Source organism: Rhinolophus ferrumequinum, chromosome 11, assembly GCF_004115265.2.
Source record: "Rhinolophus ferrumequinum isolate MPI-CBG mRhiFer1 chromosome 11, mRhiFer1_v1.p, whole genome shotgun sequence".
Lineage (NCBI taxonomy): Eukaryota > Metazoa > Chordata > Mammalia > Chiroptera > Rhinolophidae > Rhinolophus > Rhinolophus ferrumequinum.
The window spans coordinates 9,764,798-9,825,745 of NC_046294.1; the positions used below are offsets into that span (position 1 = coordinate 9,764,798).

Genomic DNA, 60,948 nt, shown 5'->3' on the forward strand with positions numbered 1-60,948 from the left:
AAAATTGCTTTGAAGGGTGGACTAGGTACTGGAATCCGTACCTACTTTCCAAGGGGAGTACTTTGAAGGTGACTATAGTGATATTCAGCAATGAGCTATGTAGCACTTTTTCTAGGGTGAGTTTGTGAACTTAATTGTCTCACCTCGTACTCTGATTTTTTTCAACTGTATATTACATTTAAATAGGAAAAATGTAATTACACTTCTTGTTTCAAATGTACTAACTTTAAGGATACAATCTAAAGGAGAAAGGTCTTTGTATTTTAATCTCCACTGTATTATCGGAGACTTAATTATCGGATAAGAAACTAAAGTGCCACTGAAGTCGTGATTAAAGGAAGGACTGAAAAGCCACTTAGATCAAGCAGTCATTAAAAATGACAGGCCAGGAGATGGTAGAGCAGCCCAGAATAGTGCTGGGATGTGACACGATGGGACACAAGGCAGAAACTGGTGAGGCCACATCGGGAAACAGTCACATAGAGCAGGGCTGGAAGGAGCCGGGCTCAGGGCACATTGGTCAGTGGGGGACAAAGTGTGGGGCTGCAGGAGGCTTCTCTCTGCTTTGGGCTCCTGCCGTGGATGTTTCATTCGTGCTGTTGTAAAACTTGGGGGGTTCAAGGAAGGGAAAATCTGTCAATTCATTTTAAAAAGGAAAACAAAGAACATCACACTAAATAAGTGATTTTTCTATCACAAAACATCATTTCTTTACAAAATAAGAAAGAATGAAAAAGCAAAGGGTCCTCTTCCCACAGTGATGAAACTGCGGTGGTTGGTTTTACAAAGAAAACAGAATTCAGCTGAACGTGCTGTGATGGTGTGTGAAAGATAGATGTCAAAGTCTTTGAAAACTCAGATATAATAATAACCACAGAGCATCGACAGCTAGGGTTTACTGAGCACTTACTGTATGCCAGACACAGAGCTGGGAGCGCCTACAGAGCTTACCACACTGTCACGAAAATTTGATGGAGAGAGCAATGATAATTGTGTCACTATTAGCAGCTGGCATTTGCACTGTGCAAGAACTGGTCGGAGCGCATTTGTGTTCACTAAGCGTTCACTTAGCATTGCAACAACCCAGGGAGACAGGGAAACTGAGACACAGAGAAAGGAAGCAGAGAGCTACCTCATAGTGTGAGGTGGGTGCCATGATTTGCTCCACCTCACAGGAGAAGAAATTAGAGGCTGAGTGAGGTGAAGTGACTAACTCAAGGTCAGAGGTACATGCACAGTAAATATTGGTGGAAGGACTAAATAAATATGTTGCTGGGTACACATGGCTCTTAAGAGTGTGTCTTTAGAAATCCCGGGGGTGCCAAAAAAATGTATGCACATGACTTGTATTCATCTTTTGTTATCAGTATATATTATTGCAATTTTAATACAGTTCTTTTTCCTTTCTCAAAATGTGTACACACTTTTTTGGCACCCTCTGTATTGTCTTGTGATGCAGGCCTGGGCATTGAGCCGTATCTTAGTTTAAACCACTTGTGAACACTGCGCAGTGAGAATGTACCAGCACTCTCGGCCAAGGCCAGGTCTTAATGACAGCTTTGGCTGAAACTGAGTCAAAAAGAGAAGGTTGTTGCATGCAGCCAGGCAGGTAGCTCTCTCTGTGATCTCTCCTGAAACCAGGCTGGCCCCGAGGTTCCAATGGAAGGCCCACTTGGCTTGCAGGTGGGAGTGGGGATTGGAAGCAATGCTAGAGATAGGTGGAAACGGAGTGGAGGAAAGAGTGCCCACCAGGGCCTGAATGAGTCAGGAAGACTTCATGGAAGAGGAGGAGCTCACTGAGGCCTTACCTGGTGGATGGACCAAGGGGACGGCATGCCAGGTGTGTGTAGGGGGACAGCAAGCGCAGAAGCTTAATGACCAGAGAAGGAAGGTAATGTTCGTGCGTCTGGAGCAGGTGTGCACCTGAGGTGATTTCTTGCTTGTGTCTGTGCAGGAGCGTGGGAACTTTAGACAGTGGGAGGTTTTTGTTTCTTTTGCTTTGTTTTTGAATTCAGACTTTCTCTCAGTCAGTCACCTTACCTGGTAGGCCACTCGTGTGGAGTTCTGGCTCCACAGGAGATGGCCTTTCAAGGGCAATTTTAATTTACTGACTTTGTCACCTTTCCCTAGTGGGCAAGAAGGAGAACAGGTCTGTTTTGATGGTTAAGAACAAAACATGGAGTGGCTGAAGATGCCTTGGAAAGGGCCGTGACACACTTTGAAGTTACAGGGATTGGGGGGACTCGGATCAGCTCCTCTCCTCAAGGTGTTGCCTCCTCCTCAGGGGACCCAGTCATCAAATGTGGGGAAGGGGCTGGGAGTCAGGAGACCAGTCCTTTGTGCTGTGTCTGACTTCTAACATTTACTTATTACTCATTCCCTTTCCCATTCTACCAAGAAGGTGAGGCAGCAGTGCATAAAAGGGAACAGGACAAAAAATAAGAAGAAAAATCTAGGTGATAGGAAAAGAAGGAGAGAAAATATGGTGAATTTGGTGGGAGGATTATCTATCTGATGCATCATACCAACAGATGTGTCCATCTGTTAAATGGTGGGGCATTGGTTTTCTTCTGAGCTTCCTGGTGGCCAAAGCAAAGAAGTAAACCCAGCAGCCTGAGGACCCTTTCTACTATCTTGAAAGACATTCTCATTATCTCAATGAGCTATCAACAACAAGTTTCATGGAACTGTTTCTTATGAAAAATCCCTCAATGCCTGAAGGTCTGGCCCAAAGCACAACTCAGTGAAAGCAATTCTTCAGGGGCCAAAGCAAATTAGTGCCTGTGAAAGAGGCATTCATGATTGTCATAGCAGAGATTTATGTATAAGAGGATTGGGCCTTTCTCAGCCTGGTTTCTAGAGTCAGAGACATTGTTTAAAGCTGGGATTTTTGACGAGGGTTTTCCCTAAGTGCCTTCAGGAACTGCCGAGTCCTCAGAAATGAAGAGATGCATGAAATGTGCTTAGTAGAACAGTGCCTGGCACATAATAGGTGCTCAATGAAATTCATTTTTGCTGCTGTTGGGTTAGAGCTAAGGTGCCCAGTTGAAGCCCACTCGTGTGCTTGCCACACAACATCAAAATCTCTTTGCTAAGAGACCCGTTTTAGGAGCTTTTGCAGGGGATATAGTGTTGCTAGCAGGTGGATTGAGAACAACACAGAACTCAAAGCATCCTAATGTGTGCATGTCTGAGGTTCAAGGAAAGACGCCGGAAAGAGAGAGAGCAGGACTCTGGGAGCAGTCTGCCGAAAAGAGAGGCAGGTGACTACGCAGCCGTTCTTCCAGTGATGCTGGCCTGGCTGACGACAGAGTTGCATTCCAACGTGTGTATGGCCCAAGGTGGCATTGGAAGTTGCCTTCTAGTCAGTCACCTCCAGATTGGAAAATAGGTACCGAGTAAGTCTGGCAGATATTTGAGGGCTTTCCCAGTATCATTTTGGAGAGGAACCGTATTCTTAGCTGTACCATTTATTCTAAATAACACTGAATACGTCATATTCTTGAAAAATTGGCGACCACCTCAAGAATCAAGGAGTGCTGCAGCTGGAGTCATCTCAGGGTTCACCTATGTCCCCCATGTCTTCATCTTACAAGGGGAAAACTCGGCTTTGAGGGGATATGACAGTAGATATGACAATTAGCTTGCAGGCTGACTTCCAGTCCAGCTCACGTACTGGTACGTTAATTACTAAGTGAAATATTGCAAACAACCTAATGGGCTTCAGCCGGGGGTTGGTTAAATAAATAATGGTACACCCATACAACAAGATGTAAGGGAGGAAATATTTTCATGTAGATCGTTAAAAAGAATGAGGTGGATGGACTTTTACTGATGTGGAAGGATGTACATGACATATTGATGAGTGAAAGAAGCGGTTTGCAAAACAGCATTTTTCACTGTGTGTGTATCTGTTATTGTACAAGATGTTAGCTGTGACTCGCTCCAGGCAGTAGGATTTTCAGATTATTTTTACTTTCTTTTGTATGTTTGGTGTAGCATTTAGCCTTTCTTCTTTCAATGAGTATGGATTTGTTATAATAAGCTATATTAATTTTGACAACTGTTAATTGCTCATTTAAAATAGGTTTTAAAAATCATCAAAGAAGTACATGTTTATAGTGGAAAACTATTATTTAAAACTAGAAATTTAAAAAAAGTCCCATTCAGGACGGCTGGATGGCTCAGTTGGTTAGAACGGGAGCTCTGAACAACAGGGTTGCCGGTTTGATTCCCATATGGGCCAGTGAGCTGGGCCTTCTACAACTAGACTGAAGACAACGAGCTGCCGCTGAGCTGCCAGACGGGCAGCCAGATGGGTCAGTTGGTTGGAGGGGCAGCCGGATGGCTCAAACCGTGAGCTCTCAACAACAAGGTTGCCAGTTCAATTCCCACATGGGATGGTGGGCTGTGCCCCCTGCAACTAAAGATTGAAAATGGCAACTGGACTTGGAGCTGAGCTGCGCCCTCCACAACTAGATTGAAGGACAACGACTTGGAGCTGATGGGCCCTGGAAAAACACACTGTTCCCCAATATCCCCCAATAAAATAAATAAATAAAATAAAAACAAATAAAATTTTAAAAAGAAAGAAAGAAATTCTACTTCCTTTAAAAAAAAAAATCTCATTCAACCCCACCATTCAGAGTCTGACGGGCAACCGTTAGGTTGTTTACTGTACACCTTGCTGGGGTTTATAAAAAGAACCACTTCTGAAAACTGCATAGAATCCTATCTGGTCTACATATCAGAATTTACTAAGTGGTTTTCCTGGATGTTGGACATCTAGTTCTAGTTTTTCCTTATGATACATACAGTGACATAAAAATATTTACTAAAAACTTGGTTTCCTAAGAATATTTAACGACATATTGCTAGGTTGAAAAAATGTAGGATGTAAAACTCAATGAATTTTCAAGCTACACGTGTATTTAAAAACACAGTGTTTCCATGTGTGTGTTTATTTAAAGACCTGAACAGATGTGAAAAAGTTCAGAAAGAGGTTTACAACCAATATTTTGTTTTCAAATTTTTGCAATGAGGAAGTAATGCTTTTATAAATAAGGAGATATTTTAGGAAGTTTGTGTAATGTTGAAAAGTACAATGAAATCATTAAATAAATACACACCACCACCCAGCAAAGCACACAGGGAATACTAGCATTATGATCATTAGGATTTTGAACTATATTTTTGCTCTTGTCCGTATTTTCTAAATTTTCTACAACAAATACCTGTAGCTTTTATAGCCAGGAAGTAAACCACTCCATTATTATAAAATGCCTAAAATGTCTAGCTGACCCCTCTTGTTTCCACATCAAGGTGTCCCAAAACCCAGGAAACAGGACAAACTTACTTTAAACCATTGTTAGTTACATTTCCACTCTGTTTTCTTCTACCTCTAGACACTTTTTCATTTGAAGTACCTCTAAGTTTGAAGCAATGGGTCCAACTGTTAATCTGAAAAGGATGTAATAAGTAATTGCTATTTTACATGTATCTCCAGACATTTTGGACACTCTGCAATGTACTTGTTGCACTGGAGGGTGAAGAAAAACATATTGAACATCATATTTGAAATTTGCATGTGCTGTATAAAAATAAGTTTAGCTGATGGGGATATAAACATGGTGCAACCACTTTGGAAAATGGTTTGATGATTACTTATACAGTTAAATATGCACCTACCATACATGAAAATTCTACTTCTAGTTGTTTACCCAAGAGAAGTGAAAGTGTATGTCCAGACACAGCTTGTAGACGAATGTTCACAGCAATGCTGTTCATAAAAGCCCCAAACTGGTAGCCACCCAAATCTCCGTCCACAGGTAAAAGAACAAATGGTGGTATATCCATATTTCAAAACAATAAAAAAAGACAAACAACCAATAACATGACACCAGGGTGAATCTCTGAATGTGGTATTAAGGAAAGAAGGCAGAAACAAGGCTGCTTACTATACAATTCTATTTTTACAGGATTCTGGAAATGGCAAAAATAAGCTACAGTGCCCGGAAGCTGATCAGTGCTTGCCTGGGGCTGGGATGGAGGGGGTGTGAGTGCACAGGGCATGAGGGAATTCTCTGGGGCTCTCTATCGTGATTATGGTGATGGTTACATGGATCTGTACATTTGTCAAAACTCATTCAATGGTCCACTTAAAATGGGTACATTTTGTTGTATGTAAATTATACCTCTACCAAGTTGACTTTTTTTTTAAGTGAGTTTTTCCTATACAGAGCCAGCTAGACAACTAAGGATTTAGACAGAGGCAGCAGAGTAATAAAACAGACCCAGGGCCCTTCTGAGGGTGGGGCCCTGCACCAGTCCTACACCCAAAAACGTGGCCCTAATTCTGTTTCCTGACTTTTCAGATACCTTCAGATACTCTGTGTGTGTGTGTGTGTGTGTGTGTGTGTGTGTGTGTGTGTGTGTGTATGTGATGCTACATAAATGGGATCTCACCACAAATGCTGTTTTTAAATTCATTTTTTAACTCAATAATATACTGAGGTCGTCTCCTCAAGCCTAGCTCAACAGCATTCCACTGTGTTTGTGTGGGGGGGTGTTATTCGGTGTGCCATGACTGATACACCCCTTTCCTTTTGATAGCGTTTAGGATGCTTCCCATTTTTCACAAGTCCCAGCACCCAGCCCGCACACGATATTGTAGGGCTCTGTGCAACAGAAATTTCTAGGCTGTTTCGCAACAGCCTGCCTCGCCCCACCATCTCTGTGCGTAAAGGTTGTTTGCCTTTCGCATTTCCCTTCCCACTTTCTTTTTTCTTGAGCTCTAAATAGAGTAGGTAGGTCTCTATAATCTGTCTTCCGTTCAGAGGCTTCTGCCACCCTCCTCCTCTAGGGTCCATGGGACCTGACCCCTGGCCTCTGAATTATGCCTTTTGGCTACAAAGGCCTTGAAGGAAGTCTACAAGGCTGGACCGGGGTTCCTGAGGGCCAAGCAGTCCATGCTCCTGCCCCGGGGAGGATGGTCATGGACCGTTCCCAGCATTTCCCTCAGCCCTGCCACGCCCTACAGAGGTTTCTGAGTCTTAGGATTTCCAGAATCTACCATGAGACTGTCCCACAGGGGAGGGACACCTCCACAATTGGGAAAAAAAAGGAAGTCTCAACTGATATTTTTACCATATACAGCTGGATGTCAGCTTCCCACGGCAGTAAGTCTCTCGGGTCTCCTGCGGCTGGCTTTACAGTCAGCCGAGGTGAACTGATGTGAGCAGCGTGAGGGAATTGGGGTCACCCTCTGTCCTTGAGGCGAATGTTCATTCAGCACGTGTCGCGTGTCTCACTATGCAGCCCCTTTATAATGGCCAGGGTGTTTTGCAATGGAAGCGAATGATGGCTGCTGACTAGCTTCACGGCCTCACCTGATCCCCTCGGCTTCCACTTTTGCTGTACGATGAGCTCTTTGCATTAGGCGATCTTGAGCGTCTTTAAGGTTTTGTCCAGACCCCCAATGTCAGGGTTGTGACTCTCCCCCTCCACAACAGGAGGCATTTTCCTCAGCTGAGAAGGACTTCAGTGTGTCCTGCCAGTCTGTCTGCCCTGAGCTCCCAGAGAACCAGCAAATACCTCCTCTGCAAAGACGAGACCGGCTAAGGGGGTGGGGGTCCCCTGGGAGCAGTGGCGGCCGACCAGTGAAACCTGTCGTTGTATCTTGGCTGCATGTGTCAGCGTGTGCCTCGAGCAGTCTGGAGGAGGGCTTTCAGACCCCATCTGGACTTGGGTCTCGGGAGAGAGCGCTGTCGTTGCCCCGTAGTTCTGCCAGGGGAGGGGATTTGGACACTGTCAACCATCAGCAAAGCTGGCACTAAAAGTCGTGCAGAGAGATTTTATTCAGTGATAACTGCTGCACGAGGTGGGAGAGTACAGTGACAACTGAGCTTTGTCTCGTACAGGGGGTGGGGCAGGTGATTTAAAAAAAGAATGAGGGAGTAGTGAGGGGCACTGGGGGGGCTCGAGCAGTCAGTAGCGTGACGGTCACGCGCGTCTGCTCACCAGCATTGACCAGTCAGCCTCTACGTTCCCACAGAGACAGGGAGACAGAGACCTGCCATTCCCAATGGTTTCATTCAAAGGAACGGTTGCTAGGTCCTTGAGAGAGACACTCCAGGGTGGTGGGAGATTCATGTACATCTCAGAAGGACAGAGAAAGGATTGACAATGGTCAGCTGTTTAAATAAATGCTTTGTGGAGAGGGAGGTCACAGGGCTTTCTCAGGTGCTGGCTGAAACAAAAGATAAATTCTTTGGGCCGCCTTGAGCTCTTCCAGATAGGAACTTAAGGGGTCTGGTCATCCAGGATGTGGCTTTAGGCTACTAGAAGCCACACTGGGGCTCCGTCAGGTCTCCTCGAGCAGGGGTTTGGACCGAATAGTTCATGCCAAGAGTCCTTGCAGTTCTCAACACAGAGGGTTTGCCTTTCTTCATCCTTGTGCTAGGCTGCTGGCCTGCTGTTGGGAAGGACCCCGGGGAGCCTTAGAGGAATTGATTTCCAGACGCTCAATGTCCTTCTGTGTGCCTGCCAGTCCCCCTCGTTCCGGTCCCCTTGCACAATCGCTCTTCTCCCACTTTACTAAAACGATGCAGACCTAACCCACCCCCAGTCTTACTGGGTGGAAAAACTACTGGGGCACCAACAAAGGAACAATTTGAAGTCTCAAGCTGGTGAGGAGGAAGTAAATGACTCTAAGAGAGATAACAAATCATTTTGCAAGTCAGATGGTTTCTAGCTTTTATTTTCGACAGAATCTTAAAAATGAAAAAGTAATTTGATGTGAGATTGCTCTGGGAGGTTTGGCATCTAACTTGGACACCGCGGAACAATTCAGCGGCATCGCTATAAAGAAATTCCTTCTAGTCCCATCCAGTCAGCGCTCACATCTATAGAAACGAACGAACAAGATGCTAATACCTGCCTTGTTTTAGCAACAAATAATATACATTAACTAAATGAGGGGGGCATCTAAACACCTTTATTAAGAGGAAGATACATATCCAATAAAATGTAGTTTTGGGGGCTAATATTTGTCAAAATTGTAATACGCATGTTATTTTGATTTGTGTGCTAATAGTAATTGGAGTGACAACATAATCTACAGGGAAAATTTTATCAGCACCTCATGACCACAGGAAATGGGCAAGTTTTAATATTTTAATTTATGTACATTTTTATTTCAAAGAATGATAGGATGATTACTAGCTGACTTAAAAGCAGGAAACTATATCAGGATAGTATTATATGGAAGGACTAGAATAAAAGTTCATTGAGAAAAAGGAATAATGTAAAATTATTAGCTGTTGAAGAAGGGTTTATTCATATATTTAAAAAATAGGTGGTGGTCGTACACTGTAGAGGAGGCCAATTTTAACCTGCACTCTCTTGTGGAGGTTTTTTTGACTGGGCCCGAGAATTAAACTGATATGAGATAGATTAACAGGATTATATAAGTGTTATGTGACACAGGAGCTTTCATAAGGAATGAAAGCCCAAAGAAATGGCGGAACCTACATGCTTTTTTAGAGCCGGTTGAACAAGAGAGGCAACTATGGAAAAGTAACTAACTGTACAGGAGGCTCAAGAAAAATAATTATTTTAACAAAGCCTGTTTGTAGAGGATTCTCTCCGTCAAGTCCTTGATGGTAAGCACATTCCTTTTGGTGTAAGAAGGACATCAATTATATGGGAATTTCATCTCCTGCTTTTGAGAAAAAGAAGGAAGATCAGAGTGGTTTTCTTCTATTTGCTGTGTTTCCAGTGCCTTTACTCAAAATAACCCTTATGCCAAAGTGATATATTTTGGGGTGGCATATTCTGCCATCCTTCAACACCCACATTCACAGGGACATTAACTAAAATGTAGAAGCAATCCATCGACAGATGAATGGATAAGCAATATGTGGTATATACATGTAATGGACGATTATTCAGCCTTAAAAAAGAAGGCAGTTCTGACACAGGCTACAACATGGACGAACCTGGAGGACTTTATGCTGAGTGAAATAAGCCAGTCACAAAAAGAGAAGGACTGTATGATTCCACGTCTATGAGAGGCTTCGAGTAGTCAAAATCATAGAGACAGAAAGTAGAATGGTGGTTTCCAGGGGCTGGGGGAAGAGGGAATGGGGAGTTAGTGTTCAATGGGTGTAGTTTCAGTTTGACAAGATGAAAAGAGTTCTGGAGCTGGATGGTGGTGATGGTTGCATAACAACGTGAATGTACCTAATACCCCTGAACGGCACACTTCAAAATGGTTAAGATGGTACAATTTGTGTTGTGCGTATTTCGCCGCAATAAAATTTTTTGAAAAACTAAAACAAAGGATAATGGTGAGTATCAAAGTTTTATTCTACCAGGTTCATTTAAAAGGATGATGTAACCGTTTTCTTTTAAAATGTCAGTTTTTAAAATATGACATTGAACATGAATCACATCCTGCTCCATCAGATTTTTGGTGAAGCATTTTAGAAAACAACTTAAAAATGTGTGAGGGCCCATGATGCAGCTTTCTTGAAACCATTCCACTAGGGGTAAGCAAACTTCCGCCCTTGGGCTAAATCAGGCCGGGTGCTGGGTTTTGTATGGCCTGCAAACTGAGAATGGCTTTTACATGTTTACATGTTTGGGGAAAAGGAAAAAGAAGAATATTTTCTGATACATAGAAAATTACATGTAATTCAAATTTTAGCATCCATAAATAGACTTTGATTGGAACACAGCCACACTCATTTGTTCACATATTGTCTGTAACTGCATTCACAGTACTAGGGAGAGTGGAGCAGTTTTGACAGAGACCATATGGCCAGCAAATTCTGAAATATTTACTATCTGACCATTTACAGAAAGAGTTTGCTGATCGTTGCCCTAGACCCCAGACTCAGGAAAGCTGCCTCGTGGCTCCAGCTCTGCTCCTAACCATGGAGAGAGAAATCATTTCACCTCTCTAGGCCTTAGGCACCTCATCCATCTAACAAAGTGGTCTCTGAGCTCTCTTCCGGCTTAAAAAATTCAGAAGACCAGGACAGCCATTCATATTCAGGTGTTCATGGCTGATCCCTCCCCAGGAGTACTTGCCTTTAAAAATGACCCCTGAAGAGGCAACTCCTTAACCCCAAAGGATGAAGTGCCAGCGAACGGCAGGATTTCAGGCAGCAGCCATGAGTGAATAAATGGTGATGATTTTGGTGAAGGGGCTCTTCCCAGCATCGCATGATTTCAGTATTTGTGGTGAACAGACGAAGGTTTGTACAAATCAATCTGTCCAGTGACAAACACCCACCAACTTCCCCAGAGGCCAGTCTTGGTTCGTTCCCAGCCGACAAGTTTCTGGGGCCCTGTAGACGCTTCGGGGAAGGCTGGGCGCAGAACAGACCAGAAACAGAGCTGAGCTCAAGCTAGCCCCACCCCTGGTGTCAGGCTGGGTGCAGGACTGCACAGCACAGTATGTCTGCTTTATCTTCTCTGATTCTTTGGGAAGCTCCCCTCTAGTGTAGGGCTGGTAGGGAGCCATGGAGGTGCCACCCGACTTACAGGCAGACCAGGACGGGCCACTCCCGAAGACCCTGATGCTCCAGGTCCCCTGGAAGGATACAGTGCAACCCCTAACCCACTCCAGTGGGCTGTGCACTGGGGTCTCTGCCAGAGGGAAGCACAATAAACAGGAGGGGAAGGCTGGGCCTTTAGGGTGTCCCTTTGCCCCACTCCCCGAGCTTCCTCCTGCCAGGGTACCAGCCATACTCTGCTTCCCCATGGGTCAAATGAGGCAAAGCCAGCTTTTCTGAAGGGAGATGGCAAACCCAGTGCCAACAGAGTCCCAACCTGGGTGACAAGCCATCCTGCGCCATCTCAGACAGCTGCCTCTCCTTGTTCCGGCCTCCACCGATTGTTGAGGTTCCAGGCCTGATGTTGCTAAAATTCCCAATTTTTCAAAAGAAACCAGAAATCTGGAATTGTATGTGAAATCTGCTGATTTTCAAATGTTGGTAGTTCATTTTAAAACAAAAATTAAAAACAAAAATTATCGAGCTGGCCTCAGAAAACACATCTGTAGCTCAAATGTGGGCTCCAGGCTGCTGGTTTGAGACCTTTGAGGAGGAAAAGCCTAAACTCTGGACTCAGGGGTCGGACTCGTGTCTCACGCTGGCACTGACAGTGTGGCCTGTCCCCAGAGCCCTCTGTGCATTGATTTGCTCATCTTCAAAGGCGGGTAGTGGTCCCGGACTTGGCAGGAATATTGTGAGGCTTGGTATTCTTCTAGGCAGAGGGTCATACATGTGTGTGGAAAGGTGCTCATGAATGTCCCCCCTTTCCTGACTTGGAAACATGGCAGTGTTTTCCAATGACAAGAGAAAGGAAGTTGGGGTCTGAGTTTCTGCCCACCACTAATGTCTCGTTGCTTCTGGAAGAGAGGGCTAGACTTTAGGTGCCAATGGGCAACCTCATTTTGCCCTTCTAGGTGCTGCCAAAGGCCCGTCTTGAGGCCTCTACACCCACCCAAGGAAGCATCTCAGACTGGAGATGGTCTAGATCCCACTGATTGAGAGCCTGGGGAGGGGGCGGCTGCTGAGATGGCACCGATAACCGGAGAACGACACACGAGGCTGCGTTCCGGTATTCCTGTGGGCGTTTTCCCCTTAGAGGAAAATTAGATGTCCTCAAACGGATGTGTGAGATAGGTCCATCGTCTCGTCCCGGCTCTGGGCTCCACGACCAGTGTGAGGCCATCCCGAAGAAAGGCCGGCAGCCCTGGTCACAAGATCCCGGGGCGTGTGGCGGCAGAGCACGTGCCTGGGACCCTACGACCTGGGTTTGAATTCCATTCTGCTGAGAGTCCTCTGTTGCTCCCCACGCTTCTATTTTTCCCGTCTGTAGAAAGGAGATAATAACAGCAGCAAGCACATAGGGCTATTGGGATTCAATGAGATCAGTTACGTAAAGTGACTGGCACAAAGCAGGCACAGGGAGGGCACTGGAGTAGCAGCAGGATAAACACATGCAAATGGAATGAAAATAAGAGGAGTGAGTGAGGAGGAACGTTAGTTCTAAACCCTGGGCAGCACGAGAATTATTTATGTCTGCTTTTGGAATTCATTATGATTCCGCCACCGTGCCCTAAAGGCTGGCTTTCTAATTGTGTTTCATCTTTTCATCTTGCTTAATTAAAAAGACGTACACTGAGGGGCTTGGGTATTCAGAGATGTCACTGGTGTCTCACATAGGGCTCTACCTGAATAAGGGTTCCTTCAGCCCCCTCAGGCGGGACCTGGGCTCCTGCAGCATGGGGCTCACTGACAAGCCAAGAACAGCCCAGAGGTGGGGGTGTCTGGGACCTCCTGGGGCCTGATTGGGGGGGGATGTACTGCAGCAGGGGAGGAGCAAGGCTGAGCCTTTTCACTGTTTTAAATTGGGGCAGAAATGAGGGATGGCAGTGACAACCATTTGCAACTTTTAAAAAACCTTTTTTGGGACACAGATGTTCAGGTTGCAGCATAATCTTTTTATAGAAACACACGTCAAAGGAAGGAGCGAGCCGACTTCTCAAACAGGCAGACAATTAACAAAGACCTTCCGATGCTGTGCAAAAGCTACACTCTCTTTCTCCAAGGACACGTGTGCTTGTCGTACCGACTCTAAAGCCAGTCAGGGTGTCTTCATTCCATCCCTTCCCTGAAATAGGGAGGGAAAAATCACACCATGGGGTAGCAAGGGAGGGGGGAGCCTCAAGGCCAACTTCAAGGATTTTCCTGAGCGCTTCCCAGAGCGAGGGGGCCGGATGATTTCCACTTTGCCTTAACTGTATTAGATTAGTGAGACCTACTCTTCTTTTCACTGCAGCTAGCCCTTTTGTGTTTCCTTTTTCCATTCATCGTGATAGAATACTGCTTTCTAAAGTATCAAAGTAACGGCACAAACAAACACGGCTAGGAAGGTGGGTGGCAGGAGTAGGAGCTCTAAAATTCATTCCTCCACTGGTGTGGGTGATTCAGACTCCACGTGGAAGGGCTGTGTAGAGAGAGGGCTGCCCCTCCCTCCTTCCCTAATAATATATTAGTTATATATTTTTCTTAGGGATATTCTGCCAGAATTGGGGGAAGGGGTGAAGACAGAAAAACAAAACAAAACACCAACAAGTTCAGGCCTTGCCTTTGAGGAATTTATAATCTTGATGGAGCAAATCTGAAAAAATATAAGAAGGAAAAATAATATATAGAATTGAAGAATTCAGTAAATGGATAGGGGATGGTGGGAGCCAGGTTTCTCAGTGTTGAAGTGGGAGGTTACAGACAAACAAGAGAAGGCGAGAATGATCCACGTGGTACTGGCTTAGAGCCGGAGGCATTGGGGGTGGATTTGTGCTTAATATACATACAGGTGGCTGCCTGTGGAATTATTTATGGATGTGTAAATATACACAGGTTATTTACACACATGTATTTCCTCGCTCCGTCAGCCGACAGGGTCTAGAAACAACCGTGCTCCAGTAGCAACAAGCACACCTACAGGAGGACTCAGACCTTGGTTTCCAATATTATTCTCCAACGAGAGGAGAAATGGCTGATTCTAGGACTGGAGCAGGAAATGTCACAGATGAGTCTGGAGCACCTGGTAGTGCCAGAAAGTAAGGAAGTGCTCCCCAAACAAACAACCAATCACGAGTGCACGAGGTCTGTGAAATGATCACCAGAGCCCATGGGAAGAGCCCCCAGTGGCCAAAGCTGCACAGCTGGCACAAAACAATAAGCCATACTGGGTTATAACCCAAAGTAAAGCCCCAGGAGCCCACATCGACATAAATAAATAGAGGAAGAAAGACAAATCTCCCATGCAGAAAACTTCCAAGTAATTTATGCAGGTACGCCACCTTCAAGACAGTGAGTGGAACTCCCCATTCTGAAAGTGAGGGTTGTGCATATAGACTGCCTGCCAATGAGTAAACTATGAAATTGGGGCAACGGTACCTTAACAGTGGAGAAAGCTGGCAAATGTTGCCTCAGCCCACGGCCAAGGCCTACGTCAGCAGTGATAAGTCAAGTTGGAAGATGTACCATTGACGGGATGCGATGAGAATGGCATGTTATCTCTGTGGTCCTTCTCCCCCAAATCCCTAAGCCCAGTCTCAGGATGAGGAAAACATCAGACAAATAGTAAGTAAGGGTCTTTTTACAAAACACGTGACCAGTACTTCTCAAAACCGTCTTTGTTATCAGAAACAGCAAAAGTCTAAGAAATTGCCACAGCCAAGAGGGGTCCAGAGAGACATGATGATGAAATGCTCTGTGGTATTCGGGACGGGATCCTGAAGCAGAAAAAAGGACGTTGGGTAAACGAGAGAGATCTGAATAGTATATGAACTTTAGTTAATAACTCTGGGTGGTGAACACACAATGTAATTTATAGATGATGTGATACAGAATTGTACACCTGAAATCTATGTAATTTTACTAACAATTGTCACCCCAATAAATTAAAATAATTAAAAAAAATAATGTATCAATATCAGCTCATGAATTGTGGTAAATTTGCCATCACCAATGTAAGGTGTTAATAATAGGATGTAGGAGAACTCTTTCTGTGTAATTTTTCTGTAAATCTAAAACTATTCTAAAATAAAAAGTTAAGTTTTAAAAATGAACTATGCCATAAGAAAAATCGGGAGAAAGGGTTGCTTACAACCTGAAGCAGGACACAGGACAGCATGGAGACCAGGAGAAACCAGAAGAGACAAAGACAGAGGCAGTTCGGGCTGCTCTGTCTTCCTGGGTGTGACAGACTGTTGGGTGGGTTCCTGCACCTCATTTCTCACACGCTGATGATGTTCTCTTGTCTCCACCAGCTCTGAGCTGCCCCTGCTGTGTACCTGCTCTGGGGGCACCTTCTAGGCCGAGGTCACCACCTCTGGACTCCAGGGACCCCAGGAATGTTGGGATTCAGAGAAGCGGCTCTACCTGGACACTCATCCACCCCAGTCCGGCCCATAATGGTCTCTGCCCAGCTTGTGAGCTTCCCGAGGGCAGGGATTCTGTCCTCTCTCGCTGCCAGGGCTCCATAACGGTCCTGGCCCCGAGGGGGACTGTTAAGCTGGAATGAAATGAATGTCTCTGGGCTCATGACTATAGGACAATATTTCCATATCACCTGGTCATGGATCACTAGTGAGAAAGCAACATCCTTGCAATGCTGTGCCAGTCCTTCTCATGACGTGAGGGAGAAAGTCTCAGGCTGGAGTGGTGATGTCTGAAAGCTTCCCCGTCCTTGCCCTTCCCCATATCCATGTAACCAAGAACAGGCAGGTTTCAGGCTCAGACTTAGCAACCAACGCACCCAGAAAGAGTAACGGCATTTGCAAAAAGTGATACTGATCATAGTTATAACAGCAACATAAAGTTTCCTTTAAATGTGCTTTAAAACAATTTCAGACTTAGAGAAAAATTGCAAGAATAATATAAAGAATTCCTGCATACTCTTCATCCAGATTCCCTAATGTTAACATTTTACTGCTTCCTTCTCTCTCTCTCTCCCTCTCTCTCTCCCTCTCCCTCTCCCTCTCCTTTTCCCTCTTCCTCTCCTTCTCCCTCTCCCCCACTCTCTCTCTCTCCTACCTACACACACACACACACACACACACACACACACACTCACACACAGATTATTTTTTTCTGAACCATTTAAATATAGGGTGTTCCTTTATTCCTGAATACTTCAATTTTCCAGCGTGTCATTTTTAAAAGAACATTTTCTTAGGTAAGTACAGTACATTAATCAAAACCAGAGAGGTAACACAGACACAACACTATTATCTAATCTGCAGACCTCATTCCTGTTTCACCATCTTTCCCAATAATGTCCTTCATAGCAAAAGAACATCCCAGATCATACCTTACATTCAGTTGCTGTGTCTCTAGCTCTTTTCATCTGAAACAGTTCTTGAGTCTTTGTGTTTCGTGATATTAGCATTTTTGAAAAGCACATACCAGATATTTTGTAAAATGGCTAAAGATCCCTTTTGCAATAAATTTAAGTTTAAAACATGTGAATTCATTGAAAGAAAAACTATTAGTAGGCAAGAGAACAAATGGTCTACAGATAAAGCAAAAACCTTGAAGGCTTACATGGAAAACTAAGGTTTGAGAAATATTGGTTTAAATCAGCTTCATTCTGCCCCTGAGTCCTCATGCCACTGGGACGCTGGGTGAAGGAGGGTGGGTGAAACAGTGAGACAAAGGCTGTTCCAGACTCTGGGAGGGCCAGGCCGGTGGGAACTCACCCTCAGGGGAAACGGAGTCAGGGTGCTCTCTCCTGGACGCTCATGAGTGGCTGGGAGGAAGGCATGCTTTCGTGTGGGTTCATGGTGCATGCAAATCCCAGCTGTGTGGGTCGTCAAAAGAACAGGCCATAAAATCAGGAATGGAGAAGAAAGCCTGTCAAAGTGGCAGGAAGACGTGAGTATGGACAGGAGAAAAGGTGAGTTTCCTGGAACCAGAGGGCGAGAGGGGATCTCAGGATCTTTACTGAGCCAGGCTGCAGAGTCTGATGACCGTCATCCCACACTGCTGGAGGTATCCACAGCCAGAGGGGCAGGTGACCTGGTTACCTCTGGCTCTGCAATATCCTCAGGCAGGTGGCTTGGGAACAGAAGGTCATGATGGCCTTGCCTGACCCTAGAGCTCACAGGGGCCTTTTCACAGGAAGGGTTGTTCTTGCCGGAGGGTGAGTGGGCATGAGCCAAGGTGGCCCTGCAAGCGACAGCCTCATGTCTCGGGCGGTTGTGTGCCTCTAATGCAGGCTCACTGTCTCCTGCTCTTTGCAAGGGGCACCCATGCACTCTTCAGGTTCCCAGGAAAGTGGGAGGAATGAGGGCGAGAGAAAGAAAAAGAGCAAACTGCGAGGAATCGGGTCACTGCCACAGAGGGGGCCACGGGTTTGGCGGAGAAGAGAGTGACCATCATGGTCCTTTGACAAAAGGTCTCACTGTCTTGCTTGGTGTGCAGAATAGTCGGTGGGTTAGTGACCCCAGTTATTTTAGCATCTCATCCTCAGAGAAGAGCAGCCTCCACGTGCCAGGCAGGGAGTCTGAGAATGCCCAGGGAAAGGGGTGGCTGTAACCAGATTGGAGGTCGTGGGAGGGGAGCAGGAACCCCGATTTGCTGAATGATGGTGTGTTCTGGAGGGAAAGTGGAGTGTGGCCTGGGGGCTGTGGGAGAGTATGTCTGTGAGTGTGTGCATGTGAAGCTTCTCTCCTTCCTGTGTGAGAGAGCGGAGGGGGAGGCAAGTATGGGCCTGGTGCCCACTCAGAGCTGGCAGGGAAGGCAAGAGACCCCACAGGCAGACGGAGGTTTGGAATGGGGTTGCTCACGAGAAAAATGAATCCTAGGCAGAGCCCATGACCCTGGGGGTGACTCCCTCTCCTCCTTCTGCACTTGGGGGGCCAGGGTGTGGTGGGCCTGGGGAAAGGGAGCCGGGAGGAAGGGACACCAGCCTTCAGCCAGGATGTGCCTGGGGTGCTCTTGGGACAGGGGAGCCAATCCTTCCCCAAGAAAGGATGTGTCACCACCCTCCCTCGGCCCCCATCCCTTTCTGGCTCTCCAGCCTCCACCTTTCTATTTCCTTCCTTTCCTCCTGCCTGTCTGCTGTGTGGGGCCCTACTGGGCGTCCAGCTCCCACGGTCCTAGCTCCATGACCTTGAACTAGTTCTGTGACTTCTCTGGGCTTCACTTTTCTTACCCGGAAGACAGCAGAGATTCGGATACCTTACTGCCCTGAGAGGGTTTGAGGATTAAGAGCCAGGCAGGGAGGGAACACGTGTAAGGAATTCAGGACAGTGACACAGGAGGCTTTGTGAGGCCTGCTGTCTCCTCCACTGTCTGCTCTGGGACGGCGTGGCCCCGCCCTTATTTTCCTCTCTGTCTCATTGCTCTCTCTCCTCTCCCTTTGTCTCTTCTTTGTCTTCCTCTGTTGCTATTTCGGTCCTTCCTCGATGATGTTGGTGAGGGGTGAGCCTCTTTTCATGTCAGGATGCCAGAACCCCGTCAAACTGGTAAACAGCTGAAGGATGTGGTGGGAGATGAACTTTCCACTGAGGCAACTTTGAACTCGTCCTTCCTTGATGGGTCTCCCCTGCTCCACTTCGTTTTGGAGCCTCCATGTCGTCTTCACGAAGCCAGGACGGGGGCCTAGGGCCACAGCCAAGAGGCGTCCACGTCGAGTGGCCACGCAGGGCTCCAGCCACCTCTGTCCATCTCCAGAACCATCGAAAGGGTCTTAGGGAGGGACGGAAGTGGAAACCACAGATGGGGTGATAGGGAGGGATGGGAGTTGAGTGGCGGCTTCGCAGATGTGCCTCAGGGCTGAGGTTTCCAGTGGAAAAGGTTGGGTACCAGCAGGCGATGCGTGGTCAGGGCAGGCAGCCTTGAGCCTGAGCTCCTGGGAGTGGCCTGAGAGCCATGTCCATGCAGCCCAGAGAGCAGACAGGAGCTGAGGACCCTGGTGGGATAGTCCTGCCCAAGTCCTCGTGGCCTCATCCTTTGGGCCCTCCCAGATGTCTGGAGGTGGCCGATGAAGCGTGTGGCTGAAGCATTAACGAAGGTTCCCGCTGGGCAGTCAGATACGTGAGCACAGAAATAAACCTGAGTGTGGACCTTGTCACCTCAGGAGGCCACATGGAGAAGCAGTCAGGGCCCGGCCCACCATGGCAAGCTGATCACCCCGGGAAAACTCTGAATCTTCCCAGCCCCCCTTCCCTCAACCCGAATATGGGAATAATACGAATATCTCACGGGGCTCTTGTGAGCATTAGTGACTCAGTACCTGTAATATTCCAGAACAGTGCCTGATGCTTTTTAGCTGTGTGACTTGGGCATTTTACTTAACTTCTCTGGGCCTCAGTTTTCTCACCCAGGAAATAGTTGGTGTGGGAATTGACTGTCCTCAGCCTCTTCTCTCAGACTGGATCACCTTTGACCTCCTGAGCCACCAGGTTTCTTGTTCTGTCATTGCTCATGCCAGTCCATCAACTTGGACTGCTCATCCCTTTCTGCGTCCACAGCTAACTCCTATTCCTCCTTTACGACCCGGCTCAGGCATCACCTCCACAGGAAGCCTTCCCAGATTAGCCTCCCTCCAGCTATATCAGGGGCTTTTCCGGGCCCATACTTTCCCTGTGTATCATTCTCTCGCTGTGCTTTCATAGACATAAAATCCCTGCAGTGCCTCTGTTCCCGATGCAGCCACTCTCCATATGGGTGTTCCTGAAGTCAGGACGCGGCTGCCACCGCCATTTAATAGTGTGGTGTTTCCTCTCCCAGATCCTTTACGTTTATGTTAACCCCTGGTCTCTTGAGTGTACCTGCTTTGTTGTTTGTGGCTTCCCTCAGATGGTCCAAGGCCCCTGAAGGCACAGACACAGGGGGTGAAGGGACCTTCCGGTGAGCAGCCCCCATCACCCAACCCAGAGAGCCAGCTCTGGCAGGTTCTGGAAACCAGCTCCTGCCATGTGCAGCCCTGCTGTCCCCAGGCTGCCCAGGGGCTGGGAGGGAGACACAGCTCACAGTTGCCCAATTTTTCTGCAACTGGGGGGAGGGGGGCGGACAGGAGCGAGGGAGCGGGGAGGGGGCTCTGGTGAGAAATAAGGGAGAACTCTGGGAGAAAAGAGGGTGAAACTATCTGCCTGGGGTGGGGGTGGGTGGCGTGGGGTAGGGCCCATTTGTGACACGGCTATTAACTCTCTGAGTGACCTTGGACAAGTCCTTTCCCCTTCCAGGACTCAGCGCCCTTGTCTGTAAACCGACAGGGGGCCGATACTCTCCATGCCTCCTCCAGCACCAAGGCACTAAGACCTCTTCCCCTTTCTTCTTTAAAGGAGCTCTCTCACCTCTATTGATTAATGTACCAATGAGAAGGAACGTTTATTACCAAGATCCTAACCTTTGTCACCACCTTTGTGGTGCCTACTACTGCTGTGCACAGTTTACAGACAAACTTTCCAGCAAAGACTCAGAGATGTTGAGTGGCTTTCCAGAGGCCACACAGCCAGGACCGGGTGGACTCGGGATTTGAATCGAGGCTGTCTGTCTGACAAAAAAGCCTTTCACAAACCGCCCTGGGAGTCTGTCCCCACCCACTCCAGCACTGGCTCCTCCCCTAGGAATCCCCCTCGGCCAGGGGAGGGGGGCCCATCAGAGGGACAACCACATCCTGTGACGGTTGCCTGGGGAGTGCCAGCTTTCTCTGAACCTCTGGGACAGGTGATCGGAAAACAGACCTTGCTCATCCCCACTCAGCCCCCCAGGGCAGGACCTACAGCCCAGCCTCCTCCACCTCCTGCTCTGGAAAGGCTCAGAGGAAACCTGATCCCTAGTCCTCACCCCTGGCAGAGTTGGGAGATGGCCTCTGCAGCGGGGCCAACATTCCCACGTCAGAGCAGGTTGATTCCTTTCCTGTGTCCTCGACACAGCCCCTCCATGTCCACTAGCCTCGTCTCCAGCTCCTCCTGGGCCTGGGGTTGGTTCCTTTGCAGTGGCAGTTCTGAGCATAAAACCCCCTCGCGTTACCCTGCTTGGAAGCTTTTGGAGGCTCATGTTGGAACTCACTCAGCAGCAACCCCGACCCCACTGCCCCCCTGACCCCCCACCCCGGCTGCTGAGGGCTAATGGGACAGATCAGGGAGCCAAGCATCTACCTAACTCAGCAGCTGCCTGGGGTCCAGCTCCTCCAGGGCGCAGGCCCTGTATTTTCTTGTCCCTGTAGCCCCAGCACTTTCCATGGCACCAGGCCACGGTAGGTTTTCTAGTTTGTCTCAATGGATAGAGCTGCCCCACCCAACACACACACACACACACACACACACACACACACACACACACACAGCCTGGGTTCTATAAGAGTTCAAAGACTTGTCACTCCACACCCCAGTTTCATTCAGCAATTAGTTTAATCTCAGGATTCTCAGAACAGGACACCAAGAGCTGGCCCTGAACCCTCCGGCCTCTCTCTGGAGGCTGCCTGGTCACGTTTATGACTCAGGGTGGGACATTGCATGTTCACAGACTCATCCGGGAGGCCCCCATCAATCCAAGCAGACTCAGGGTTTAGTGCAGCCTCTGGGCCCCTCTTGCACTTCTGCCCCCTCAGGGACTGGGCCCGGCCTCTGGGGCTGTGGCGGGGCTGGGCTGAGATAAAGCCTAGGAAGCTCAGAATAAGGATTCATTGTCCATGGACAGTCACTACGGAACAGGGCTGTGCCCCTGGCGGGCTCCCAGGGTCTCTAGACACACGCCCCAACCAGCCCCTTGGTGGTAGGGAAGGACTTCCTGCCCTGAGAGAAGGCTGGGTCAGCCGTGTGCCACCCCAAGCCCCGCATCCACCTGGCAGAGCAACAGCAGCCCAGCAGCCCCCACATGTGGGGCCCCCCTGGGCAGCACTGGGGTGGGGCTGCTTTCTGCCCCTCTCAGCACCTCTGGGCCCTAAGCTGTCTGAGATTCAGGGAACCGAAGCACCAGGCACCCGAAGGTTGGAAGGGACCTCAGGAGTCATTCAGGTCCACCCCTCCATGCAGCCTGCTGAGAGATGGCGCAGACTGCTGCTTGTTCAGCCCGGAGACAGAGCTCACTGCCTCAGAGGCAGCACCCTCCACCTTGCTGCTCTTGAGGCGGGTGGAGGTTCTGTTTGATGGATGGAGACTGGGTGCTACAGGGTGTGGAGTTTCCTTTCGTCTCTCCAGGGGGGCCTCTCAGCCCCCTGGGGAATGATCTGTGAGGACAGGGTGGGACGGGAGCAGGTAGAGCAGGAGTCCAGTGGTAAGGACCGGCCTGGAGCCTCGCTGGGCCGCGTCTAGGCCGCTCCGATGTCATCATAATCGTCGTAGTCGGAGGAATCAGGATGGGGAGTGATGGAGCCTGTGTGGCCGGGAGGCTCAGGTCAGTGGGGAGCCCTGTCATTGTCCCATATCCCCCACGGGATGCAGCGAAGTGGGTCTGAGTCCGTACCCCGCGGCCCCACGATGCTGAGGGGCACAGACTGACAAGACTCCCATCTCATCGTCTTGTTCATTGCCATCTCCCTCACTGGAATGTTAGCCCAGAGAGTGTCAGCCTTATCTGTTAGTTCAGGGCTGTAGTCCCCATGCTGGCACAGTACACGATGGACAATTGATGCTGGGAGCCCCCAAGGGGCCATCCGGCTGCTTCTGCTTGAATGCCTCCACTAACGGGGAGCTCGTGTCCCCTCGAGGCATGACTCTGTCCCATCCACCTCCATTCTCCCCACCTCCTTATATCCCTGTTTTTCTTAAATATCCCTTTACCTCTCTTCTTTCTCCTTGGGTCAATGTGTCCAATGGATCCAGAGCACCCCAACTCATCCACTTCCCAGTCCTTCTCTGTCCCCCCTCCCCTCAGAATCGCCTCCCCTGCCACTGGCACCTGGACACCCAAACTGCTCCATGGAAGGCGGCTGGGGCGGTGGCTTGAAGTTCTGGTACCACTCTCCGGATGAGGTGCTGGAGCTGTCATCCGCCGAGGGCCCTGCTGGAAACCCCAAGAGCCAGTCACCCTCTGCCTGCAGACAGTCAGTTTGCAAATTGCCAAAGCTGGGAGGCTCTCACGACTCCATAGAGTCAAGTGCCTAGCCTGATGAATAAGGAAATGAAAGCCCAGAGAGGGAAGAAGACTTGTCCAAAGTCACACAGCAAGTGGCTGCGGAGCTGGGACTAGAATCCTGAAATCAGCCTGGCTCAGGGCTCCCCGCTTCATGTTTCCTCTAGCCAGGTGGGCTACAGAATGGGAGGCTGGGACACACACAGAATCCTCCTGGACCCAGCTTACCTGAAAAAGTTGCCTGGGAACCAGCCAGCTCCAAGTTTGGGGGCTGCTCCAGGAAGGCGTACCTCGCTGAAGAAAACCCCTTAGGGTTACATGGAGGTAGGCTGCTGTTGGGACTGTTGCAGTAGTTCTCCCCAGACGACGTACTAGACCCACTGTTGTTCCTTGTGTGCTGCTGAGGGTCCCGGGCGGGGGGATCTGCAATGCAGTGTCCAGGTTTGACAGGTGGGACCTGGGAGGCACGTACCTCTTCAAGTCCTGGGCCAGAAAAGGGAAAGTGGTGAGGAAATAAGAAGGTATGCAGCAAAAGGACTTTGAATTAGACTTGAGAAAGAACTTACTGCCAACAGGAATTGTTAAAGTCTGGAAGGACCTGTTGAGGGAGGTTGCTGCTGGAGCTTCTCGAGGTGAGCTGAACTGCTAAGTGTGGAGGCAGGGCTGGCATCACCCCCCTCCATTCCCCTCCCCAGCCTGACTCACCTTCCTCCAAGGCGGGCATCCGGAACCTGTTCTGCTGGACGTCCTCATCTGTGACTCGGTGCCGCTGGGAGTCTGCAAGCAGAGGTGGTGGTGAGGAGGGGTTGTCCCGGGAGTCTGGGGGAGCAGTTAGTGTTGCTCGGAACTCAGGAGGGTGCCCTGGAGGCTGGACAGGGAGGGAAGAACCCCAGGGGTGCAGAGGGCCTTAGCCTTCCCCATCAAATCCCAAGCTCATGTCCTAGCCCAGGAAGACCCCAAACCTCAGTCTGAAACCAGCATGGGGACAGGCCGCTTCTGGCCAGAAACCCTAGTGCCCTGCACCCCTTTCCCCAGGTGCCCCTCCCAGAGTCCTGGGTTCTCTCCTCACGCCTGGGCAGGTCTGGGCAGGAGAAGGGCACATGCTGCCCCTTCGAAAAGCCTTCCCAGAGTGGAAGCCAGAGGGTCTGGAACCTTGGTGTCACAGACTCTGCGGCACCTTCATTTCAGAATCAAAGAGATGTAGATTCATAGAGTCTTAAGGTCTCAAGTGTCTGGAATCTTGGAGTCTTTTGAACCTGGAACCACTGACTTTTAGTCCCCATGTCCTAGGAGTTTGGTCTCTTAGTCTTGCATTTTACATGCCAGGGCTCAGGATCACAGGTTCTAAGGACACCTCATCCCCAGGGCTCCCAAACGCAGGTGCAGGGACCAGCAGAGGTGGGATCATCCACGTCTCACCCCCAGAGGCCCTGATTCAGCAGGTGGGGCAGAGATGACTGGCTGTCACCAATATGCATTCTCCCCTCCTGTAGTAGAAGCCCCTCAGCCTTTATCTGGACACACAGCTGCCCGGGGCCGAGGCTCCATCTCCCTCTCTCTCTTGCAGCTGGAGGTTTACGTTCTGGCTGGTGGCATGTGTGTGGGAGTGACTGAGCACCCTGCCTTAAGGCTAAAGCATGTCCCCCTTCTCTTCCCCCTTCCCACTGGCTAGAACGTGGACGTGGTGGTGAGCCATTCTCGATCATGTGCAACATCTTAGGGGCTGCAGAGTAGCAAGAGAGAAGGCGCCTGGGCCCCCCACCAACTTCTCAGACATGGTCATTTGGAGGTCTCTGTCACACACAGCCAAACTCTCATCCTAACTTATACAGCAGAGGCGGGTTGCGGCTCAGGAATTTGTGACAAGCTTCCAAGGGATTCCACAATAGGTGTAGGAGTCTTGCTCTCCTCCAACCTTCCAGCTTTGCATGGGCCCTGCTTTAAGCACTGTCTTTCTTCCTGCGACCGCAGAAGGCAGAGGGAAGAGCTGGAGAAGCAGGACAAGAGGTGGAAGGAAGTGGGCTCACAGGGGAGGGGGAGGGGCGTGGGGTGCTGGGGCGGATGGGACACAGAAGGAGTGTGGGTGTGCGGAAAGCTCTCTGAACTGTGTCTCACCTGGACTCCCTCGGATCTTACCCGGACACAGCCCCCTTCAGGTGCATGTCGAGGGACAGGTCTTATGACCCTGCATGGCCAGAGGCAAACGTGGGAGAGAAGGAAATCGGAGCAGAACTACCTGTGAGACATGGAGATGCCTCCAGGAGCGCAAAGCACTTTGAAAACTTCACTGTGGGACCATTTACAGATCCCACCCTAGTTCTGCAGGGGTCCCGACATGGAGCCTATTGAAGGTCCCCAGCCAGCTGGGCCCTCTCCCTGGTTTGGGCAGGAGGGCCCGCAGGTGCCTGGGCCCAGGCACTCACTGTAGAAGGTGGTCAGGGCCACGGGAGGCTGGGCGCTGAAGTCATAGTGTTCATAGTCCGAGTCCGAGCCTGAGTCCGAGTCCTGGGGGGGCGGGGCCTGCACCTGGATTGGCAACTTGGGAACTGGGGAGAGAACAGAGTGGGGGCATGGCAGAGTGGTGGGCAGAAAGGCACAGAGAGAGGTGGCAGAGAGCGTGGATGGTGGGAGACAGAGAGGCAGGGAAAGTGCCAGGCAGCCCATCTTGTACCAGACCATCCAGCCTGGCTTTTCCAAGCTCTTCCCACCCATTTCAAGCATGGGTAACCAAACAACATTTATTTATGTAACAAACATTTACGTGGCAGTCAGTACACACCAGGGGCTATTCTAACATTTACAAATTTTATCTCATTTAATTCTCATCACAACTTGTAAGGTAGGTACATTTGTGTCCCCATTTTATAGCTGAGGAAACTGAGGCACAGAGGGTCTCACCTTGCCCAGAGAAGCAGGCAGTGTGGCTCTTAACCTCCAGACCATAATATTCAGTGAGCAGCTGCTCTGGGCCTAGCTTTGTTCTAGGTTCTGTATTCATATTCTCTTCTTAAATATATGGGTACTATATACAGAGAATATTAATAATATTTGACTGAGTTTGTATTGTTTTTCTTGTCACTGAATGCTTCCAAATAGAGGTGACTTAATACATTCATAATGCAACGCGATTAAACTCCAACTCCTTTACAAGGCTCTGAAGACGTATAAATCCGACGTCATAAAACATGAATGACTGATCCAACTTTTTATCTTTCAGAAAATATGAAATAAAATTATGTTCCAGGAAAATCTTGACGGGGCTCTGCAGGGAGACTGACGGAGCAGGCCGTCGAAGGAGGTGATGATGTCACAGCCTATTAGCCAATTAGCAGACTGGAGATTTCCAATGAGAGGAAGGCCCTGGATCTGTGTTTGTCTGGAACTCGAAAGCCTAGAATCCTAGAATGACTGCACTGGCTGGTCATCTGCCCAGTGAGGCCCAGACTGACACTTGAAGGGCTCAAGGTCCCACAGCCTAGTGGGCTGACCCAAGTCACCTCTCCAGCTGGGGCACTGCTTTGAGCTAAGCAGTACTGACCTTCCAGAAAGTATACCCTTCCTCTCCTCTCCAGCCCTCGCCACCCCCAGGGTGGGTGACATCCTACCTTCTTCTTTGGGGATGGTGATGGGGACCTCTTGATAGCTATTGATCCCTGCTGGGGTAGTGGTGGGTAGATGCTGGTGGTTCACCGGAACGGGGAGGGCTGAGGGAGGGCAGGCAGAGAGTCTACAAGTCATTTTTTTTACCCCTTCCAGTCTGCCTGCTCCTGTTCTCAGCAAAACACCTCCCTCCTCACCACCACCCCAAACACACACACACACACACACACACACACACAAAGTCTGGTTCTCCCGTGGGGCCCACATCGGTCCACTTCTGCTAGGGAAATCCTTCCCTTCAGGAGACGCTCCCAGGGCCAGGGCTGGGTGGCCATTGCAGGGTCACTGACACTCCTGCTGGGGTCCCCGAAGGTTCACATTCCCCTGGGAATGTTGCACCTCTGCCCTGCTTCTTCCCATCCCTGGGCCTTCTCCATCGTGCCCAGAATTCTGCACCTACCATATTTTCCTTTAATTTTCAAGAGGATGATGGTGATGATGATGAGTGAGCCAAGGAGGAGAATTCCCAGAGTGATGCAAAGGATAAGGAGCGTGAACTCCCGAGATCGCCAGTCCTCCATTTTCACTGTCACAGAAGGTTCTGGAAACAAGTACCCCAAGAGAAAGAGGAATGGGCATAGACTTCTCCTTGCCCTTCTTCTTGCCTCTCCATCCTGACTTCAGCTGACCCACTTCCCTTTGTACCTATCCTCCTCTTCCCTTTCAAAAAAAAATTTTTGTTTCTGCTTTTAGGTGCCCGGTGTACAGTAGGTGCTCAAGAAATGCATACTGAATGAATAACTGACTGAGTGAAACTTTCTCCGGGCACCCAGCCCCTACAAATCTCTCTCTGCTCAACAATTATTAAGCACCCACTGTGTCCCAGGCACTAGGGTCTCCGTCTAATAAGGAGATCAACAAGTCGACGCAATCCAATACGTGAGGTACCTGCTATGATGGAGGTAAGGAAGCGACCTGGGGGGCATGAGGCCCTGCGAGAGGCACGTAATTCTCTATGGGGAGATGGAGGTTGGCTTCCCAGAGAAGGGGACTCTGAGCCACCCCTGCTAGAGAACATGGCAGGGGCTCCATGCCTGGATTAAATAATCACAAGACTAACTGACGCCCAGACAGTGCTTGCTGTGTACTAAGCCCTGTTTGTTTGTTTAATTAATTCATTTATTTATTTTTATTTATGTATTTATTTTATTAGATTCAGGTATACAAAAGAATGCAATAGTTAGACATGTCATCCGTCACAAAGTGACAACCCCCTGCTCCCAATCTATTGCCCCTCTGACATCGTATATAGGCCTTGTTCTGAATGCTTAATAAATATTAATTCACTGGAGACTCACACAGCACTGGGAGACATGCTATGACGATCATCCCCATTGTATAGTCAAGGGATCTGAGGCTCACAGAGGTTGAGAACTGTGAGCAAGAGGCAGAGCTGGGATTTGAGCCCCAGGAGTCTGCCCCAAAGCCAGCCAAGCTACACACAACTGGCGGATAGACTACACATAGATCTGGAGTTCAGAATCGGATGCAAATTCCAGCCAACACTGGCTGACTGGCACTTCACCCTCTGAGCCTGAGCTTCTTCCTCTGTGTAAAGGAAGAGCTGAGACCTCCCCAGGGGACTGCCCGGTGGATTAAGGGGTTGGGAAATAATGACTACAAAGTGTGGGCCTATGCCTGGAACGTTCCAAACACACTGGCTGTTACCCTCGTGTCCCCGCCACCTGGCCCATGTCAGATCAGCTCAGCTCTCTCCTCCTGCCCTATAGGAGCTCACAGGGGAGTGGGGAGTGGACTCCTGTCCATGAAATATCAGGATTCAAGGAGTTGTGGAGCTGACATGGCAGGGAGAGGAGCACAAGGCACCCAGAGGGAGGCAAGTCCATTGTCTGGGGGAGGGGGACAAACTGTCAACCCCCCAACCCCCCAAAACCCCCACCCCCCACATATATACATCCAAGGCTCTGACACTGCATACCCAGTGACACTCACCTGTGGTGACTGGCTGAATACTTGCAGGAACTTCAGGAGTGGACAGATTGAGCAGACTCCGGGAACCTGTCAGAAAGCACCACCTCATGTAGTCGACACAAATAACTGAGCACCTACTGTGTGCTGGACCTTGTGCTAGGAACTAAACATGACAGACAAGTGACCTGGAACTGGAGGTGCATCCCAGGAGGCACATGACTAAAGAAACCTGCCTTTCCCACCCCCACTATAAGGAGGGATTAAATTCTGGGAAGGTCCTTTGTTTAGAATAAGGGACTAATAAAAGAATTATCCCTCTCTTCTGTATGATCTGCTGCAGACCACAAATCTCTTTTCCATTCAGTGGGGTTTGTCCTTCAGGTGAGCCTCTGGAGGTGGGAAGCTGACATTACTGTCATTATCATAAGCATTTGACAGGTAAGGGACGGAGCTTACAAAGTCCCTGTGATGTTATCTGATTTCCCAGCTACCCTTTGAGTATCAGCTTCCACATCGTCATGAAACTGATGCCTCCCACCTAGTAAATGGCAGAGCTGGAATTTGTAGCCAGGTGTCTGAACTCCAGAGAGATGAATAGCATTTCCTCAGGTCTAACGCTCTTGCTTTTTCACACCTTAACACCTCTGAGCTCTTGCTTTTTTACACCTTAACACCTCTGAAATCGGGGTGATGGCATCAATCGTTATAACTGAGGACATGTCAAGAGTTTATTTTGGCAGCATTTTTGTCCTTTATGGTACATAACATAATAATGGTGTGACATATCAATGCCATCTTAGATTTGTTAAAATACAGTAGACCCCAATTCATAGAGTGGATACAAGGCTTAGTCGAAATAAGACATACCAAGTGCTCGGCAATGCCTGCTACACGATTAGGGCTCCAGACACTGTCACTGATATTATTATTAGTGTCTCCTAATATTATCTTTACTAGGATCCCCAGCCCTGGGATGGCAAGTTGGTTTCATCTCCTGAGCCAATTCCAGTCCAAAAAGACCACTGCTTGGCATATAATAATGCCTTAGTAAATATCTGATTCATGATTCTGGGGCGGGGTCAAGAATCTGTGGCAAAGAATTCCCTGATTAATTAGCAACATCTGTCTGGGCCTGCTAGGGGCAACGGTCCCTCTACGGTCAGTATTTATCATTCCTGGTCTAGTCAAAGCTGTGGTCCTTGAGCTGCAAGTACTTAGGCTGTGGACTCGGAATTCCTGGTCCAAACCTGGGGCTGAGAGAGGGGGGAAAGGGTGGTCGGGAGACAGTACCTGAGCAGACGACCCAGGCTGCCTTTGACTGGCTGCAGAGGTTGGAGTTGTTGAACCGCCAGGAACAGTCCGAGAGGGTGAGCTCCCCTCCCTTGCATGAGTAGTACATCCTGCCTGACAGGGAGTGGGGCAGCCCCTTGGGTATTCTGGCCATGGTCCCACAGCCCAAGGCCCGGCAGAGCACCTGGGCCTCCGACTTGTACCACTCACTGTCACACACTGTGCTCCAGACCCCACGGAAGTATACCTCCACCTGCCCCTCACAGGGGTCAGAGCCCCCGGTCAGGCGCAAGGTCTGGTGCTCTGCAAAGGGGGGGTGGGGGGACAGAGTCAGGTCAGGGTCCTCTGGGCCCAACCCCACCAGCCCAGACCCACGAATGCAAACAGCCCACAGCCAATCGGTCTCCAGATCTTGTGTACCCTCTCTCCTGCATCTGCACCCCCTCTCTCCTCTGCCTCATCGGCTCTGGCTGCAGCACCCTACATCCTTGCTACTCAAAGTGTGGTCCGTGGACTAGCAGCACCAGTATTACCTGGAATCTTGTTGGAAACGCAGACTGTCAAGCCCTGCCCCACGCCTACTGAGAATCTACATTTAACAAGCACCCTGCCCCCACCCCAATTCATATGGACTTTAGAGAGAAGCACTGGCTGGAGCAGGACTTCAGACTCACGTGGGCTGCCGACAGAATCCCTGAGGGCCTCCCTGCCTCTTCTCCCCTTGCTGCTCGGAAACAGATAACCAACTCCCACTCAGGAAGAACCTCACCTCCAATGTCACCTCCTCTAGGAAGTGGTCAGAATTATCCCTCCAGCTCTGGATTGCCCGCTGCCTCTGAACTCCACCTGGCTTCCTCTCTAAGAGCATGTCCCACGCCTTCCCGGGGTTTATGTTTGTCTGGGTGTCATCTCCCCTCCTGGACGGTGACCATACAAGGGCTGCCTCTCCAGCACTGACTACAGGCCTGGTGCCCAGTAGGCCGACAGTGAATGTCGGTGGAGGACCCAGGTCAGACACGTTGCCCACTGACCTGAGCACACCACTCCGGCGTCCTCCTTGTGGCCACAGTAGCGGTCTCCATGCAGCCCGGGGCAGTCCCACAGGTGGTCCTCTGCCCCAGAACAGTTCACCTGGTCCCGGTGGATGAGTCCTCGGCCAGGGGCGAAGTGCAAGCCAGGCAGGGCCTGGACCGCCCAGCCGCAGCTCAGCTGCCGGCACACCACGTGGGCATCCTCCAGGTCCCACGTGTCGTCGCACACTGAACCCCACTCGCCATGCTCCAGCATCTCCACGCGGCCGGCACATGGGCTGCCTCCATCCACCAACCGCAGTGCACGATTCTCTGAGGGTGGGAGGGGAAGGGGTTTGTGGATGGGGTGGCGGGGTAGGGGTGGGAGGAGAGGGCGAGAAAGGAATTGGGTCCTGAGCCGGATGCTTGTAGGCAGGGCTGTGGACCCAGTGAGAGGGGCTGTAACCCTTTGTGCAGGACGAAGGAACCTTGCAGGGCTGGGGACTTGGTGAGCACAGGAGGGGGTACTGGTCAGGACTAGGGACTCCAGGGTAGGAGCTGGATACCTTGTAGGCAGGGCTGTAGAGCCAGTGGGAGGGGCTAGTAGCTGGTGCTGACTAGTGGGCGGGGCTAGAGACCGGGTGTGCCGGGCCTGAAGAGCAGGGCTGTGGGCTCCTGGGCATCATATTTATGTACATGGGAGGTAGGGGCGGAAATAGAGGAGATAGAGGTCTAGAAGGAGGGGGACAGGGCTTATAATTAAGGCCTAGGGGCTAGGTTAGGACTGGGGACCCAAGGGGTTGGGTTGGGGGCCAAGTGAGCCAACTGGAGACCTAGTAAGGAGAGAGGTCTGGAGGCCAGATCCGAGGAAATGCTCAGAGCTGGAATTTTCAGAGCTGGAAATTTTCAGAGCTGGAAATGACATAAAGTTATACTCCTCCGGTGTGTGGACCAGTTGTGTTTGCATTGGTGGTGAGTGGGGGTGGGAGTCCAAAGGTCGAGGCTTGGGTGCAGTGCCCAGAGCTGGGGACAAGAGTGAGGGGCCATGGCTGAAGGCCAGCGGAGGCTCAGGCAGCCAGGGGCCCAGGGGGCAGATGCAAGGAGTTCCTGCTGTACCTGCACAGGTGACCTGAACGTGCCTCTGGTCGCTGATGCACGGGTGCTCCTCCACCTCGCAGAGCTGCCACTCATCACCTGTGCACATGATGATGGGTGCCAGGGCCTGCGTGCCGTTCTGGGCCCCACTGGCGTTCCCAGTGGCCCAATCCTGTGGCATCTCCAACCTGGGCGGGATGGGCTGGACCGGCACGCTCACTGCCCCACCGCATCCGAGCGCGCGGCACACCGCCTCTGCGGCGTGGCTGTTCCAGAATGCCCCGCACGTGGGCTCCCAGGTCTGCCTGCGCCGAACTTCCACCGTCCCGCTGCAGCGGCTGCTCCCGTTCACCAGGCGGACCCTGAGCTGATTCCCTGGAAGCGCCAGACACCAGCTGAAGCCTCTACGGATTTGGATTCTGCCAATGCCAGGGATGGGGTGGGGGTGGGCGGCTGCCAGAGGCCCCACCACTGACCTGCTAGGTGACCTTGGACAATACCCTAACTCTGGGCCTCAGCCTTTCAGTCTGCAAAATGGGCCTGTGGTGATTCATCCCTGAGCCTCCTTTGAGGCCTGGCCCTCTGGTTCTCCTTGGAGTCCGGAGGAGTTGGGGCTGAGGGTGACTCTAGAGGTTAGGATGGATTAGGCCTGGGGTGACAGAGGACCAGGGGTCCAGTCCCCACAAACCCTCCTGTCTTGCCCCTGTCTTGCGAACACCCTTGTGTGAGAGAAGGACAGAGTTCTGGGTTCAGAGGCCCTTCATGGAATTGTGATTGCCTCGCTTCTCCTCCCAGGCCCTTCCACTGTTTTGAGGGTACTAACTATCATGGCGTGCCACTGTGACCCCCAGAACCCTGTAGGATGGACAGACAAGAAGAGGTCAGTGAAGGGGCTGACGATGGGCTGCCTCAGTGTATCAGGTTCTCTCTTCCCCAGAGCCCCTCCGTGGGGAACCATCTGCCCACTTTTGCCCCCCCCAATGCTAGCACACAGCTTTGCACAGAATATGTCCTTTATAAATATCTGTTGAGCTAATCTAGGACCCACCTGGTGGAACTCCTCTACCCCACCTAGACTTCTTTAGCTTGTTCTCAACAAATCCCCTTAAAATGTTCACATGTACGTGACTTTTTATCAGTGGCCTCTCAAAGATGGCAGTTCTAAGATCTCCAAGTGAATCTAATGTGGACCTTCAGACATTGGGTCAGGAAGGAGAAGTGTTGTCTGAAGTTAGGGAGCCTCCCTAGTACCGTAAAAGTCCATTTCCCTTCCTGTCACCCGAGGACATCACCTGCTTGGTCTCAGAAAGCTGACCAGGAACCCCAGAAAGATCATTTTCTCACCTGGCTCCAAGGGCTGGCTCTCTGCATTGCTGGTGTTGGGCTGACCAGATGGGGCTGGTGACGGGTGACCTGAAATCAACCAGCAGCAGCTGTGGTGGGTGAGTGAACTCAGGCACAGAAGGCACAGATATACCCTGCAGGACAGGTGGCACTTTCTGGAGCCTGCCGTGGCTATATGGGGCCTTTGGAAAGGACAGGGTCCTGGCCCTGGGGTGCCTTTGCCTCCGTTCAAAGGAGGGAAACTCTCAGGCTTTGGAGTTGCAGCATCCTCCGCTTCATCTATTAATTGAGCACATACCATGGAGCGGAGAGGAAGGACCATGGGCTTTGGGGCCTGACCCACTCACTGCTGAGTGACTCTGGCCAAGGGTTACTCTCTCGGCCAGAGTCCCAACTTGTTAGCAATAACACTTAGGAAAGTATCGTGGCTAAAAGGAGACAATATCTGTAAAATATTTGACACACAAAGGGGCTTAAAAATGGGAGTTATTTTTAGGAAAAACATGTTTGTTTGGAAAAGTTGAGAAATTCATACCAGACTTTAGGGCAACGGGTACATCCTGGGCTGGGAACCATAGGATTGCAAAGTGTTTTCAGACACTGAGAAACTAGCATTTGTCAAGGGCCAATTATGCCAGGTCTTTGCCTATATTATTCCACTTACCTTCACCAACACAGTGAGATAGGTATTAGCATCCACGTTTTACAAATTAGGAAAGGGAGGCCCAAAGAATAGAAATTGATTGTCTGTGCCAGATAGTGTGCATTTGTCTTTCCAGAGCCGCTGTCCCCTTGGCTTTGGGAGACTGACTGGACTAAATCAGCGTCTTCCTGGGTCCTTTGGCTTCCCTTCCACTCAGCCAAGGGGAGCCCAGCAGGAGGGAGGGAGGAGAGTGAGGCTGTGGCGTTTGTTCCCCTGGCGCCCTCCTGGTGAGATCCTTTGGGCAGGCTGTATCCTCATCTGAATCTTATTCCTCTCAAGGTAGTCAGCTCTTCTTGACTTTCTCCTCCTGGGTCTCACTGACTACTCCCTGGTCTTGTGTCCTTGGGTCCAGGGTGATAAGACCTCAGCTGCTCTGAGCTCCTGTAACTGTATTATCCTTTGTAAATAGTGCTTTTGTAAGTAAGTCCCTTCAAACTTCTACTATGACTGTGCCTCCTGTTTCCTGTTAGAACCCTGACTGGTATGTGGCCTGAGGCCACCAGCTAGCAAGTGGCAGAGCCGGGATTTGAACTGTCTCCAAGGAATCAGCTCCCTGATGGGCAGGGACACTTGGTTTGCAGAAGCACAAAGGGAGCGCTGCAGCCGGGACCACTGTGCTCACAAAGGAGCTCCTCCACATTTCCGGGTCTCTCTGGTGCTTAAGTTGGGGCCATTGAAGTCTACGCAGGAGGACAGGTGCCCACGGTGGGACCAAGGCAGTTAAGAGCCAGGGAGCCTCCTCCATCTCTTTCTTCTCTGTCGTGGCCTGGGTTCTAGGTGCAACTGCAAGATGGAGGTGGATGTTGACCCAACTCAAATTTTGTGTAAGAAGTGAATCTTTATTGTGCTAAGCCATGAAGATGTGGGGTGTACTCGTTACAATAACCTAGCCTGGCTTGGCCTGACTGATACAGGGGCTGTAGACGCAGGCACGACTGCTACACATTCTCACTCTCACCTGAGAAGATTGCATGGACTTATACCCCAATGAGCATGAACACACACACACACATACACACCCACGCACACACACACCTGCAGATACAGCTCTCCTACAAGCGCCCGTCTGGACCACTCCATCACTCAAACACGAAGTAATCAGGCCTTTGATTGCCTGTCCTCACCACCCCCCTGCTTGCCTGCCCAACCTGACTCTTGAAGGAAATACAACTCAGAATTCAGAGCACAAACTCCACGGCTAATGAAATACTTAGAACAAGAATTCAGATGCCCTCAAGTTAGGATTTCAGAATCCTAGGTCCCACAGCAACAGTCCCAGTGCTCCAGCGTGGTTTCCAATATTTGCACGTGTGCTGGGGGGTGGGGGGATTGGGATGCTGACTCAGCCTGCATGTGTGTGTGATGGTGGCGTGTGTGTGAGTGTGTGGTTGTGATCCTGTGTGTACCATTGTGTGTGAGTGTGAGTGTATGTGTGTGCGTGAGTGTGACTGTGTGGATGTGGAGCATTCAAGCTCAGTTCTGTGTCATCTCTCTCTCTGGGTCTGGGAAGCCACTTTGTCGTGCAAAGAAGCATGCCCATCTTCTGCTAGACCAGAAAACCCTGGAGGGCAGCCCTGTGTCCCCCAGGGTACCCAAAGCAGTGTTTGTGGATGGACTGACTGAAAGAGTGAGCAGGCGCTGCCAGTCCCAAGGTCAACTGTTGCTAAGGCAGTTTGATACTAGATATACTCCAGGGTTTTTATCTGTGTCACAGGCATTTTCCTGTCCCCTGTCCCAAGAAGGGACCCTGGCTTTGGAGTCCTCTAACTTCTATGCTGCAGGAACAGATGGACAAGTTGCCTCCCCGCTCCTCCACCCAGGCTTCAGTTCACAGAGGGTCCAACGCAGGATCGGTGCTTCCCAGACGTCGTCAATGCCTGGTCCTGTGCCTCACACTTTTCTTTAAATTTGATTCACATTTTTACTGCAATAAATTTATGTGAAAAGGAAACTATACCCTGTGAATTGGCTTTATAGCGTTCAGATGCCCAAACGTAAACGTATTCATTGCAGTTTTTTCAACAACAAACAATTGGGAACAGAGTAAATGTCCACCCACCGGGGAAACTGCTGAATAAATTATAATCCATTTACAGCGTGGCAACTTATGCGGCCTTAACAAAGAATGTAACCAACTCACACCAGCTGGAGGGCTCTCCACGCTGTGTTGAGGAAGGAAACAAGATGCAGAGAAGAAAATATGACAAAACTTTTTAAAAAACAATGGCCAAAAAAATCCTCCTACAAACTGGTATGATGATGTGAACATAGGGAGAAGTACGGAAGGACACACATCAGGTTATTAAAATGCGCAAGTTGAAAAGGTGGGCTCCAGAGCAGGGCCAGGTTCACGGATGTGCCCTGAGCATTCACAGGACGCTACACTTAAAAGAGCCAGGGCTTGCTTTAATGCTCTGCTGTCTCCATCTTGAAATTCTTAATAATTTTTGAACACGGGGCCCTGAATTGTCATATTGCACTGGGCCCTGCAAATTATGTAGCTGGTCCTGGGGCTGAGTCATGAAGGAAAAGAGAGGAGGAAAAGGAAGGAAGCAAGCAATGAAAGAAAAAGCTAAAAGGCTATGCTTTAATATGATTCCATTTACATAAAATTAGATACATAGGTCGTCAGGCAAAAAAATTAGAAAATATAAGAACATAAATGAACTTTTTGTATCGTTTGCCTTTGCCTAAAACAGAAGGTAATTGTAAAAATAAGTATACTAAAAATAAAGCCATTTAGAAATGTTAAAAGACACATCATCACCCAATTGAGACTCTGATAAGGTCAGAAAAAATGACAGAGCATTGAAAATAAAATAATGAAGTGCTTTCCTTACCGTATAGTGCAGTGTTATTTCATGTTCCATTCATTTACCACCTGAAATTACCCTGGGTGCCTCAGAAGACCACCTCAAGTTGTGCCTGCTTTCTGGAAAGTTACGGGCCAAGAGGGTAAGGGATGGAGGGGTGCGATTTTCAAGTGGGAGAAGAAAGAGGTTGGGAGAGTTACCCCAGCCCAGGACGGCGGCAGCTTTTTCAGGCTGGCCCGCAGCAGAATGAGACAGGACCTCGAACAGGGTGGCCTGAGGAAGGTGCCAAGGGAAGATGAAACGAAGGAGACTGAGGTCAGGAAAAACGAAAGCACTGAAGAGCCACCTTGTCCGGAGCCTGAGAAAATGGGACACTCTTCTTGTGTCACTCTTCCTGTGTCCTCTTCTTGTGTCACTGAGGCCCACGGGATTCCCCATGGCTTTTGAGAGGTGAGGGACACAGGGAGGAAAGAGTCGGATTTTCCCAGCCTAGGCCCTAGCTGGCCAGCCCACTGGCAGAGCAAGGCCAGCAGGGAAACTTGCAGGTCCCTTCGGGGTCCCCAGGGAATGCCACCTTGGGCACACCCAGCACACACATACAGATGTGAGATAAATACCATCTACACCTGAAGGCACCACAGCTCTGGCCTCATCAGATGTGCTGAGAAAACACCTAGGGGCGTAGTCAATGCTTACTGCATGGACAATGGATGCAGAGATGTGTACAGAGGAGGAAGGCAGGGTGGGATGGGAGGACTGTATGGAGGGACAAACCCACAAAAAGAACCACGTGGGGAGCGTGGTATGTGTCACCTGCTAGAAGCACTTTTTTTCCTTTTTAGTATCTGCAGAAAGTGTTTGCAAGTACATATGTCAACAGCCTTAACAACAACAACAACAACAACAAACCAAGCCCTTTGATCCAGTAATTCCACTTCTGGGAACTTACCCTAAAGAATCAACGCAGAACACCATACTACATGGCAACGATAGTCCATGTGTCGCAATAGGAAAGTTCTAGATTCCTTTTTCCAGCGGAGCCCCTTTCTAAGTGTGTGACTCAGGCAAATCGTTGAGCCTCTCTGAGCCTCGTGTGCCCCTCTGTGAGGTGGGAGCAGTACATACCCACGCTGCAGGCTCGTCGTGAGGATTAAATGAGATGACACACTCGAGGCCCTTAGCGCAGGCCTCTGAGCTGCCGCGCTGTCAGACCAAGAGCTTCCAGCCACATCCTTTCTCATAGTAAAAAGAAAACAAAACCCTAAACTGGAGACATCTGAACTGTCGAAAAGCGATTGGGGTTTGGTTAGGAAAGCACAGAACTTAGCAATATTTGCAAAACGATATTTACAAAGAATGTTTAACGATGCGGGGAAAGTTGACATGCTGTTAGGTGTTAGAAGCAGAACACAGGTTGTCTCTCCCCACCCAGCCTGGTTTTAGCTTCTGAAGGTCTCCCAGGAGAGAGCCCAAGTTCACTTCCCCATTCTGTGCTCTCATCGCTCCCTGGGCTTTTCCTCTGTGGCCCCAGCCATATACAATTACATAGTTACTTTGGTTCTGAGCTGGTTCATGGCCATCAGTCCCACTAGCTCCTAAGCGTCACTTGGGTACCCCAAGGCCTACAGACTCCCAGTGCAACAGTCTCCCCAGTTAACCCAGCTGCTGCTCCGGGACACTGCCCCTGGGATGGCAGTGCCCCCCAGCTTTGGGAGAGACGAAGGCCCGGCTGGTTTGGAAAGCACCACGAGTCTTGTTTATGCAGATCAGCCTCTGGTGTCCTGAGCAAGAACAAGAAAGGCTCTGAGGACCCTGGCTCGCCTGCCTCCCCCAGCGAGGGCCCTGGATAGTCCGGGGGCAGCGCTGGTTCAGGGAGCTGTCCAGAGACACTCACTGGCTCCTGGCCCCAAGTTTCACCGGGTGGACTGCCAGTCCCAGTTTGCAGGGGGACATTTGGGGTACAGCCAGATGGGAGCCTCATGTTCTATTTCCAACCCACATTGACAGAGTCAGCCACTCACCTCCGGCATCCTGGATCTAAAAGGCAGGGAGGGGAGGGAAGGGCACGGTGACTCTTCCCATTGCTCTGACGGAGAAACGGGCGGCCCTAAGACATGCCAAGTGCCCACCCCAAACGTCCTGGCACAGCTCGGTGATCTAGCTTACATTCATTCAGTGCTCATTACATACGAGGCTCTTCTAAAGTACTTTAGATGAATTAATGAATTTAATTCTCATAGCAAGCCCACAAAGTGGGGAAACGGAGGCACAAAGAAGTTTAATAAAGTGCCCAAGATGGCACAACCAGAACATGGCTGAGCTGGGATTTGAATCCAGGCTGTCCAGGTGCAGAGCCCGCACTTTTGTCCCCTCTGCGCTGCTGGGTTGGACTCTGACATCCTGGTTTCTGCTTCAGTGGTCATGCCAAGGGCGTGAGGCAGGGAGCTCTGACAACCTAGTGGTCTTCCCAACTCCTTCCAATTCTGCAGGGCGTGGCCAGCCCTGAATTTAGGAATAATAGCTCACCCCTCAATGGAGACACAACTCAGCATGCAAGCCCCACGACTGATTTCCAAAAAAAAAAGCCCCTGCATCCAAAGATGAGCAGCAAAGAGGAGAGCATCCTTCCCCCAGGCAGAAGCTCCTGGGCTGGCATTTGTCCCACAGCAAGGACAAGAGGAGGTCTGGCAGCCACGGGCTGCACCCCCCCTTCCCCACTGGCTCTCCAAGACTGGCTGGCTCCAGCACAATCTGAACCCCTTTGTTTCACTTCTGAGGTCAAAGGAGAAATGGGCTAATTGGAAAAGGAGGGTCCAGGACTAACAGAACTGGGGAGTTAGGAGAGGAGCCAGGAGCGGGAGGGTGGCTGGGACGATGGCGAATGGCTTTCTTTAAAAAAATCCCCTTGATGTTGTCAATGGTGAGCTATTGATAAAACAAACAGAAAGAAAAACAACCTACACTTCTATTAACACTGGAAAGAAGCACAGCGCTGGCTCACACAAGTAACGCGTGACTTGATTCAGAGCGGGTAGCTGCATTCTGTCTTTGAAGGGAGAGGTTGTGACACCCAGCTGGGTTGAGTTTACTTTGTCACAAGACTGAGGCTGTCCCGGGGGCTAGGTTGGGCAGCGTGGTCCTCTCTCAAGAGGTGACTTGGGTCACATGGCTGCAGTGAATAGACCAGGGTGTACCCACTGGGGACTTTCCCCGTCCAGGAGGTTGGGGTGACTTCTCACCCCTCGGGACCCAAGGGAAAGTCAGCAATTTGGTGTGTTAGTCTTATTTAACTTATTTTACAGGATTCGTTTCTTCATTTTCATTCTCTCCCATCATGCCTAGGAAAGGCTTGGGGACACAAAAAGAACTCAAAGCACATGCTATGAACTAAATGTTTGTGTCCCCCTAAAATTCATATATTGATGCCCTAAATCCCCACTGTGATGGTATTGGGGGGGGCCTTTGCGAGGGTATTAGGGTTAGATGAGGTCATGATGGTGGGTCCTCCGTGGGGGGTACAAAGAACAAGAGACAGGAGGTCTTTCTCTCCAACATGTGAGGACACAGCAAGAAGGTGGCCGTTTTCAGACCAGGAAGAGGATCGTCACTAGACCCTGAATCTGCTGGCAGCTTGATCTCGGACTTCCCAGCCTCCAGAACGATGAGGAACAAATCGTTGTGTAAGCCACCCAGCCTACGGCGTTGTGCTATAGCAGCCTGAGCTAAGGCGGCACATGAGTGACAGAGAGAGGTGATGGCAAAAGGCTTTAAGAGTCCCCGACCCAGAGGACTTCAGTCACTCAGGACAGAGAAATCCAGCCTTTCAAATTTTCTTTGTCACCATGTCATATGACAGAGGAGGCTCAGCTGCAGGCCCAGGGTGAATTCTCCTCCTCTCCACCACCACATGCAAGGGGAAGTAAGGACAGCAACAATTCGTCATCTCCACTGAGAGGAAGCCCAACAAGAGGGCCGCACCACTGGCTTTGGGGTTTGTGGGATTCCTGGAAGTCGCTCTTTTCCTCTCGTGCTCAAGAAAGTGGGAGTGCGTGAGCCCCATTATCCTGAAAGCTGAGCAATGAGTCTGTTGCCAGCCTACAGTCAATTCCATTAGCATTTGTTGAACTTGTATGCGTGTCCTGGGATGGGAGCAGGTAGCAGCGAGATAAGTGTAAACGGGATGATCTGGGAATAGAAGAGTCCACCTCTTGTCCTGGGCACCAATGCATCTGCTTAACAGTTGCCACTCGGACACATTCTTTTTTCATGATTTAGAACGGGGACTTTGGGAAAGACAGAACAGTGAGCTGAACGTATCTGTGCTGTGTGACCTTGGGAAAGTCACAGAGCCCTGCTAGACTTTGGTTTTAACCTGGCACTGGGCACAATACAGAGCCACATTGGATAGCTTTGAGGGGTGCATGGGTAATATATGTGAACTGTTTGGGACATGGTACATGGCAGCTGTCATTCTTATCCCACACCCTGCAGCTTTGATCTACTTTCTCCTGTCTGGTTCTGAGTGGACGTAGGAGGGCAGCTGGCCACTGACTAGACAGTTGACCCTTGCACAATATGGAGTTAGTGGCAACCCTCTAATCGCCTAAAATCTGCATATAATATTTGACTTTCCAAAAACTTAACTACTAACGGCTTACTGTTGACTGAAAGCCTTACCAATGACAAACAATTAACACAAGTTTTGTATGTGATACGTATTATATATTACATTCTTATAATAAAATAAATTAGAGAAAAGAAAATATTATGGAGGAAACCATAAGGAAGAGAAAATATATTTCCTGTACTTATTGAAAAAAATCCGTGTATAAGTGGACCCACACAATTCAAATCCGTGTTGTTCAAGGGTCAACTATATATACATCCCATCCCAGGCATGACGAGGGCTCTGAGAGCCCCTCGGTCCTCAGCTCTGCAAAGGGACGATTCCAGTTCCCCAAGGGCTGCATTCTTTCCTCCCGCTTCCTGTCTTTGTCACCGAGCCTTAGCAGGGCTGCCCCACACTCAACTTGCTTCTCCCTTCCCTGGCTCTATAAACATGGCATCCAGTGTTCCTAGAGATGAGATGTGGATGGCAGTTGCCATGGTAACAGGAATTCCTCTCAAAGCAAAGGCTGTTGTGGTCCTGGCCCCGAGGCTTGCTCAGGCTCCGGTGCCAGACTATCGCTTCTTTACAGCTGCCAGGTGGTAAGAGGAGACAAGCCCGAGCATAGAGGATCATGAGCAGCTCAGTAAAAATCCCAAGGGTCACAGGAAGGATGTGACTCCAAGAGAGCCCAGCAGGCCAGAGTCACTGGCCTTTCACAGGCCCCATTTTCTTGATCTCCCCTAAGAATTCAGACCAGGAGTGCAGGAAGAGGATGTTTAGGTCTGTCCTCTAGGATTCCGATTCAGTAGGTCTTGAATCTGGTTTGGTAGAACCATCTACCGGGGGTGGGCAGCAGACGGTGCATTGCACTGAAGCTGAACAAGCCTAGGTTCGAAACCCAGCTCCCTCCTTGCTATGGGGAAGGAACTTGGGCAAATCTCTTCATATGCCAGACTTGACTCTCTCACCTCACAGGCAGAAAAACCTCACAGGACTGAAATAAGATGACAAGAAAAACCCAACACCTGCCCCCCAGTAAGTACCCAAAAAGATCTTGCAGAATCACTGACTACAAATGTATATATATGATAGACATGTGTGTGTGCATATGTAAAGTAGATGGAAAAAAGCATATTATAAATGAAATATGCAGGGTGATGACATCCTTATAAGTATAACGCATAGAAAAATGGCTGATGACGCCTCATAAAGGTGAAGATGGTCATATATTGACCCCCAAACTGTATCTTTATGTGTATATCTTAGAAAAAAATTGCTGGTAGGTATGTTCATATGCAGACATACACAGAGATTTGAAAGAAGAAAACAAAAAAGCACTGTTTGTAATAGAAGAATATTAGAAGTAATCTAACAGTCTACCAGCAGGAAATAATTAAAGATACTGTGTTATAGTCATAGACTGGATTATTTAGTTAAAAGAATGAAGTAGACCTATATCTATTCACTTGGACAGGTCTTGAAAACAATATACCGAGTGAGAAAATTAAGTTGTAGAACAATAAGTCCAGTATGGTATTATTTATATAAAATACAGCGCATGTATCATCTATTGGGTCTTGATACATTTTTGTGTAACAAAACTATAAAAACATGGACGAGAAGGGCACACACACCACAGTGAGGGAGGGATAAGGAAATGATCTCAACAGTTACCTGTGTGGTTTTTCTCTTATTAATATAGATCTGAGCAAATATGGGGAAAATGTAAAGATTTCTTAAATCTGGGTGGTGGAGATGCCTAGGGGTTGTTAAAACACTCTCAGTGCATTTCTGTGTGTTTGCAATATTTCTCTGTAGCAAAATGTCTGGAAGATTCTATAACAGGGTCCTAACAACAGTCATCTTTGAAGGTTACATTACTGGTAAGTTTTTTCCTTTATTTTCTAAATTCGGTGATATTTGTACTCTATATAATTTTAGTGATGAAAATAAAAACAACAGTTTTAAAAATGAGAACATATTTAAAAACCCGTAAATTGCTTGAATCATATCAATCAATGCCCACTGCCAATTATTCTTGTGTGTTTACATGGGTAAGAACTCTATGGGTTTTTTATAGTTTTAAATTCTTAAATCTCCATCTCAGTGCTCGGAAATAGGTATTATTATTATGCCCACTTTACAGATGGGGAAATTCTGGGTCCAAGAGGTAAAGGAAATTTCTAGGACTACAGGGTTTATAAGAGGCGAAGCAGGGATTTGAACCCACACAGAGGGTTTCCTGGGCTCTCTTAATCACCACTTGATAAACACTTCAGGGCATATAGTAAATGCTCAACAAATGCTAGTTACCATGTGGCTATGGGAGTCTCTATAACCCAAAGTCAAACGCCCCTTTAAGAGAAGGGCCCCCTCCATGTCAGGTATCCTTGGAGTTGACAGCCAGAAGTCAAATCCAAGTTTGTTCCCCCAATTCACTCTTTCCACTGTATCAGGTAGCTTCAACAAATGAGAGGAGGCAGAAGGCATTCTGGGTAGGGGGATCCAGCATAAGCAAGGGCCTGGAGGCAGTACAGGGCCTGGTGTTTTAAGCTAGAGACCCACGTATGTAAAATTCAAGAATAAAATCCCCTCAAACTTGGCCCTCTATGCACAGGGTAGGGCTGGGTTTCTGGGTTTCAGCGGAGCTAAAACTCTGCTGGGCTGTGCTGGGTTTTCCAGGGGGCCTGTCCCCACCCACCAGCTATCAGGAGGGACTCTGGTTCGAAGTCTCTGAGAGCTGCTGGAGCAGCAGTTTCTGGGTGAATGAAGCTTAAGCGTGGGCAAGGGGTGAATATCCCCCAGCTCCCAGATGTGGTGGTGAGAACTTTCTGAGGTGGCCTAACGCCCCTTTAAGAGAAGGGCCCCCTCCATGTCAGGTATCCAGAAGCCATTACAAGCCCTCTTTCCTAGAAAGGAAACAGAGCCTTTCCTAAGCAGGTGGGACTTCAGGCTGGGACCAGAATACCTCCTTGGGGGAGCAAGGACCAGCCGTGGCTCAGCAGTCGTGCTCACCCAGGCACATCCCTGTGCCTATCTGCTCCCAGCTCCAAGGGTCGCCTCTCCACCCACCAGCTCTCTGGGTTCAAAGGAGAAGCTGGAAGACACAGGGCATGTTTAGCCTGACTCTCCATGGCCACCTTGTGACATTAACAGCTGTTGGTTGACAGCAGCCAATGGCCACAAGGCCAACCGGACTTAGGAGTTCAAGAAATAAATTTGGATTGCTTGGACGTGACCTCCTGTGACCACCTGAATGCCTACTGTGTGCCCCTGCTTTATGCACACAGCACACACTCTCTTATTCATCTCCATAAGGGCCCTATGAAGTCTGTTTCCCAGATGAGAAAACCGAGGCTCAGAGGGAATGAAATGACTTGCCCAAGGTCACAGTTCCTAGGAGGTGGACCCAGAATATGACTTCAGGTCTCTGTAAGGCCACGTGCTATCCATCAGGCCTTACGGTCGTCTCATACTTCCTTCCACAACTCGCATCTTGCATGCTTCTGAGGTGGCTGAAAGTCCTTGCACATTCCTACCAGTCTTAACCCTTAGTCAAGAAGGTGCCATTCCTTCCTTCCTTCCTTCATTCCTCTCTTGGTCAGGCTCTGTGGCAGGTCCCACACCGTGGCAGAGAACACAGGTGTACTCAGATTATGATCAGGTACGTGTTACCCAGTGCTCAGAACAAAATGCTCCGGACAAAATAGAAGTGAGAGGGAAGAGCTGTGACACCAAAGAGCCAGGGACAATTGGGAGGGATCGTACAGGAGGAGAGGAGTTCTCGGGGCTGAGAAAGTGATGGCGAGAAGATGTCCAAGCCTTTGCCAAACAACCTGGGAGATCCAACGTGCACTTTTCCAGTGAGTGGGCTCGGAGGAGACATCACGCAGGGCACTGGCCTACCACCCTCGCTCTGTGCCCTCCTCTTTTTCCCGCCAGTGGCCTGGCATCATGGGGCTTCCCCCTCCTGCTTTCCTCAAGCCCGGACTGAAATGCTGGGAAGACACTGTTGCTTTCTCAGCCCCTGAATCCCAGTGATGGCTACGACCTCTGGTCAGTGCTTTTCCCCTCGGTCCAAGACGTCAGGGCTCCAAACCAGGGCAAGTAGACACCTGGCTGAATGTTTGGTCAGTGCCAAAGTATGACAGACCCTCGGGAAGTTTTGAAGAGGTTTGAGGTGGTCATCCAGGCTCTGGCAACCAGCACCCACTGCTTTGGGGTGAGGGTCTGGCTCAGCCAACTGACCTCCCACCTACTCACTCCCAGCCCCCCTCGCCCCCCAATCCACTACTCTGACTGCTGACTTTGTTCCTGAACTCCAGAGTCCTGGGGAGCAGAGAAGGCAAGAAACCACTCCCATATAGGGCTGGGGACAGTCTGGTAGAATTTGAAATGTGGGCTTTGGAGTCAGACTGATGTGGGTTCAAATCCCATCTCTTCCTCTTAATACCGGGATCTGGATTTCTTAACCTCTCTGAGACTCAGTGGCCTTTCTTTGTTCACATAAGGTGATGTTAATCTCAACTTCCTGGGCCAGCAGGAGATTAGAAGAAAAAATGGGCATCACAAGGCTCGATTCTCAATAACCATTCTGGGAAGACTCTGGCACAATCCCTTATTGCAATTCTGGGACCCCAGATAGCCCCAAACCGGAAGGGTTTTCCTAACTTTGTTGGTGGCAGGACCTGACCAGAATTGACACAAAGCTGCTCATAGTCTTTATTTCGTGTGTTATGAAAAATCATACACTTCGCTTCAGAGATGTTAATGTATTTGATTTCAGTGGCTGACCAGGCTCCTGCTGAAACATTACCTAACATACAATATACGTACCATGTCACCTTTTTCTCCAATCTAAACAGTCTAGATTCTGAGTTGCACCTGGCACCACGGATTCCAGAAAGAGGTTGAAGACCTGAAATGGTTTCCTGTTTTTCCCCTGAATGAGTAGCTCTGTAGATAAGTTCTCAAAATTTAAGGCCAGAAGAGCTGCCCTAAGTCTGCCCTGATTCTCTCCTTGTGTTCCCTAGTGGAAACTCTCCTCAGAAAAGAATCTCTTTAATAAGTCAGTAAGGAAAAGGCAAACAGAAAAATGAGCAAGAGGCAGGAAGATGCCATTAACAAAAGATGAAATATGTAGGACCCATAAACATATGAAAAGTATCCAGCCTCCCAGTGACCAGAGAAATGCAAAAAGGCCGTGGGGAGATCCTATTCTACTCCCACTAGATTGTGGACCATTGAGAAGTGTCATAATACTGAGTGTTGGTGACAGTGGGGATCAGCAGGGACTCTGTACTTTGCTGGGAGTGGCGGGGAGCAAAGTTGGCACAACCACTTTAGAAAACATTTCCATAGTCATGACCCAGAAATGCCACTCTTGAGTAACACACACACACACACACACACACACACACACACACACACACACACACAGAGCTATGGGTTGAATTGTGACCCACCAAAAAGATATGTTACAGCCCTAGCTCCCAGTATGTCAGAATGCGACCTTATTTATTGTGGTGATGTTTCCAAAAACCAAGGAATGCCAAAGAATGCCAGCAAACCACCAGAAGCTGGGAGAAAGACCTGGAACCAACCCTGCTGACACTTTCAGCTTGATCTTTTAGCCTCTAGAACTGGGAGACAATACATTCCTATTGTTCTGCAGCAGTGTGTGGTGCTTTGTTATGGCAGCCCTAGGAAACCGAGTCACACACATACCTGCAACAAAGCTTGCCTCTGGGAGCAGGAGCTGGGGAGAGCGCAGAGGAGCTTCTAGGGAATTCTAGGTAGGAGGAGGAGGCGAACCCCCAAAGTGGAGGGAATGTACCCCTCCTTCACTTCCAGATCGCCAGAGTCTACACACCCACAAGTGCTTCGTGGGACTGAGTTTCGTGGCTCTGTTGACGTGACTGGAACTGAGACAACCCCCACAAATGTAGGTGACTAAAAATTATCCATAAGGCTCTTCAGGGATGACTTTAGAGTCTCTCCAGAGTGCAAGAATTGAGGAGCTGACATGCACATCACACCTACTTTCCCTCAGAGAGGTTTAGGAACTTGCCCGGAGTCCCAGAGGAGGCGGTGGAGCCTGGAATCAAATGCTGGTTTCTCAGCCCCCAGAGTCCGTGTTCTCATAGCCATCCTAACAAATATTGATCAAAAGCCGCACAATATCCATCAACACACCCACCCACCTTTGTGCTGATGAGACTAAACTCCCATGATGCTCCAGAGACCTACACACTCCCTCCTTCAAGAATAAAAATCCATGTTGTGTGAGGGTGCTAGGTGAGATATCTTTTAATGTGGTTGTTACAACGTTTTTACAATAAGGGTGACTAATATTTACATCATGTCTGAAATTTCAGCTGGAATCGGGTGGGAGTGACAATGAAACCTGGTAGAATTGAGAGCAGCTATTATTATGACCTTGGGTAAGTCCCTGCCCCTTTCCAGGGCCTCAGTTTCTCCACGGTAAAATGGGTGACTCGGACCAGTTAGGGTCTGACTGCCAGAGGGGGCGGGGGCTCCCTTGCCTCTGACTGCCTCTGATTTTCGGTTGCTGGCCGGACTGTGCCCACCTCCCTCACCACACAGCCCCCACTGTGCTCGCTACTGGCACCCAACTCATCCTCGACCACTTGGCACACTGTTTCCCAAACCAGACAATTTAAAATCCCAGATGAAATAGTATTGAATCACAGAGTACGCAAATTATTCCTTTTCTAATTCTTCAGTCCCTGGACGTACCCGTCTTACTATGCTGTTGCTCAGCCTTTACCACCCAACATTTTTTAACAAGGGGAGCCCTAACTCAGGCTTGGATGGCAGGCTAGGTAATGACACTTCCGTTTTCAGTGCCTTATTTGTCTATAGGGTATATTCTATTTATTGAAGTATTATTCGCTTGAGATCTATGATAGGATGGGAGATTTCTAGGTTTAAATAAACTTATGTTTGTAAATGGAGTTGAGTCTGAAAAATATCTGTTAAATAATTGTATACACATTAAGACAAATCAGATCACATCCTTTTACCCTTAAAACTCTCCAATGGTTTCCCATTTCCTTTGGGTTAATTCCAAACCCTTACATGGTCTGTGTTCCTTGACCCCGGCCAACCTCTCCAACTCCGTTTCCTCCACACCCCCTCTCCTTCTGCCATCTCCTCCAGCTTTCATCCTCATTCCTGCTTCAGAGCCTGCACATCTGCTGTTCCCTCTGCCTACTGTGGCAAAAATAACAGGAAAGCAGACATCGTGACCACGTGATTGAAAATTAAAAACATTCTTTAGAATTAGTGTCACTCTGTTAGCTTATCTACACCCATAGAAATTTCTTCCTCGTATAAATACCTTCACTTCCTAATTGGAACACAATTTGGGTTTCTGCCAGAATCAGTGCTTTCTGAAGAGCTGTTCTTTTGGATCTCAAATAAATGCTTGTTGCCTCTCACTTTGGCCTTTTATTGTTAGGTTAACAAGCTGATACCACGTGCCTTTTGATACGATGTCCTAAGAAGGTCACAATATCCCTTCTGTGCTCTTCCTGCCAACAGAGACATGACTTAAATCTAACGATGAGGAATCAACAGACAAACCTAGGTGAAGGACATTTTACAGAATAACTGGACTGTACGTACGCTTCAAAAAAATCAATGTCAATGAAAGAGAAAGAAAAACCTGAGAAGTTGTTCTAGATTAACGGAAAATAAAGAGACAGGAGGAAAAAAAAAAAGCACATTAAATGGAATTTTCTTTTGCCTTAGAGGACCTTATTGGAACAATTGGCAAAATCTGGAAAAGGTCTGTAGGTTATCTGATAGTTGTATCAGTGTTAGTTGCCTGACTTTGACGAGCATACTGTGGTTATGTAAGAGAATGTCTTTGTTATAAATAAATAAATAAATAAATAAATAAATAAATAAATAAATAAATTCATTGATGTATTTAGGACAAAGGGACATTACGTCTACGACCTACTTTCAAATGGTTCAGGAAAAAATAGACAGATAAAAAAATAAAGAAAATGATAAAGTGATTGTGGTAAAATATTAACAGTTGGGGAACTAAGTGAAAAGCATGTGGAACTAGCTACTTCTCAGTAAGTCTGAAATTACGCTGACATAAAAAGTTAAAAAAGAAACAAAACCTGAGAGAAAAAGAAGGCAGAGACTAAGGACCAGGGATGGGGGTGGCTGTTGAGATGGCTCAGGCGGAATGACTACAGGAAGCCAGCTCCTCACCTCACCAAACTGACATCTCAGAGACCAACCAGGGTCACCTGTGGTCACATCAGATCACGTCGGACCACAGCCCTCCTCTGCCATCTCCCATCTCAGGGGAGCTGAGGACGCAGCTGGCTTGCACAGGGTACACACCACACCCTCTGGGTAGAGTGGCCGAGGCCCCATTCAGGGCCAGCAGACCGGGCTTCTCACCCCCTCTGTGACCTTGGGCACAACACGCTCCACTCTGTACTTCAGTTTCCTCCTCTGACAAATAGGAGGTTAAACATTAAATGTGGGGTGTCTTCCAGCTCCGATACTGTCGTGATATTTCTAGAATCCTATCTGGAGAGTGCAGCACATTTCTCCAAGGAGCTTAATTCATTTGGCCAGTGTGTTTACTTTAGCAAAGGAAGGAGAGGGAAAGTTCCCCACTGAGCAGAGTGGGGATCGGACCTGCTGCCCATCAAGGGCGTGTTTCCCTACCTCTGTTTTTGGCCCAGTCCAGCTCCCATGCACCCATGGGCTAGAGGTGAAAAATAATAGCAACAAATTATACTGAAATGTAGGTAAAGTCCTTCCCTTGAGCCCCATTTAGAAAAAGGCAGCTGCCGGGGGTGGGTCTGTGACCAGAAAGTGATGCTGGTCCCAGTTCTGTCAGCAGCTGGCTACACGGCTCAAGCTCTCTGAGAGTGAGTTTGCACTTCTGTAAAATGGACAGAGCTGTGCTTGGCTTTGCACACGGCTGTGAGGACACAGCGACTTCACCTCTACGTTCTCCCTGGCTAAGGGATCAGTAGGTGACTTCCAAATTGGAAGTGGGGTGCTCAGATGGGATCCCCAAGACACCCTGAGAAGCTTTTAGCTCTCAGGTTCCTCCTTACCCCCACAGCCTGTGTCCGCACTCAGCCCTGGTCCCCAGTGCCATGCACAGACTCCCTGGGCATCTGCTGGCATTGCCCAGAACACCCAGCTGGGCTTGGGGTTACAGTGGAGTGGTTGGGTGCCTGGAATCTTATAGGTTGTACTTCTAATGTGCTCTCCACCCGCTAGCGTACGGTCGAGACCCAGGAGGAACCATCCTTGCAGGAGAGAACAAGGAGATCACTTTCTCATCACAGGACCCCAGTCCAGCCATGTCCCAAGGCCCCACAGCTTTCACCTCAGCCCTGCCTCCCTGGCCAGGTTGGCCTCGTGGAGGCTCTCTTGGCACCATTTTCAGGCAGAAGGCAGTCGGGCCACAGGGCTGTACAAAATGGTGGGCGGAAACCAGGGCTTCCCTCTGTTCTCCCTCTGCTGTCCTGTGAGCGCCTGCCCGGCTCCATGGCCATGGGACTCTCTAGAACCCCAAGGAGCCCCCGATTTCCCCATGTACTTCACAGCCCACATCTCACTGAGCCACATCCCAGTCCTGAGTTCTGGAGGCTGCCATCGACCCAATTTACAGCCGGGGAAACTGAGGCTCCCGGTGAACACTCAGCCAGGAAGTGACTTCTGACCCACAAGCACCTTCAAGTTATTTTTTTGTTAGTTTTTTGTTTTTTTTTTTAGGGGCAGGGTTTGCCCCAGTTCCGTGATAGCCCAGCTGATGATGGGTGAGGTGAAAAGTCCCCAGACCTATCCTGCAGAAATCTTGAGGGGGATGGGGTCCACCCCCGAACCCTGCCCATTTTCCAGTGCTGGGAAATAGCATGGTTTTGGAGCCATCAAGTTAAAGATCTATGAGCTGTACGATCTAGGAAAAGTCACTTCTCTCGAAGCCTCAGCTGCTGAATCAGTAGAATGGGGCAATAGCTCATACTTTACAGGGCTGCAATGTGGAGAAGGCAGGTTTATGAATTTACAGAGCGCTGCCCGGGGGCCACTCTCCTTGTGTTTGCCTGGCTCACATTTGTCAATACATCTTCTGTGGGCCTGTCACTCTGCTTGGCGTTTTCGTGAGTTTTAAGTTCATTAAACTCTCATGACCCACCACTCTGGATAAGTCAGGGGAAAGAAAACAGCCTGGATCTCAGTTCCTTTAGGGACTGTGGCCTCACCCACCCAACATGCCTTGTGGGACCAGCAGGGCTGGCTGGTCACAACTGCCTGCAGCCAGGGAAACCCTTCAGGCTGTCACTTTGCTTGTCCTGCCTCTAGGCTGCTGCTCAAATGGGTCTTTTTGCACAAAAAGTCTTTCTCCCCCTTAACATTTACTTTTAAAATTATAGACTCACAAGAGCTGTGAAAATAGCACTGAGAAGTCCCGCGCCCCATCTTCCAGCTTCCCCCAATGATGATATACCTGTGACTACAGTAAATCACCCAAACCAGGAAGCTGGTGCTGACACAACACCACTAGACTCTCTCACCAGCTTTGGCAGGCACTCATTATTTTTGTTTTTTAATGTTTTTATTCTTAGGATGTTTCCCCATTCTTCTCCATATGTGAAAGTCTTCTGTCCTCCATGTCTAGCCTCTCTGAGACAGTGGTGTCTCCGTTCTCTGGGAAACTGCCCCATGTCTCTGGGAGGCGTGAGTTCTCCCTTCTCTGCTCCCTGCTCCTGGACACAATGCGGCTCCGTGATCAAGAATAAGCGTTTTGGAGCCCTACAGCCATGGATTTAAACTTAGCCTCAGCAGCCAGCCTGGGACAAAATATATAACTTTCTGAGCCTCAGTTTCCCCACGCATACAGTGGGATGATTCCCCAGTGTCTGGGTAGGACAGGAAAAGCATAGCTGATGCTTGGAGAAAGGTATGTCCTCTGCCATGGATGGTGGTTATGGCTATCATCGGATTGCACCTGTGGTCACACCTATCCCAGGCTGACCCTTTGTGTTTTACCATCTTCCTCACAATACTTAAAGTGTTCAAGGGCAGACCTTCCGATGTCTTATCTCAGTGGCAGCACAGGGCCTGGCACACAGCAGGTGCTAAATAAATGTGACTAGATGCTTTGTCAGGCAGGCTTTCCCGTGGAGCATGGTGCCTCTAACTTCACCTTCATTCGTTCCTGGACCCAGTGGGCTGGGTCAGTGCGTTGTAAACCCTCTGAGGCTGGACCACAGTGAGGGAGGCAGCCACTTTAGATCCCATGTGTCCCTGACAAGCCTTTCAGGAGGCCCCAGGAACCCCAGAAGCCCCCAAGGCTCTGTGGACGCAGTAGTGAGGCTGTAAGCCCAGGACTGTAGCATGTGGGAGAGATGCCTCAAACTCAGAGGAGACAAGCCTGGCCACTTCCTTTTACGAAAAGAGCAGTGAGCTGTCAATCGGGAGACGTAAGTTGAAGTCCTGGCACTTACTAGCTACAGACTTTGGATAGGTTTCTCAGCCTCACTAAACCTCAGTTTCCTCATCTGTACAATGGGGTTGTCATGTGGGTAAACGAGCTCTTTGTGCAAACGGCATTATGTTAACTGCTAAATCCTGCAGTCGCATTACCAGATCTCTGTCCTTGCTATGTAACATTTATAAGCTAACATTCTGGAGCACTGCTATGTTCTGGCATTTTCAGATGCGTTACCTAAATTAACATTCACACCTTGGTGAGCTGGCGGTTTTTATCTGTAGCGTACAGGCACAGAGAAGCTAAGAAACACTCCTCCAGGTCACGTAGAGCTGGGATTGGGAACCCAAGTCTCCCTGACGCCAGGGTCCACGATCCCACATGACATAATGCCAGCTGTGTGCCCATCCTAGGCTAGTTTCTAACAGCTAGATAGGCTTCACAACCAGTGAAGTCTCAAGGAACATGAATGGAGGACCAGGATTTTTAGACTGGGTCATTAGTGCTCAATTTGCCCATTTTTGCAGTGAGGAAACTAGGGCCAGAGAAAGGAAGGAACTTGCTCAAGATTACTCAGCAACCTAGAGCCAGAGTGAGTTCAAAAAACCCTTCCCAACCTCACCCCTCCTCGAGGCTCCTTCTCCCCCTGCAGCCGGGGCTGAGTCCCTGAGCTGAATTGGAGCCATGAGTTTAGGCACCATCCCCAACTTCAAGGCTCACCAGGAAAATCCCAGCGTGCCTGGAAACAGCTTGATATGGGACCCTTGTGTCCAGGGTGTCCCCTGGGAAGGTGAGCAGCTTCCCCAGGCACTGTCGGGCAAGAAGACAGACTGCCCACCCCATTGTTTTTCTCTGGACCAGTGCTTCCAGAGTGTGGGGCACATACCTAAGGTTGGAGAAAAGACTTAGGTGGTCACTGACATGGCATTAAACACCACTTATTACTGAAGGAAATCATGCCCCTTTCCCCATGTACTACTTTCTGATTACTTGGAGGAGAAAAATCTCCCAGGGTGGTCTAGTCTTTACCGCCTCTCTGAAACCTACGACCCTCTCACCCTCCCGTTTGAGCAAAGGGAAAGCAACACATCCGGCCAGAACTGAATGATGTTGTTTTGTTTCCATTATGTTTATTTTCACCATTACTACCATTAAAGTGATTTACAATGGCTTTATCTTTAAGGGAACAATATAAAGTTTTTTTCCTAAAAATAAATGTATTTATGCTTTGCAACATCAATTCAGAAAGAGTATTAAGTAAATGGTCAGGTAGATGGCAGTCTCAGCAAGTACCAGGGAACTCACCTCACTCCAGCCCGACCTGGGACTGGTTCTGAGGGTGGGATGGAGGGTCTGTGGGACACTGTGACTAGGGAAGGAGACGGACCTGGGGGTTCCAGCCCCACTGAAGGCTGCTCAGTGCAGGGCCGAGCGCCCGCATGGGCGTTTGTTCGTGGTTTCATGGCTGTGGTCCAGCGAGGGGGAAGGTGGCCCTGTACCGAGTGGTCTTTTCCTCATTGCCCCTGTCCAGAAGCCTCAACTGGGGCCATCTCCTTATTCCTCCTTGTCCTACGGGGAAAGCTGATTCTTCAGCCTCTGAATGCAACATCTGGGGGCCCATTTTAATTCCTGAGCTTTTTTATTAAAAAAATGAGGCTGTCATGGAGCGGGCCTCGGTAAGCGCAGACTGAATGAGGGAGGCCGTGGGCAGTGTTTCTCATTCATTCTAGATCTCTCTGTAATCATCTATATTTGGCTAAATGTACCAGCCCCACGCCCTAGGAGCTGCCCTGTCCACATCACCACTACGGTGACAGTCACGCTATCTGTTCCCGCCAGTCATTGACCTGTGTGACCAGAGAGCCAGACTAAGCCAGAAGAAACATGAAGACGCCTGTCATACATTATTTATATATCTACGAGTGTAGTCTTGCCAGGCAGGGGGAATGTGGAAAAAAAAAAAATAGAGTAGTAAAACACATTGGTTAATTTAATCTAATCAGGAGGTGGGGGTAGAAACAGACATAGAGAATTAGGTTGTATAAGTTGAATTCAGAGGTCGTGGGTTGAGGGAGCAGACCAACTGGAGGACACAGGCTAACAAAAAGGACACTGCGTATCCGTCAGCCACACAACACAATCATACCTTATATTTTGGCAAAACAACAAAAGAAGTTGACCTCGTCTCAGTCCACTGAGATAGAAACACCAGCCTGTTCTGGATAACCCAAGTCCCCTGCAATCATACAATTCTTTTCTCCTTCGTAAGCGGCTTTTAAGCACAGGAAGATTCGAATTTTAAAAAATAGAGCTAAAATAAAAAAAAAATAAAAAATAAAAAAAATAAAATAAAAAATAGAGCTAAAATAAACAAAAAAATGTAGTATTTGTACATTTGCATTAAGTGTAACTTGGGTCAAGTTCTGTGTGGTGTTGTATGAAGTCCTGTCTTTTGTGATGTTATGAGCATGTGGCCGGTAGAGATTCTCACGAATGTGAACGAGTAATTGACTTTAGTTGAAATTTTAAGTCAAACATTTTGGGAGAATTAGACAATGTCTATGAATGTTATTAGAATACTTAGGAGAACTTAATATTCACTTTGTTTATAAGTTAGATTTTTAGATCTAAAGCATCCTTTGAAATCCTTGGGAAGGTGTTTTTTTCTTAGAAGTATTTGAAGCATTTATAAGAAAATTGAATTTATTAAATTTGTCAGTGCAGCTTAGACTATCTAAGGCAGTACTGGGCCATATAAATATTATGTGAGCTATATATGTCGTTTTAAAATTTCCGGTAGCCACATTTTTAAAAAGAATGGGGTCATCTCAATTGTAATAATAAAATGTATTTAACCCAATATATTCAAAAATATCATTTCAACATGTAATTCATATAAAAGTTATTTAACGAGGTGTTTTACATTTTTTTCGAATCCATCTTTAAAATCTGCTGTGTACTTTACGTTTCCAACACATCTCAATTCAATCAACCGCATTTCCAACGTACATTCTAGTGGCTACTGTTTTGGACAACACAGATCTAAGGGAATTCAATGAGCTACACTTGTAAGTGGTATTTATTATGTAAGGAAGCTTACTCTGTTCTCCCTGATTTGCTGAAATATTGATCAAAGACCCCTGGGAGTCATTGTTAAAAATGACTAGACTTTTAAATAAAATGAGATTCGTATACTGAACTTACAAGCGAAGGAAAAAACAGCTTTTTAAAACCTGTTAATGTAAGAAACCACATGACTTTTTGAAAGTAACCACGAATAGCCTTTTCAGGGCACCTCAGCAGCCCCCTAGGACCTCACCGACCACAGTCCAGGTAGAAGTAGCGTCACCGACCTCGGCTCTGCCGTGGCAAGAAAGGCCTGGTTCTTTGTTACTGCATCGCACACAGAGTGTCAAGATCTGACCAAGCCCTTAGGGATTGTCTGCCCAAAGCTTCCCATTGCACTGACAGGAAAACTGAGGTCCAGAAAGAGGAGCACACGGTGAATTACAGGCAGGGCACGGGCAATACCTCCAGTCTTGTGACCCCACCCTTCCCTCCACAGTCAAGGGCTTTTAGTTCACTCTTTCTGCCTCTTCATCCCCAGTTGACCAGGAAACTGAGGCACGGAACTGGAGGGTAGGTGGACAAACTAACTGGTCATGGACCCAGGACTTCAGAGAGCCCCAGCTGAGAGCTGAAAAGCATGGCTCTTTAGGCGTTGGTCTCTGCACAGTCATTCAAGCACAAACCAAGGCCCGAGGAGAGGCCGGCCCAGAGCCCAAGCGGGCCTGGGCAGAGAAGCAGCTGTGTGAGGCCCAGGTTGGAGCCTAGACCTGGGACTAGAAAGGGAGCAGGACAGGGGAGTCCTGTCCAGCACCCACTGCCACCGCCAGGTCTGCCTAGGCCCGAAAGGGCCGGACTCCAGGTGCCTCTGGTCCCAGGCGTTACCTGGTAACCCCACCGCTCTTGAGGCCTCATTTTCCCAGCTCCGTGTCTTCCCTCTTCTCCTTAGATTTTTCTTTTCTCTCTCTCTCTGTCTCTCTCCTTTTCTCCTTGGAAGCCCTAATTTCCTTTCTCCAACCTGGTCTGCCCTACACACTCTTTGGCCAAGGAGAACCCTGCAAGCAGATCTGGGTCCACGTTGCTGGGGCCCGCTGGGGTTTGGGCCTGCTGGACCAGGGTGGAAGGGAAGAACCACTCAGGCAGGCCTCCCACGGCAGCTCGCTCTGGCCACATGAGAGGCTCCCTCTGTCCCCATCTATTCCTCGAGGGGGGGCGGGGGGCTGGCTTAGTTTCCTTCTGCCTGGAATGCGCTTCCTGCCAGGCCATCTTTCTCAGCAGTAGGGCGTATACCACTGTGGACCCTTCGGAGGGTTTAAGGAGGCAGCATTTCATGCCATTAAATCGAAATTAAGGAAACTGTTTCCTACTCAAAGTGCTTTCAGTCTCCTTGAAAAGTCAAGACAAAGTAACAATTTGGGGCCAGATGGCTTTGTCATGCACCTCAGCTCCCCGTTACACAGATGGCAGGAGGAGGCTTCAGGATCGAGGGCCTTTACATTCTTTTCCCTGTTTGCTGGCACGTAATTGAAATTGTTTTTCACCACTATTTACTTTTATGCTTAGCTTTACCTTTTGTTTATGACACATGATGCTGGTTTTCCATTTGTAATAGTGACATAAAGTTTCCTTTCACAACTAAACCTGTATTAGTAACAAGTGAGTCAATTGAACATAAATGTAGTTTTAGAAACATGGAGTAAATCACTGTACCAGGAGTGGAGTGGGCCAGGCAGGAGTGTCAGGATGAGACTAGAAGGAATGAAATGTGGGGAACTTGGCTCCATGGGCCCCTTCGCTTCACCTCCCTGAGCTCTGCCCAGGCGCTAGGTTCCTGCTTCCCTCCAGGGACACTTCAGGGTCAGTCCCCGGGCCCAGGGGCTGGCCAGTAGGCCTTTCGGACTCAGACTTAATTCTGAGCCAAGGCCAGTGGCTGGGCCTTGTGGAGAAGCACAGAGGACACTGGAGATTGGGAGAGAGGCACTCCTTCTTTGACCGTCTGTCTGTCTCAGCTCAGGGCAGAAGGTGGCTGAGCTCCAGGTGCTCCTACTAGAGCAAGACAGGCCAGGCTGACGCCCACGGGCCAAAGGCACACACATTCCCACTCCCAGCTCTCTCTAAATCAGTGTGGAGGCAGGAGGCTCGGAGCATGTGGCAGAGCCCGAGAGGAGGACCCCTCTTAGCTCCCCAACGCCCTCAGTCCTCCCGGCTGTCTCGGATTGGCCCTCCTGATGGGTTCTTCCCGAGTCTCCCTCACACCAAACTGAAAGCACTTGGCATCCCCACTGCCAGGTGGACCCAGATTCCCTGGGCCTAGAATTCAGTTTCTGCACCAATCTCCCCACCTCCAAAGGTAAGGGCCCAACTGTGGCAAGATCCCTTGCATCTCTGGGTCACTGCTCATTCCTGAGAGCTTGGACGCTGCCCTCAGCAGGGTCCAACAGCATCTGATGAGCATAGCCCAGAGCCCAAACCTCCTGGCCACCTAATGCCCGGTCCTGAGGGTGCCTTGGCACCCAGGGAGAACACATGATGGGCGGAGGTGGCCCTCAAGAACCTTCCTGTTCGTTTGTGCCCCAAACTACCCCAAATGGTTGTGCCAGAGCCACCAACCACCAGCTGTCTTCACCTCCCCTTGGCTTCCAGGTCTGTTTCAGGACTGCTCAACTGGGAGTGCTACAAGCCTGGTGAGCCCAGAGCCTCTGCCTTGGGGTTGAAAAGACAATCACCAGTGATTCTATCTCTCTAGAAGGTGAACGCTTCCTTCCTGAGAGCTGGCAAGAAATAGGGAACGGGGGAGGTTATGGGTGGAAGGCAACTCCCTCCTCAGATCCTGGGTAAGTTGTTGGTAAGGAAGCAACACGCATGCTGCACACATGATCTCAGCCTCAGGAACCCTCTTAGCACTGCCCAGGCATAGCCCCAGCCCCTCCAGGGGGTTCCTGTACCCTCTCCAGGCCCCAGCTGGGGCCTTCCTGGTATCAGAGTACAGCCGTGGCTAAAAGGCTCCAGAAAAGTGTGAGGAAACAACCAGAAAGGGGACCAAGAGGCCAGGACCCAGGTCCTCCAGCAGGAGTGACAGGAGGTGGGAAAAAGGGGCTACCTGAGAGGGCTGCCGTCAGCAATCCAGCGATTACGAAGAAGGACCACATGTCTGGTGCCATCTCTGACTGCTATGCGCGTCTGCCAGTGGGAAGCACCATCCTAGGGCCAGGAAGTGGCCATGGCCGCTGAGTGCCCCTCACTCTCGCTGTGCCCTTCGCTGCTCCTGTTTGTATCTTCCTCTCTGCCAGAGAAAGCACTGTTGCACGCATGCGGCCAAACCCAGCCTGTGAGTGTCTCTCACGCCTCTGTGCTCTACTTGTGGTTTTGGTCTCCAGGAAGCCAGGCTTGTATTTTAGGGGCTGGTAGGGAGAGCCCAGCTGCCTCTGCTATGTGCCCACCAAACCTGGCTGAACCCCGAGTCACAGAGTAAGACACATACACATACACTCTAGGGAAAAGGGAAGTGGAGGGGGTATGCCTCTTTTCTGGAGACCTGATACATAGTAGATGTTCAATCAATACGTATTGGAAGAGTGAACGAGGGACCCATTGTCTTATTCCATGGAATCCGGCTTTCATGGGATTAAATCCCAAGGGTAACCTTGTCCTTGGGTGCAATGATGGCTGGGAAGAAGGAGGGTGTGGTCTTGCACTTTTGAGAGGGACAGCCTACGTTGTCTCTCACAGAATCATACGTAAATCGGGAAGGGCCTGAGACATGGTTTGTCCCCTACTTATTTTGCAGGCTGGAGCTGTTCCCTGAGATGGCATAGGAGAGTCCAGTGCTCCCCCGCCCCACACTAGGTCCCAGGTCAGGTGTTCATTCCTTTGCAGGAGTCAGGCATGGGAGCTGGGCCCAGATGCATGAGCAGGGTTTCAACAGGCAGCGAAGGTGGAGAGGCCTCGGAGCCAGAAGGAGCAGCAGGAGCAAGGGGGAGGCAGGAAGCCCAGGGCTGCTTGGGAAACATTGAATTGTCCAGTTGGGCTGCACTGGACACTGGGAACGAGGCAAAGACCAAATGTGTTTAATTCACCACTTCCTGTGGGGCCGACAGTAGATGCTGAGTGAACAAAGAAACAGATGACTTAATTTGGTTGTCCAAGCAGAACCCTTGAAGAAGTTGAGTCCAGAGGAGACTGGTTCCGTCCTGACCCTTTCTTGTATGACCCCATCTCAGATTCACCTGTCCAGGCCTGACATTTCCCTCATCTTTGCTTGTCTTCATTTCCCCACCAGTAGAATAGGGAGGATTCCTCTGTTGGGTCCCTTCC

General features: G+C 49.3%; 1 protein-coding gene across 2 annotated transcripts; it reads right to left on the minus strand.

Annotated features, from left to right (window-relative positions):
* Positions 1 to 22,098: 22,098 nt before the first annotated feature.
* CD6 (CD6 molecule) lies at positions 22,099 to 60,133 on the minus strand. Of its 2 annotated transcripts, XM_033119076.1 has the most exons (13): positions 59,735 to 60,133; positions 33,941 to 34,009; positions 32,618 to 32,971; positions 31,523 to 31,834; positions 30,492 to 30,794; positions 29,223 to 29,288; positions 27,670 to 27,810; positions 27,215 to 27,313; positions 26,033 to 26,155; positions 24,315 to 24,386; positions 23,838 to 24,032; positions 23,436 to 23,540; positions 22,099 to 22,910 (listed from the first exon to the last, which is right to left on the minus strand). In XM_033119076.1, exons 1-13 carry the CDS (start codon positions 59,793 to 59,795, stop codon positions 22,846 to 22,848), a joined length of 1,965 nt encoding a protein of 654 aa, XP_032974967.1. In that variant the 5' UTR covers positions 59,796 to 60,133; the 3' UTR covers positions 22,099 to 22,845. The 2 variants fall into 2 exon arrangements, with proteins under 2 accessions (XP_032974967.1, XP_032974968.1); XM_033119077.1 differs by lacking the exons at positions 26,033 to 26,155; positions 27,215 to 27,313.
* Positions 60,134 to 60,948: the final 815 nt, after the last annotated feature.

What these genes read in the sequence shown, in the direction of transcription:
- CD6 (XM_033119076.1), bottom strand. Translation starts at nt 59,795, where the DNA reads ATGGCACCAGACATGTGGTCCTTCTTCGTAATCGCTGGATTGCTGACG. An exon ending in CACCATCCCCAAAGAAGAAG is followed by an intron (nt 26,156 to 27,214) that starts GTAGGATGTCAC and finishes TTCTCTCCCCAG; the next exon opens with TTCCCAAGTTGCCAATCCAG. An exon ending in GGCCCTGACCACCTTCTACA is followed by an intron (nt 24,387 to 26,032) that starts GTGAGTGCCTGG and finishes CTCTGCTTGCAG; the next exon opens with ACTCCCAGCGGCACCGAGTC.